Raw genomic sequence first — 68,776 nt, forward strand, 5'->3', positions numbered from 1 at the left:
TATTTGTTTTGGTTGGTCACGCTAGTTACTAAACACAAGCCCGAATTAAGGGGGAGGGTGTTTAAGGGAGGCATGACCCTGAGTTTGCCTTTATCCCTGAAATACTTTTTAATATCAAAGTGTAAAACTTCTAATGCGGCACTACGGCGGATGAGCCCGTATGTCGGCGTAGCGAAGCTCGCAAGGCGTGATAACGCGTGTAGCCACACCCGAACTAATTTGCATTTAAAGTAAAGAAAAATGTTCAATGATTCACATCTATCATGCTCAATTTTTAATTTTTAATTGCGTTCAAAACAGTTTTTAAACAAATTATAAAATTATATTTTATTAGGCAGTAATAATTTAATAAAAATGTTCTTAATTTTATATCACAAATAATTACTAAATGGTTACAAATATTGAATTGATATTCTAATTCTAATAATATTGACAACAATCAGATGAAGTTAATAAATTAGTAGCTGTGAACTACAATGTATGTTAATAGTCTTAATTATCTATGATTGTACGTGGTAATATTGTATTAAATTATAAAATTATATTGGTGATTGAAAGCGATAAGCTGTAACAACTTGTATCATTTGTTTGCTATTTTTCACGTGTCCTGGTACAGACAACTTTCCGACGACCTAAAAATGTATAAGCTTTCATCCCTAAATACGGTAAAAAAATGTAGGATTAAAATTCTTTTGTAGTAAAAGTAGAAAGGGGGTTGAAAAGGGTTTAAATATATATGATATCCCATTGCCCAATTGGTCCTTAATCCGAGCTTGGGTTGAAACGATTTTTTGAAACCCCTCAACATGCTTCAGTATTTTGCGTACTCCCATAGCCCACAATTACAACATCTAATAGGATATGCAAGTGTATGAGTGTCGAAAGGAAAATGTTTGTTCAGAGTGCTTTTATATTATAATATATAATACTTGTCATAATGTACCATATTACCGCTAGCCCCGGTGATATTACATATACGATGACGACGTCGACAAACGGTTGTAAATTTTCAATGGTTACTATTTGCTATATTTATTTGATAACAGAAAAATTGTACAGTTTTTATTTTTATTATTATTCAGTTAAGTGAAATTATTAAACTTTAATGCCATTTTTAAATATCAGTACCTACTAACTTTAGTAATTTGGCATGTGCTAATATTGTAATACTGATGTTAGAAACTCGGAATTTGTATACCATTTTTGTACCCCCCCCCCCCCCCCCTGCAAAGGCTATTCACTATCAGTGTGGCATTCCATCAGTTTTTACAATAAATTGGAACCTCAATAATTCAAAATTATTCCCTTGCGAATACTTTTATTACTCGAAAGAAAAACTAAGAAAACTTGACATTTTGTTTTCCGAATATAGATCGATAATGTTTATAGACATTTATATAATTGTTCCGATTGTGCGTTCCGATAATATTGTATCTAGCCGTGTTAGTTGTATTTGTTATAGTTATTTTCATTTGGATTATAGATGTTGTCAGATGCTATCGATCGGTTACATACGTGTACGGTGTATGTGTACGGTAGTGAATGTAAAAATGCTTAGTAATTTAAAAATACTTACTATTGAAGAATAACAAAAAGTCCTCGAAGCAGTGAAGAAGAAGGGTATCGCTGTAGAGTTTGGAATACCAGCAAATATACTATCTACCATAATAAAGAAATTAATTTCAACTTTCTAAAACACTCGTACCTACAGGAAGAGAAGCCCTGGTTTTTCAGACGTATATTTATATATAAATATATAAATATATAAATACAGCACGCGCTTCACGGTCAAAAAGACCGGGCTTTTAGAATTTTGTTCATTGTTTCAACAATACGAAATATTAACCTAACTCAATCTAGGTACCTTCTAATTAGATTAGATGATAAACTAAATTTAGATACAACTCCTGACTGTTTACGATTTGATGCCTGTACTATAGAAGGGTTCAAAGTTCACTACCTATCAATATAATGCGGTCTAAAAGATCGTGTGCGTGCTATAATGTGACATTAATACACAATTTAATTTTATGAAAACTCAAAATATGGGTTTTTTTAAAAATCTCTTATCGCCGATAACGTTATTTTTTATCTATAAAACGTAAATGAATATTTTATTTTCATTGAGACTGGCAAGATTGTTGCTAGATGACATACTGTGTGTAACTACGAAGTTTAATTTGTTTATATTATGTATCAATAAAATTATTTAAAATTATTAATTTTTAAATTAATTAATTTTTGATTTAAACATTATTTAAAATCAATAAAATAATGATTATTTCAAATTATTAATTGAAATATTTTAATACACGGTCAAAAACACCGAGTGCGTGGAACCTCGTGAATATTTTTAATGCGTGTGATCTAGGGCTAAAGGAAAATTTCTATTTTCCTTGGCTTCTTGGCTATCTCATCTAACACTCCATTTAGGAATTAGGAATGGGTAATGAGATACAGATCACAATGTTATATTATATACATAATACAGGTAACATATTATTCAAAATTAACATTTTATAAAATGTAAATTAAGATTTCAGAGATGTTACAATTACCTAACATAAAGTACTATTTCAAGTTTTCTTGGCTTTTTGGACATTTCATCTAAAACTTCATCTGGTGTAACATTGATATCTTTATGTACTGCCAACAACGCTAATTTTTAGAAAAATAATCACTGAAAGTACGTTTTGACATAATTATAAAAATTGTTATTCAACATGAACTATCAGTAAAAATGAAAAATTCGAATTCGATAGATACTTAGACTGTCGTGCACGATTACGCTTTGAGTTATTTTAGTCTACACTCTACACAACGGCAATTCGTTAATTTTTAGGTTTGGAAACGTGTTATCATTATTAAAGACTGTGTTATCATGCTGTAAACATAATTATACAATATACCTAATACTACTGCCTTAGTATACTAGTACCTAGATCTATGAATTATACATACTTTGTAATAATATGCACGACAAAATAATTGTTTATTTTGTCATGATAATATGTATGATAATATTTAACATAACTAAAAAATTAAATTAAATTAAAACTAATTAGGTAGGTACACTTTATACACTACATTTTTTTTCTGAGTAAACCAAAACTATCGAAGAACTATAAATTACGCATAAGAAAAGTTCATGGGGGGGGGGGATATGACACCCTCATCACCCCGTGAGCACGCCCTTGGATATTATTGTATATTAGGTATGATCTGTCAACCGACATAATATTTCATTTGATTGTTAGAATTTGAAACATTAGTAAAATTACATTAAATTTGATCATAAATATATTTTAAGACCCCCACCCAGAAAAAAATCGTATCTACGCCACTGAGTATCGGAGAAGGATAAATTTGGGTGAGCTACTGGAGAGATATAAACCATATAATATATTTAATGCAGACGAAATTGTACTTTTTTCAAATAAATGTAGGTACGTATGCCAGATAAAACTTCAAAATTAAAAAATGAGAAATGTAGCAATGATAGTGACGATACCATCGTAGACTCGTAGTGCGGTTTGTATTGAAATAGAGTTTGGTTTTATGTTTTTTTACACTTGAATTAAAGTTTTTCCGGCCTATGAATCCTAATTTAATTCTTATGTTCTTAACTTCCACAGGGACAGCGTTGGGATATACGTAGGTACTATGTATCAATGAGGTTAAACAAAACTAAATAGTGCTAAGATATACTTATATGATTTTTTAATAATTCCACTCAGTGATTCCATTTCCAGTAGTTTATATAAGGCTGTGTCGATATATTATGTTGTATCATAAATATGTTTATATAATTCACGGTAAACCCAAATTTAATTAATTTTTATTCAATTTGTATAAAATGTATTCATAATTGTAAAATAGAAATTATATAGCTTCAGTGGTACAGAACTTGTTTTAAATCCACCTTAAAAGATTAAGAATTTATTTTATTAATAATAAATCAAATATAAGAACGTTTATTTTCAAGAGGGAGGGGGTTGGAGTTAATTTGGCCAATTTTCAAGAAAGACATTTGGTGACTGTACTTACACTGACAGTTGGTATTTTATAGGGGTCGCATAATATAATAACATTGATACTGGACAAAACAAATAACATATAAACCGAGTTATGGAGCGATTAATGTATTTATCAATATATATGTAAACCGAATTTTAAAAATTACATTTTTGGTTTTCCTAATACTTAACATTTAATAGTCACTATGATATATATTTATATAAAAATTAAAAAATTAAAAATAATTTAGATATAGACCTATAAAGAAAACTATACTATTTTTCCAAATTTGATTCAAGTGAAGATAATAGTACACGCAATATCATCCAATGGTAAAGTGTACCTAATTGTAACGATGAAGTCAAATTATTATACCGTTCAGTGGCGTAACCTGGACATTAATTTAGGGGCAATATGAGTATTCTTCATTAATAACAAGTAGAACATACGCATTTAATAGGTTTATTAGCAATTGAAAAACAAATTGTATGATTATAATAAATCGCTTTTATCACTTTTTATCACTTTTTTTTCTTGTTTATGTTTTCGATGACAGCATCACAGCCTAAAGCTTTTTCTATGACTTCCTTGGATTTTAAAGTAGGTAGAGATACAGAATACGTATATAGATAATGTTCTTACCTTTATTTTGTAAGAGATCAATTCACTTTAATTTTTAAACTAACGGAGCTAAACGATCGTTCACCACTCAGTACGGTTAGCTCAGCTAAACTCAGCTAAATATAAGTTAGCTTTTTTATTTTTAGTTACCATTTAGGTCACTATTATATTTGTGGTGGAATTTACAATTTTTTTTTTTAATACATAAATATTTAATCAAAAATATATTTTTGTTAAATCCATTTTCTACACTCTCACTGTATTATAATTAATTAATTAGATTTAATTAATATCATTAGAAATTTAACTTTTAAGTCCGTTTGAAAAATTAACTTTTTAACCTGCAGTTAATTAAGACTCTACTTAACCTATCTATAGGAGTACAACATGTTTGAAAACTTAAAAATGCTGTGGAGAGGGAACAGTGTAACTTCGCAAGGTTAGGTTACCCAAATCAACATAGTCACGAGGTAGAAATATTTAAGATTTTTGAATTCAAATTACGTGGAACTTTGTATTACAAATAATCATAGAAAAAACGAAGTTTTAAATGTCTTTAAACAGCTCAAAAAGATAAATATCTAATTCAATATTATACCAAGTATAGAAAATGCTAATATTAACATTTAGGGAACATTTCAAAGTTTGTATAAAACTATTAGTTTTTTAATAACAAAAAATAACGAAATTCTAAAACTGGTTTTGCGTAAATTTTACCGTTTGTACCTATCCCCCACCCCTAATTATTATGATAAGTTCTGGGGGCTGCATCCGAGTTGGATCCCAAATTTAAAATTGCTACACTAGTTGGGTCCTGAATTATTATAGGTACCTACTACACTAGTTGGGTCCCGGATTTTTGTAGGTACTATACTAGTTGGGTCCCGGATTTTTATAGATACTACACTAGTTGGTTCCCGGATTTTATAGATACTACACTAGTTCGGTCCTGAATTATTTTAGCTACAACATTAGTTATTGAATATTTTTTGGTAAGTACAACACTATATTAACATTTTCCCTTCTCATTTTAACAGACTTAGGACTGACTATAATGTATATAGACCACAGGTATGGATAAAAATGGTTTTTACAGTTTTCTTTTTGTTTTGTTTCTTTTCCATTAAAATATAACTTATTAGAATGTTATAAAAAATTAACTTCACAAAATCACTTTTGTATTGGTAAAAATATTAAAAATGTTAAAAACCAAGTATAAAAATAAATATTATATAATATAAATATAGCCATATAGGTGTAAGTAAAAAAAAAAATATTAAAAATGTTAAAATCATTATAGAATATAAATACAAATAAAATAATATTTTTTGAAAAATCACATGTGTGTTGGTAAACATGTATACGACATTAATTTTACAAAATCAAATCGATTGATTATTCCTGCAATTTTTTTAGTATATATTATATAATATATGTATTTTAATATTTAAAAAAAAACTGTAAAAACATTTTAACCATACCTGTGGTCTAAATAGATCATAGACAGTCTGTTAAAATGGGAATGAAAATGTTAGTAAAGTGTAGTACTTACCAAAAAATATTCAGGAACTAGTAGAATACCTAAAATAATAGTACCTATAAAAATCTGGGACCCAACTAGTATAGCAACTTTAAAAATCTAGGACCCAACTAGTATAGTACCTGCGATTAGCCCCTAGTACTCGGGACCCAATTCGGATGCGCCGGTTCTGGGAACTTTTTATTTTAAACCCACTCAAAGTACTAACTAAATTCACCTATTAAAAATAGGCAGAAATTTTTGTTGCTCTCAATGGTCATGACTAATGAATTAATTAATATAAATTAATCAAACAATTTTCATCAGCTTAAGAGAAACATTGTATTACCTATTTATGTGAGAAAAAAATTGTATCAACATAAAATAAAAATATCAAATGGAAAGGATGCCCAGTTAAAAATTAAATATTTTAAAGTGAGCCAAAAGATATTATACCAATTACCAATACATTAATCAACTCTTTGAATTCCACTATATATGAACAGTTCAAAATTAAATACCTCAATAGGTGCCACAATTTTATTGAAATATGCAAAAAAATGTATTTAAATTATCTTTATTGTGAAATAAATATAAATGTTTCCTAAAATCATAAGCATAGGAATAAACATACGAACCTTAAACGTAATATTTTGAATCTGTTTATGACAACCTTAAGCAATGTATATTAGCTAAATAAATATCAAAGATACATCAATTGATTTAAAATTGGTATAGATATTTAAACTAAAACAAAATATAATCTCCACATCAATTATATCTTAAACAATATTTTCAAGATTGACGATAAAATAAATTATCGGACTGATTTATAAAAATATGTCTAGGTACCATAGGTGTACTTAATACACTTTTCGAATCATTATTTTATTTTTCTGTATACAATAAACAATAAACAATATACATCTAAAATTAAAAAATATGTAAATACAATACACAAACATTCTTCATACTTAAGTCTAAAATTGAAGTTTAAACGATAATCGTAAATTTGTAACTATTATTTTAGGTCTTTAGGATTTTACTACTTATCTTTATCAGTTTTCCATAAAAGTTATAAATAATAATGAGCGTCATTTGATTTCGTCCGGCTTCAACCTTTTATATCTTCTAGTGTGTCAATTGCATCCACAAGTCAGACAGATATATTATTTTTTCTTACCTTTTTATGTTCCGATTCACGGTTGCGTCATATTGTATAACAATATACAAGCATTCAATTATATTATTTTAATATGATTTTACTAATGACTATTGAATATATTCGTAGTTCTAGGATTTATAAATAATTAGGAAATTAATTATTAAATAAGTTGTCTGTTGTCAGTGTTATAAAATAATAATAATATAAAAGTCAATAAAAATTAGTTTAAATGTATAGAATTAATAATTCAGAAGAATCCAGCTAGTGACAATGATTAGTTAGGTTACTTTTATTTTCTAATACGGATGTCCGATCCACATTTCTTAAAACAAAATTTGCATTTCTTATTTGTACAACTCCAATGCTCTACACCATTAACCAACATTTTGTGATAACGATATTTAAACTTATCAATCATTCGAATTTTTGAATTTCATTCAATAAAAATGATATTCGTTATCGTTATGAATTTTCAATACTACTATTATAGCTCTATAAACTTAAAAATATTTTTCAATTAAGGCTCTTGACGTTCTAAATCGCAAAAATTGTAAATCGAATGACACCCTTAACATACAATTTTGTAAGCTCATTAGGTAAAAACCAATTTGTGTTTAAATATATCTGCCCAGCATATTATATGTGACAAATAAGTATATTAGATTTATCAAGTTAATTGACGCTTACCTGCTATACAATAGGACGAAATCGGAACACAGAAATAGTAGAAAAAAATCATTTACCTCGAGTCTGGGACACTGCAATATTGATGAACTCCGATAATCAGAATGTTAAGACACAACGTTGGGAAGTGTAATAGGTATATTTTTTTGAAGAATTGTTTATTATCCTTTAATAATAAAACTCATTGAATCAAAATGTTATCATTAATTATGTTTTATGTTTTTTATTGTTTATTGTATTATTATTATTTTATAACACTGATGTCAGACAACTTCTTTAATAATTACAAAATAATAACTAATTATGACTATTAATTTCCTAATCATTTATCAATCTCAGAACTACGAATGTATTCAACAGTCATTACTGAAATCATATTAAAATAATATAAGTAATTGAATGCTTATCTATACTTTATATAATATTATTTATAACTGAAGAGCTAAAAAAGTCTGAACGCGTTAATCTCAGGAACTATTGGTTTTCGAATTCAAAAATCATTTTTTTACTGAATTGTCCATTTATCAAAGATTAGGCTAATAACATTTTTAAAAAGTCCACAGGTTAAACTTTAATTATGAGAAATGTATGAATTTGCTACTTAAAAACCCGTAAAATTATTGCCGCGCATCGAAAACTCTATGACGAAGTGGCACTTCGGTAGAGCTGATTTACTAAATGCCTCGAGTCGAACCATTTACAATGGCCCTAACTTTTTGCAGCGTTTTAAGATTTTTTTCTTCTTTGTACTCATTACTTTAATAATGATTTTAGTTAGTTGGTCCAGAATTGGTCACGTCTTTTGGAAGGTTTTAATGTAGGTATAATACGTTATAATAGTTAACCGGGTCAGCTTTAAATCCATATTAATATTAATATTATATAGCTGAAGAGTTAAAAAAAGTTTGAACGCGCTAATCTCAGGAACTGTAATTTAATAATATTCAATACGTTAATATAATCTACCTATATACCTATATCCCTCTATATATAAATGCATTTCTATCTGTTTGTCCTTTATGCATTCCTAAATGGCTGGACCGATTTTGAAAAAAAATTGGTACAGAGATATATTGAACCTATAGACAGAAAAAAGGTTAAGTTAAAAAATGATCGGTCCAACCTCGAGAGATGCTCAGGCATTTTGAGATTTACGATTGAAATTTTTGTTAGTAGATGGTTATTATTATATTAGTTTCAATAATAATAATAAGCAGTGCAAAAAAAATTATTATTCCTGAATTTATTATTATTATTTGTTGTTATTTGTTTCCATTGCAATTGCGTCTATGACATTAAAATATTTTATTAATATTTTTGTCTAGTGTGTGTCTAGTGTTTATTTTTTGTTACAATAACGTAATTTCTATGCAGATATGCCTCCCAAAAAAAGATAGATCGGTAGTTTGAATAATAAATAATAAATTTGAAATTTTTTATTAATAAGTACCTCATTTAAAAATTGTTTCATCTTTATAAAGCTATTATAATACAAGCTAAATATTATGATTGAATATAGTTTTAGTCCTGTATTTTATATGACCGTGTTTAAAATCTTTAAAGGAGATTAAGCTAGGGTAAATCCAAGGGAATCCATCACGAGAAGTTTTGAATATGGCTAGCCGGCTATTTAACGACGAATTATACACAAATTTTGAATCATATGAAGTTGGGATTTTTGGTTAACGAAGTGCACGAGGATCAACTAGTATATTATACAATAGGACGTAATCGGAACCTAGAAAAGTAAAAAAAAATATTTACCTATCCGACTACTTGTGGACGCAATTGACACACTGGAAAGGTATAAAAGGTTGAAACGGGTCGCAAATACACAATCAAATTACACCCTACCCAATGACCAGCTAAACTCGACACCTACTAACTTCTTACTATACTACCTACAAAGCGGTTGCCTACAACTTTTTCTTTCGAGTTTTCTGATTTTCTCCCTAACCCTAAAATTTTCCCCGAGATATTCAAGCCATTATGGTAAACTAAGGACAATATAAATATAAATAAATAACGCTTAACTAAATATTTTATTTATTTAATTATATACTTAATTAAATGTAAGTAATAATTCAATATTTTACAATATTTAAAAATCATTCATAATCATAATATTACCTATGTAATAACTACCTGAATATAGGTAATTCAACTCCTGACAGATCGTTTTCAATTTTATCAATGAACTATAATAAATTATAATGATATGATAATATAATAGAAATATATGTATATAAATATAATATAATAGAAACACATTAATGATTGAAAATATAAGAAAAGCATTTTTTCAATGATAATTATTATTTCCTAACTCCTCATTTAACATATGTTTTTAGAATTGTCTCAATATGATGGTTGAATAGTTTTATAAATTTTGACGATTGATTACCAATTGTCAAGGCTGGGCAAGTTAATGATTTTTTTAACTCAGTTAAGTTAAATATTTTTTGTTCAATCAAATTAAAAGTTAAGTTAATATATTTTTTAATATGTCAATTAAGTTTAAAGGTAAGTTAACAAATGTTGTTAACTTAACTTAACTTCAATTAATAAGTTAACTTAATAAAAAAAATTCATCGAAAAGGTTTTAAAATAAATGAAAATCACAAATGTATAATACACCACCATTTATACGTAGGTTAGTTTTATTTTAGTAATAAAATGGTCTTGTCGATTCTACAATCATATAAATTATAAAATAAGATATTAATAAATATTAAGTAATAATAATAATTAATGAGCACCTAAAAAGCCTAGTATTATTAAACATGACTTTGTGAGCTCGTAATTATTGATAATATATTATTATGTTATATAAAAATATGGTTATACGGGTGACTAAATGTCACATTGTTACAACGTTATCTGGTTATCTCTATGTTATAAACTATTATTTATCATTTTATTATTATATACTTAATTAATATAACATATTAGTTGTTATTTATAAAAATAATTACGAAAATATCTTCTTTTTTTCCAACAATATTTTCTAATATTCTACGAATTTTTAATCGACGAACAGTTATAGACTAAAATATATTCTAGATAAAACGAAAATTCAAAATTAACTTTTTGGTAATATTAAAAAGTAGAAATTGATTTTAAGTTAACCTAGATAAAAATAAGTTAAGTTAATGTTAAGTTAATTAAAACAGCAAACTAGTAAGTTAAGTTAATAAGTTAAAATTAACTTAACTTTTAACTTATTAACTCGTATTAATGCCCAGCCTTGCCAATTTTCAACTCAACTAAAGAAAATTACGACAAAATAAAATTCCTTCTTTCTACATATTATTATACTCTTTAATACCTTAGGTGTGCGAACGTAGAGGAGTGGGGGGGGGGTCATACAATTTTTTCTACTACCATAAAATGCTAATTTTTATTTATAAATTATAATACTTGAATTGAGACTGTCACTCGATGAAATTGCGCTTTTCGTATGATAATTGCGCCCCTGGAAAATACCCTCTAGCCAGTGCCTATAGCTACGGCCCTGTCCGACATCTATATACTATAGATTATTTTTATACTTGCATATGAAATTAAATAAATTAGTATTTTACAAAATTTACAATTTGATATTTAACTATAGTAGTCACTAGTCATTAGTACAAGAATCTTTTGTAATTGGTTCGGACCTTTTAAATATACCTCCTCCCCTGCGGTCAGTCTGCGCACCCACGCTTAGCTTAATAGGTACATGCTACGCTTTTTATAGGTCTATGGGCTATCTATTCTATAGGTAGGTATATGAAATAAACACTTTAAGATTGTACGTATATATTTAGAAATGTCGTATATACAATATTATATATTGATATAATGATATGTACCTATATGACAAGTTACCATAGAGACATCGACTAAACTGCTACATGTTTTCGAAATAGTTGTTACCTACTAACACGAGCCTATTTAACAATAGCAGGGAGAGAATCTTATTAGATTGTCTACTGTGAACTAGCGTATGCTGCAGTCAGCCAGGGTTCTACTCCAACATACATCTGGTACTGTTCATTGTCGTCATTATTGTGTCATTGTAATATCTACCTATAATTGTATTGCCATGTTCACGACCGGCATTCGACATAGCATATTATATTAAATTTACTTAGATATCCATATTATAATGTCTTCACGTTTTGAAAATTATACAGTTGACACATGATGATGATAATATTATAACATGATAATTACTATTCAAGAAATGTCGGTAGTTTTTTACTTTCATTAAATGTATTTCAGTTGTTTTCTTTTTAACAAATCAAAAAGTACACCCAATTTGTGTAATTATTACGATAGGTACTGAGTAGGTATTTTCTAATTTATATATTATTACGTGTGTTTATAAAATTATAGCTATTATTAAAACATTATAAACAAATAGGCGCATACACTCACACAGTCATACTATAAGAAATTCATAGAATTTTATCTGTACATATGCTAACACCTATTTTTACTACTGGCAATAATAATAGTAGGTATTAATGCAAAATAAACATTGCCACATTATATTATTCAAATTCTTAAGAATTATATTACAATAATTATTATCAGTATAATATATTTCAGCAAACAGACGAAAACATTAATTATTTATTTTTATAGAAAAATGTTGACACGTAAAGAAGAATTATTCGTGAAGCCTTTTCAGCAAAGATTATATCATCAGCACAAGGTCAAAGTGAGTAAATTTAAAAAGCACAGACTATATCGAATACCATAAATTATATTTGTATAATACTATAATGTATATGTTAAAAGTTATTACTTTATGAGGTTTTACTCTTTTCGTTTTCGATTATAAATAACAAAACTTATTTCTTCTATGAAAATTATATCATTAAATTAACGTAGGTACAGTTAATTTATAAAGTACATTACGATTACTTGATAATAAAATCGCTAGAACAATAGATGTAATTCCTCATGTATGATGTGTATGAGGTGAAGCTACTCATACAGTCATACAACAGTGACTGAAAATATAAATAAGTATTAATAGTATAATGAAATAAGTATAAATAAAAATCTAGTATGTTCGTAATTCTTTTTTGATGCTTTATTCATATTAAAACTAAGGTAGGTACCTATAATGACAATTAACCTTCCACTCGTATAGTATAAATACGTAATACGTGTAGGTACAAGTGTATTTAAGGGTAATTTAAAAAAAAAAGAACTTTCAACTGCCAATTTATAATATTCATGAATATTTATAATCAAACTGCACTGGAACTAAACTTATAGTTATACAGATATATTAATAAAATTAACTATAACGTAATTTTTTTTTGGATTAAGTAACTTCAAATAGTTTAAAAAAACGTCTACAGCTTAGGTAGTGTATAGTATTATCATATGTTGTCTTATGTGCCTTTATATTCCTGCAATCACCAGAAGCTGATTTAGGTCATTAGGGAGTGAAGGTAAATTCACCATGGATTAATAAGGTGGCTACAGTCTGTAAAAATATTGTTATCCCCCGTCTTCAAAATATAAATTGTTCATGCTACATTGCGCCTGTAACCATTCATGCACAATATATATTGATTATAATTTTTTATTGAATAATTATTATGCTAGGTACCCATTATTAAATATTTATAGATACCAATTAGGATATATAGGTAGGTACCTACTTAAATATGCAGTTGTGCAAGAGCCCGGGTTTCATAAGAAATCATCAATCACTAAAATAATGCTAGGGTTTATAATGCGGATCAGTAATAATTTTGATAATCTTATAGCTCTCAAATCACTATAGTGCGCCTTTGTTAGGTCAATTTTGGATTATAATTCAATAATTTGGTCTCCTTATATTAAGTTACATATCTGCTCCAATTAATACGCTATAGGCGATTCAAAATCGTTTTTTAGAATTATAACTTATAGATAATAAATATAATATTTAACGTTTGCCTCTCACTTCGTATGAACCATTATTTAAACATTGATACGCTTCAAGTCAGAATGGTTAAACATGACATTTTTTGAGGCCATACCCTCCCACCATGAGCCGTATCATTTAATAGCACATAAACATCAGTGATGAGAAAGAAGAAATAATAATATGAACGCGTTCCATACTGAGTGAACACTGAACTTGACATGAACGACTGAACGAGTTCGATTTTCAAGAAATGAACTTGAACATGAACTAAGTTCTTATTAAGTATGATTTTGAACGTTTTGGGTTCGTTCATTGATAATTTAATTTTCATAGAACAGGCTATACGATAACGTTTTGAAATGTTATGTAGCCGATCAGGTGCCTTCTCAGGAATCAAAAGATATAATTTGTTTTTAATTTTGTTTATTTTTAGTTTGGATATTTATGTTTGCCCTGAAATTACGACGCCGTTGATCGCCGATATAATAAGAATAGTATATCATTTATAGTATTGGCATGTTATTATAATTCTGTTGTAACTTGACATAATAAAACATAGTGTTATAAATAACATTCCCAAAACACGATCATACAAATTATTTTATGCTGTATACAGAGTGTTCCACAGAATACAGGGTGATTGGAAAAATATAAAATTATTTTTATCACCCAATCAAAATTACTTTTAATTATGCTTTTATTTTTGTTTATTACTCAACATTATTTTAACCACTAGTCACTACTCTATAATAATTATTTAAAATTAATAATTACTAATTAGTTACATTTACATAGGAATATAACAATATAGGATAAAGACATTAAGTATGCTGCAGAGCCGCGTATCGCCGGTTTCGAGGCCGATTTCAACACATATTATTTTTATTATTTTTTAAACACATTTTCTTTAGTAACTTTTTATAATTTTTGATCATTTTAAAAATTATGAACTATTGAACTAGGACTTGAACTAGTTCATATTTAATGTCTTGAACTTGAACTAATTCATTTATAGAAAGAACTTTCCCATCACTGCATATAGTATATAAAATTAATCGTACATTTTTTAATTTTAACTCCCAACCGGTACATAGCCAACATTAAAAAAAAAAATGTAATGTTTATTGTCAAAGCGCCGTAGATTGTTAAGGCTGTCATTATTATCAGTATTTTCCAAATATTTGGAAAATTAAAAACACTTTTATTTGAATGTTATTTATTTAATTCCCCCCCCCCCCTTGTAGAAATCTTGGCTACGCCCCTGAACATCAATATGAATCAATACCTACCTATCTAGAGAGCTAAGACTTAAACATGATTTAGTAGACATTAGCTTATAATTGATCAATTATATTTTGGTAAACATTTTTAGTTCTTTAAAAAAAAAAATTTATCTCGTGAATATTTCAGCTCAAGGCGGCGACCGCACGGGTTGATACAACGCCACCACAGGAGTGGCAGCACATAGTGCTGAAGACAAAAAAATACCAAACAGAACGAGAGAGGTGTACGCAAATATTATTGAACAATGGTATTTTGTGGAGACACTTGAACGAAATAATGACCACCAAACGTGTGGACAACCGTTGGGATCAAGAACAACCAAAGTAAGAAAATTTATTTATTTGGAAACTAATTGTTCGGCATAAAAAAAAAGAAATTTAAAATATATGTTTTTGTGGTGTTGCCATATGTAAAAACTAGAATAATTATTAATTATTGGCATACCATGGGCGATTATACCTACTGACTAATAGTGGTAGCACGACCACATTTAGAGGGGGCATTGACAGCTCCGGGTTTTTTAAAAGTGTTGTATTCGGAAATTTGTTCACTTGTGATTTATTAAAAATTAAAAATTTTAAGTTCTTTATAAAACAGTATTATATACATGGTATGATGTATAATGTATTGCATTGTTTGAAATGTAAACAATTAAATGATAATGTATTTTAAAGCTACAAGTAATCGAGAAATATTAATTTACTTAATGATATAATTCCTCAACTTAACAATTTTTTTGTGATTTATTAGACATAAATTATTTATAAGAATCGTAAATACTATAAAAGTACAATAATTATTATTTCTTATTTTAATATTATATTCATATAAACAAATTATTTTATAAATATACGTACCTATATTAAAAAATAATATTAATTAGGTATTGAGATAGCATGACTAGTTTATATAGTTTTATTAAATATATTTTTAATTTGATATTAATATGATATGTGAAGACACAAAATAGGTACTTAAATATGTAAAAAAAAAAAGTTATATGATGAATTAAAATCAATGCTTAGAGGACACTACATCCGCATGTGTTAGGTATCTCCGTGTCTCCGTCTTACAAATGCATAACAGCAAAATTAACAATCAGCAGTTCCAATAATTGTAAAAATAAGTGACTTAACCTATTATAAAAAATTAAAGGTATCATTTTTATCTAGGTTATCACAGTGGATTTTTTAATTTTAATTTTAAAGCGAGTTTTGAGTATTTTAAGCTATACTGCTATACAACAATTTACTATTTTAAAAATACTTATAACTTGCTTTAAAATAAAAATCCTCTATGGTAGCCTTGATAATGTAATATTTTATTTTTATTAAAAGTCATCTGACTCTAAATTCAAAACTAACGGAACTAAATTGGAACTGCTGAGTGTAAAATTTGCCAATATGATCTGAAGTTCAATTAATCCAACATTTAATATTTTTTTGTACAAAAATCATACAAAGCAATTATTATTTTTGGACATTAAAAATAATAATATATGAAAATAAGTTATCATTTATGAGCATTTTTAAAATTTATTTTTATTAAAATTAAAGAAAATACATTTGTAGCATTTAAAATTGTATATTTGTATCAACTGAGAATTATTCAATAGAAACATTAAATTACATACTAAATAATGTACTTATTTGACTATTTTGTAGATACTGCATAGTATTAATGTATAATAATATTATGTATTTTATACATATAGATTTAAGGTATATTTTTAATATTTTATAACGGCTAGCAATATTTTACATTCAATATTATTTACAACATATAAGTTTTGAGTTCCACAGAAATTTGAACCATGACAAAATTGATAAGTATAATCACATATTTTTTTGAACTATCTTATTTCTTTCTTATACAGTAGAGAACATGAAATCATGATGAGGTAAAATAAATATTTATGGAAATATACATAATTTCAATATAGTTGTGGTCTGACCTGACCTATCATGTCTATTTTAAGAGTGAATTACAGGTAAAATAGATATATGCAATAGAACAAGGTAGTACTCAATTAAACAAATTGTAGATAATTTAACATCCTTTACATATTATGAACATTTTAATTACTTTGATTCATTCATCAGGTTTTTTCATAGAGTCAATTTATTTACAAAAAGTAATAATAAACTAACTGTTGATATTGAAGAATTGCCAGAGTCCACAAAGGCACAAACTGAAGTAAAGAACGAAAGGTGCATTGCATGTAACCCAAATTTGTCAATTTCTAAGGTGAAAATATTTTTTTCGCAGAACTTCAATATATAATTTACTAATCATATTGTATTAAATTAAAAATTAGACCAATATACCAGAGGAGAGAATACCATGGGACCCACCAAAAAAAAAATTGTCAAAAAAATTACGAAGCCTGTCCATACATAATGATAGGGTAAATTACAATTTGTCTCAATTGAATTTAAAAATATTTTTGAATGTAAATGATTTGATGTTGTAACAGGTTGTGAAAAATACGAAACACCAAGTAAATATCAAGTCAAGAGAAAGCCAGAAAAAAAGTATAGTCTCAAAAAAAAAAAGTGAAAACAAGTTAAACATCAATAATAACATAATGATTGAAACTAACAATTATCTAAATTACATTGAAATAAATGAAGGTTCATTAGATCTTGTTATAAAGTTTCCATTTGGGAGCAAAGTTTCAATGGTCGAAGGGAAAACAAAACGAGTACTACAGCCTAATAATTGTCAATGTACAAGATGTCTTTGAATTACTACACACAGCACTTCAAATTTATATTATTATAATTGAGTAAACTAGTATAGTTAAGTGTACAATATTGTCATGGTATTTTTTTAATTCACAGAAAATTGTTAATGTGAAAACAAATTATTTTTACATTTTTTACTCAACAAATTTGCATAGAAATTATAAGCTTTATATTTTGAATTACATTTATTTAAGGCGAACTGTAAGTAAAATTATGTTTTAATGAAAAAAATTCTATAATACGTAGATATAATAACAATACTAAATACATTCAAAAATTATCACGGATATAACATAATAGATATACAATTAAAAAGGGTGAAATTGAGCTGAACATAATATATAATGTATTTATATATAAAAAAATATTATCAGTTTAAGTTGCAAATAAGTTTGCAACTTTTGGATCATTGAAATTAAAAGTACTTTATGATCATAAATAAAACATTAATTAGCTCATAGTAAAAATAATTGGGTTTAACATATTAAACATTTATATCTTAAAGCATAAGATATTGAAACAAGAATAATGTTATATTAATTTTAGTACTTTAAGTTTTCCACATAAATGAGATTGTAATATTAAATGCACAGATGGATTGAAATTTTAAAATGTCAACATAGTTAAAATTAAAAAATCAGAATAATTAATACAACCCATGTATTGAGAACAATATTAGTCAAACATTTTATAAATGATTGTTTCAGATTTTATTTTTTGCATCTAAACAATATGAAATCTCGTACAAATGAACAAAATAATATTAAAAATAATATTTCATGGTACATGGTTTCACTAGTAATCGTATTCTAATATTTAAATTTGACAATAATTATATGTCAAATAGTGAACTTAGATTTAATGTGGTGTAAAAATGTTTTAAATATTTCAAATGGATTGTTAAAATGCTAACAGAATTTATTTTTAATTTATCATTAGCTTCGTTGGAGCCAAAAGAACATCAACATATTTCACTGTGAAAATAAATAGATCTATCTTGATGCATGAAAACTCAAAACTAGAATATAGAGGCCAACATTAATTGTATACAATTTGATCAATAATTCATTAACCACACAAAGCATACAAAATTGAAAAAATATTTTTATATATTTGCTACACAATAATATGTTTAACATTTAATTTCCAATAGCTCAATTTCTCCCTTCTTCTTCTTTCAGTTTTGGCCAAGGTTTAATTACCAAATCGATTCAGTATCAATTTGAAAGTGGACATGAAAAAATAATTTTAAATTGAATTAGTAAGAATTGATTCAAAATTGGATATAAAGCAACGAGAATGATTTTAAAAATCACAAGTACAATATTTTATCGTCCAAGTAGTCGCGCTTATTCAATATTATAAAAAAAATAATAATAGTTAAAAAAAAACTAAAATTTAAACTGAGTGTTTGTAGTAGCCGGATTGAATTCAAAGCATGATGGAGGTTGTGTAGGTGAAGCTGATTCCTAAAATAATTAAAAAAAGTGTAAAAATTATCAATGCTGAGTATGACAAAATATATTACGTCAGAGAAATATCTCTCGATGATATCAAATGCAACTTTATAAATTTCAACACTTTCATGATTTTGAAGTTGTTCGATTTTATCAAGGCCTGTTAATAGAAAAAATTAAGCCATTAAAATTAATAATTTACTTATAAGATTAAATATAAAATTAAAAATTACCTTCACATTCTTCAATCAAATTAGCTAAGGCATCAACATCAGGACCAGCAATTTTAAGCATATTTTGTAGACCGTCTAAAACAACTTGAATAACTTGACTATCTTGACACGACAACAAAGCACATAGGGGAGCAACAACACCTGCACTGATAACACAATCTAATTGTTGACTATTTCCACTGATAGTTAAATTAGTAATTGCCCATGCTGCTTCTTTTTGTGTTTGGAATTCACTCTACAATTATCATAAAAATATAATGTATAATATATTATAAACAAAATTATATTAGGAACTAATATTACCTTTGATAGATGTGTTATTATTTTTGGTATAAGACCAGCATCTATAACAGCTTGTACTTGAACTTGATTTCCAGCGGTAACATTTGAAAGAAACCAAACAGCTTCCTACAAAAAAAAAAATTTTTGTAAATAAATGTATTATTTAAAACATACTATGAACTCTTCATTAAATATAAAATGTAACTACAGCCTAGGCTAATGATACCACATATTTTATGTTACAACAAGGTTATATAATATTATAATAACAACATAAAGTAATGTACATCTAATTGTGATGTAGGCTTGTGATTCAACATATTATTACAAGGGTATGTAATCTCAATAATTACTGAGGGAGATAGTTGCATAACGTATAAATTGTGCAATTGTATGCAATACACACAACAATGCGCTAAAATTACCATAGCTGTGTATACTTGTGGTTTAAGAGGTTTTGGTATAGAGGAAAGTACTGCATCAAATCCCATGAACCAAAAGAATGGGATCTTTATACATTGTGGCAACACAACTTGCACCTTTCAAATGACCACCAAGAGAACCTAAGTGGAGTATACTGACTATATAATAAATCCAGAAATTAGGCCTTATTCAGATGTGATTACTCAGGCGTACATACATTTAGGAATGACACTTTCACATCACCCATAACAATGTTTTAAACTTTTTTACATTTTAATTAACAGTTTGAGATTTCAATCCAAATTTATATTTTTCTACTATTTAGCTACTTCCTTCTCTTCAATTCATGATTATTGGTACATGGGGCTTATTTTATAAAATAGAAGAGAAATAAATATTTCTTCCAAACTATTTATAACAAAAAATACTTAAATAATTACCTTGCATATTTTTTCTTTTGAATGAGAGAGTAAAGCAGGAAAATGACATAGTGCACCAGCATCAAGAACTATTTGTGTTTGTTCATCAGTTCCTGTAACAATATTTCCTATTGCACGCAAGGCTGCAGTTTGTACCTAAACATTTTTTTTTTTTAACATGTAATAATTCTAATATTATGATTCGAATTCATAGTCAATATGTTACTAAACAAACCTTCACTTCTTTGTGTGATAATAGTGGTATAAGATTAGGCACTATACCACTATCAATAACTCTTTGAATTTGATCATTTCCTCCATCTGTCAAATAGCTAATAGCCCAAACAGTATCAACAAGAATCTTAAAACAAAATAAAATAATAATTAATTAGTAAGTGTTATATTACTGAAAATAATATTAAAAGTAAACTATAATTACATTAATATCTTTATTATTAATCAAATAATTAAGAGCAGGGAGAAGTTCATCTATAACATGTTGTGCTGGTGGTGGGTCTTTGTTTCGACACAAATTCACTATAACCCATGTGACATTCCGCATAAATGTTATTGGTATAGCCGGATTGATAAAGAGAAGTAATCTAGGCACAACATTCAAACTTATAACATAGTCACGTAGTTGCGGACCGTCACCAATAATATTTCCTAAAATAAAATAAAATAAATTATATATTTAGGATTTAGTTTCAAAAAAACTAAATAAATAATATTAGTTAAATACCTAATGCCCAAACTGCTTGTTCACAAACTGTCTGATTAGATGAATTTAATAAATTTAAAAACAACGGAACAGCTCCAGCTGAGACAACTGCTTGAGTTTGCATGGATGTACCACTTGCAATATTGGTTAGAGCCCACGCTGCTTCAAACTGTAATGTTGGACTAAAAACAAGTTATAAACAAATTATATGAATATGATAAAATTATATTTTTACATAATAACAAACTAATATTTAATATAACATAATTTAATTTAGATTTAATATGTCTGTGTTAAGTTTTTAAAAATAAATCATAAATTCATAAATTCGAAAATGTTTTAATCAATTGTTGGTCTTTGATGTTTAAAATTTAAAACCAATGATAAATTAAAATCTGAACTAAATTATTTTTAAGATGTAATAACACATTACAAATCCAATAATCAAAAAATAAAATAAAATTCATCTGTATAACAATATATGACATAATATTGTTATTTATTTCTAACTAATTTTAAGCCTAATAAATAGATAATTGAAAAAAAAATATTTTTTAACTACACCATATACATAAATTATAGTCCTCACTCTTTGAAAGTGTATATAATATAAATTATAAATGGGGCCATGTCTAAAATATGTTATTAAATACCCAATACAACGGATAAAAAATCATAACAATTTAAACATGCCGGTTTCAATATATATTAATATCTTAGCATTATCTTCTCAAAATAGTATGAAATAGGGATATTTCAATTTATTTTTAAAATTAATTTCTATCCGTTGTACACTACAATATTATGATTGATGTTGGGTAATACATGTTTGAAAATAATTCAATTCTCTGAGTTAAAAATACAACTTAGTTTTCGTTTTCATGAGTTCCTTAAAAAATGGAAATGAAAGATATGGGAAGGTACACGAAAAAAAGTTAATGGCCCTTCTCTAAAATGGGTAAGATTTTCAATAATAAAATGTAAAAAATAATTAACTTTACACTCACTAGATTATTTTCACCATAGATAAAGACAAAAATATTATTTTTTAAACATAAACATGGAAAATAAAATAATCATCTACAATTAAATAAACAAATATCGAACAATTAATTAAAACAAAAAGCAAAAGACAATATTTCTGACAAATGACATTGATACTTTGACTACTACTGAATTGTATTATATTAGAATAAAATATGTTACTTTTCCAAGTCCTCTTTATTACCAAATTAACTAATGTACACAAATCACATCCATAATATTTTAAAAACTAAGAGTAAGAAAAACTAAAATAAACAAAGATGAACCATTTTTAACAGTCAATGTTAAAAATTCAAATGTTTTATTATTTTTATGTACCATCCACTTAACATATTTGAGTATATTTTATTTGTTTTTGAAGGAAATCGTATGGAACTTTAAAAGGTTGTATATAACAATTTTAAAGTTTTTACAACCCATGGGATCAAAAATACAAATACTTCTGGGTCACATACTTTATTTTTCCAATAAATAAATTGATAAGTTCATAATTAAATGCATTTCATTTTGTAATTAAAGAATGCTAAGAAATACATTTACCACAAATGCCAACAACGGATTAAAATTGATTTTGAAATGACAGTCAGATCAAATTTAGTATTTAAGAGTACACTATTATCTACATAAACTCCAAACATTGTATCTATCTTACAAAAACATAACATTTACAATCCGAATAAACCATTTAACTCTGTTATAATTAATGTTGAAATAATTGGTCTATTATAAAAATTTTAAGTAAAAATGATATCTATAATTAAATAGGGTTTTTTTAATTTTAATTTGAGTTGTAACTAGTTTAAAATTGTAATTTTTTATACATCTTAAAAAGTTCATAACTTGTTCTAAGACTAAAATATAAAAAAAACCTAAGAGATCCACTAGAAAATATTTTAATTTTAAGGAATGATGCTTAATTTAGGTTAAAAAATATGGCAAGGATTCAAAATTTAGGGTAATTCAAATCATATTACAGTTCAGACGAAGGAAAATTTAAAAATTATAAAATTATCCTAATAGCATTTTTAGATTATATAGGTACTTGTACTGATTCGATGGGAGACTCAGTTTTTATCCTCATTTTCTTTTCTGTACTTAATTATTAAGTTTTTTTTGGAGTTGGGACTCAATTCAAATGTAGCTTTATTCACAACGGAAACAAACACCAGATAGTATGATGTTAAAAGAACTATATTACTGGACACTGGTCATGTTTAAGAAATATTACTTCTTTTAAATTAATATTAATTTTTTACAACTAAATATTATTTTTATAATTTATAATTGTTGGTAGTTACTACTTTATACCTTAAGCATTATTGAATAAATGTAAATACAAAAATCAAAATCAAATCATTAAATGTCTTTTTTAGACTTAAATATTGCAAATTTGGAAACCTATAATGGAGTTTTTTGTATGATTAGCGGTCTTAAGATTACTAATGCAAACCAATTTGCTTACTTATTATGCTCATCTAAGCAACGGACCAAGATAGGTAGTATTTCACTGTTTATAAGCTCATCTATTGGTGGATTTCGATCAGATGAAAGCAATTTTCTTGCAGACTGTATCGCTTTAAGTTGTACATCTGGAATAGTACTACCAGCTTCTTCAACCAAAGAGCGTAGGTCATGTTCAGTTAAAGGTTTTTCCAAGTCTATATCATCTGAAAGTTAATAAAAATACTAAACACATCTTTAGAATACAATAATATGTATTATTATTATTTACCATTCACTACTTCTCCGACATTTCTACGTTTCATCAACTCTTGTTCTTGTTTGTTTTTTCTTAGCCCAACAGTTGCCTCACTTCTAATCCTTCGCCTTTCCTAGAATTCAGAAAGATAGATGTAACAGGTACATAAACACTTTTAATAGATACATTTTATTTGAAATACGTTAATATAGAAAGAGTTGTACATCATCATGGATGAAAAAAAATATGCAAATGCATATAAATCCTAGCCCTAATCATCAAGTATAAGTTCTTATTAGGTGTAATTCACTTCTATAAAAGTCGTATTGACTGAATAATTACAATATTTTAATAGAAAAATGCCCTTCAGTTTTTGCATCAGTTTCATATTGAATTTGTTAAATTATATTTGTCATTTATCAAAATAGTGTCATAAAAAATCTTATTACTAATGTTTATTATTATTAGGGATGGGTCAAACTTCAATCTTCTAGAACTTAATTTTAAATTTTGTTTCTCTCACAACTCTATCTTTTTTTACGTTAACACTTTGAACTTCTGAAGTATAGGTTTAAATAATAAATTATAAATTTTAATAATAAATTTAATATATTAATTCATTTTAATATTAAACAAAAATATAGATAATCTATTATAACTCTAAAAAATTTGTTTAAATATATTCCAACATTCTCATTAGATACTTAGCTATAAGTTTTATAATTCGCTGGATGGAACTCACAATATGTTAATCAAAAATACTTAAAAAAAAAATCCACAAAGGAAATTATTACCCAGGGAATGGAATGATATACATTGATTTTTCCTTCGGGTGTAACCATGCTTGAAAAAGTTACTATGTAATTAAATAGGTACAATCGCAGGAATAGTACTCATTTAGTAAATTTAATAATTTAAATCTAAACTCTAAGTGGATTTTAAGTAGAAAATAATTTATAAATAACATATGTAAGCCAAGTTGCAAAAAAAATGTATTAATTTGATGATACACTAAAATTAAAAAGATCAACCATGGGTAATAAATCATGTTAAAAAGACGATTAGCACAATAAGTTTCATTCATAGATATGTACCCAATATTCATATTATTTTATGTTCTTTTAAAAAAACATAAGAATAATGATAAAACTGTTATCAAATGTTAATTTTACCAGCTGATTGTTTTAACCTATGACAATCTGACCTTTGAAATCACTAGTTAGGGAGATACACGCTGAATTACTGCCCAGTGCCCACTATTTTCTTATAAGAAACAATTAGAATTCAATTATTTTTAAAGTGCCTAAGCTATCACAGTGGTAATGAAAAAAACAACATCATATCATTTAATCTTTTTATTTTAATTATACTTCTATTTTGATGAGCAAGTACAAATATGATTAATAGAAAAGAAAATATTTTTCATACAATTGTTTATCAATTAGATTTTAATGATGCAGGAAACAATATTCATATTTCAACCTATACTCTGTCTAGCATAGTGAACAGAGTTGCCCAACCTTTTTCCATCATGGCACAATAGTCCTAACCGACATTATGCTGTACCACACTTGACACCGACTTATATAATATGTTTAATATATATATATTTTTTTAATATTTGGGCATTAGGCTTTCATCATTTTTTCATCATTTCACTAACAAATAATTTAAAATAATGTTTATTTTGGTTAGGAAAACACATTTAAAATCATAATTTAATTTATTGATATTGAAAAACATAGACATTGCATTATGATCATATTATGTTTATGTAAGATATAAAAATGTAGTCCTAGTAATTTGGCATTGATTTCCACCATAATTGATAAATATACCCTCAATCCTTATATATAAGAGTAAGAAAATCGTTAAAAAAAACTTTAACCTTCTATCTAAGTTATGAGTAACCGTATTATTAATCATGATATTTTGGGGCACACCTATTTAGGTTTCATGGCACATCAAAATGCTGTGACACTCTGGTTGGGAAACGCTGGTTTAGCAAGAGAACACATCGATTCAGTAGAGAAATTTTCATCGGACCACAGCATGTTCTCTAGATGGAGAAAGTATATGTAATTCTTAAAACAGAAGAACAGTGGTTTATGGATCATTCATTTAGTTGTAAATTTGTATGTCTTTCAGTTGTTTTATGTATTTGGTATACATCTAAGTGTATATTTTAAAGAATCGTTAAAAACACAATATATTTTATAATTTTATACCTATTTAATGCCTATATCAACATACCTATCACAATTAACTCTTTGTAAATAATTAAATATGATAAATTAAGAATAATATTTAAAAAAATACAATATATTATGGTTGTATTAAAAATTTTGTAATCAAAGTTTAATCAGGTATGTATCATTCAATAGCATCAAAAGTATAACTAGATAGGTAAGTAAACAGTAATTCTTAAATTACAGCCAACTCAATAATTTATGTATACAGAGTGTAACAGAAAGATATGACAGATTTGTGTAAGATTTACATGTAAATCTGTCATATCTTTCGGTTACACCCTGTATAGCCCTAAATCTCACCCTAAATAAATTAAAAATTATAAAAATTATTTTAATGATTAACATTTTTAAAATCTATTTATTAATTTATTAATTTATAGGTATCTCTTTATAAAATTCCACAATATTTTTGTTTTTAAATTTTTATTTAGTAACAGCTATACTAGGTATAGTGTAATTTATACAAATGTTGAAGTATCTACTACCTACCTAATTATATTTCGAGTTATATTTAATGTACAAAGTGCGGAAACAATCAAGAATTTTTTATTGATGCTAATTGGCTAAAAATAAAATTATCAATAGACAATTTATAGGTAACGCGGAAAAAAAAATACCTAAAGAATAGTTATTTAATTATAATGTTGATAGTGTTACAGTTCATTGAAAAATAAGGTGCAAATGACGCCAATGGGTGTTAAAAAATTATTTAGTTTCATCATAACAGATGAAGTATTTTACACAGTGATTTCTACTTGAATTAGATTGATAATATTAAATTACTTGAATTTTAAAAATATTTAGTAGCCTGTTACTAAATACAATAGTCAGTGACAAAGATAAACCATAGGTACCATGATGTAAGTATTCTACTAAATGTATAAATTTATTTTAAGTCAAATTAAGTATATTTCCTTGAATTCTAGAAATGTCTTAAGAAGATAAAACACTAACATTTTTTTGTCTCCGTCTTACAATTAAGTAACATGCCAAATTCACACTCAGTAGATCAGGTGTAGCTTTGTTAGTCTAAACATGTGAGTGAATAGACCTTTTATGAAACTTGATGGTAAATACATTATTAGGGTTTACATATTATGCTTTTTTACAATAATTCAGTTTCAGGCGAGTTATGAACATTTTTAATTTATGTTATATTATAAACGCAAAACTTTCTAAAAAAATTAACTATCATAAAACACAGATAATGTTCTTACAATCAACTTTCATAAGAGATTGATGTACTCAAATTTTTAAGCTAATGAACAGCTACATGATCTGTTGAGCATAAACTCACTAAGTAACACACTGGTAAAACGAAAACAACAAATGTCAATGCTACATTCTCTTAAGCTGTAAGTCACAGAATAATTCAAGTTTTTAGTTTTTAGACATTTCAATTTTAAATATATAACAGAGAAGAGTAGAAAAAAATGTAATAGGTATTTATTAATTTATTTAATTTCTACAAATTTGTAATCAATAACCATTGAAGCAGGTAGTGTAAACTTGAACATAGCAAGGTTAAAATATATAACTACCAGAATCTACCACTCTTGTTCATATCCATAGTACCACAAGTAAAAGACATCTAACCTGATACATGAGTAAGCTGTATAAAGTGTGTTCACATTTTTAAACACTAAAAGTCATCTACAACAGCTTACCTTTTGTATACACTGTCCACTACACACATTTTGATGAAAATTCAAATACGCACAGTACACAATTCACTGCATATTTCACTCGATATTTCAGAGCTATATTATGTTGACGCGTTTAACAACCAATATAGTATTTATATAATATGTAATCACTCAAACAAATTGATGTTCTTAAAGGACTAACTACCAAGAACACTAAAATTGATCTATACCCATGTTTTGAAAACAAATAAAATGTTGTTCAAGACCAGAAAGAAACATTAATTGTGCCTAATTCAAACAATAAGTTTATCTTAGGTAGGCACTGAAAAGTTTTAAGAATTAAATTAGAGCTGCAGTTATAAATTTATAATTGTTGTGCACATCCAGCAGTGTACTTACGATTTCGGTTTTGCCTCTGTGCTTGAAACTTTGGAGCCGGTGACCAATTACTTTATCGTCGGACATGTTAGTCGTTTATCGTGTACGAAGCCGGGCGTGATCAAATAATGTGCTACTACAATTTACGGTGACTGCTAAAAAACGGTATCGACGGCGACGGTGATAAGACTGCTGTTTATGGGTTGTTTAGTGTTTACACGGCGAAACAATTGGCTATGCGACGACGTGAGGACTGCTGTAATAATAATATTAATGAAACAAATAACGATGACGACGACGACGATGATTGTGATGATGTATTGTAGAGCAAGACTCGGGAGTCGGGAGAGAACCGCTCGGCCAACGAGGTAGGAAAACACCACTGCTGCAGCGGCAGGCGTGATAATATCAAATAATAATAATAACTATTATTATTACTACAACTACTACAGGTATCGTTGTGTATTAATATTATCGTTGTTGGATGGCACGAACAATAATGATGCGGTGCGGTTGTAAAAAAAAAACTACGCTATCGTGGTGAAATGGCTATGCGATCCGCATGTTTCTCCGGTCCGGCGGAATAGGGGACAAAAAAGAAGACCGCAAAAAACCAAATAAAAAAAAAATCACAACACACATTCATATATATATATATATATATATATATATACCACGAGCGTAAGCGTATATACCATATAATGTGTACCTATGCGCGCGCGTTTGCGTATGTTGTTACATTACCTGCATGAAGTTGTGTACGAGAATTTCGTGACGAGTTACGGATTTGTCTACGCGAGGTCGGCTGGACGGCCCTGGACGTGCGGTAAGGTGAGGAGTGAACGCGCCACCGAAAACTCCTCTCTCAACCCTTCACCGGGACAGACGTTGGCATACCGTTGAACAGCTGATGACGACCGTTCACCGTTGTCGGCATCGGCGTCAGCACGCTGCAGGCCTGCAGCGTCAGTAGAGTCACCAGTCCTTGACGGTGGGCCGCACTGGGGCGTAGCACGTCGGTAATCGCGAATGATTGCAATAAAATGATAATAGTTCGTAGGAGGAGGGGATTTTGGTAAGGCGGCGGATCGCCGTTATTTTATTCTTATCTTTTGAATATTATTATAATAAGTAAAAAAAAAAATTATCATAAATTATTCAATCATAAGTAATAATATCATGATCATCATTCATCAGGCAAAATTAACATTAATAAAATAATAAACTAATTTATTTTGATGAATATTATTATAATTAATGCTTCATTTATCTTTATGTTTTTATATATTGATATGTTATAATTTACAAAGTATAAATTTCTACTATTAACTATAGAATCTTTGTCCATGGCCGTACCACACACAGTGTCGGCCTGGGATCTAAAGGGCCCATGGAGCAATTTTTTCAAAGGGCCTCTCGAGGGGCCTTTCAAAAATACCCCTTTAACTTTTTGTTAACAGCTTTCATTGTAGTAAAAAATATTCAAAATTTTAACAATATGTAACCACAAAATGTGATATGCATAAAAATTAATTAAATAACATAACAGAACTAGATTGTTGTATTATTCAATTTATATTAGTTGTCTTTTTAATAAATTTGATGAGTTATCCACATTGTCAATCAATTTTTCTCGGTCGATTTCTATATCTTTTTCAGCCATCTTCAATAACGGACCAAAATTTTCTTGTTTTATAGTTGATCGTGATTTTATTTTTATAATCTTTAGTTTTGAAAAAACTCTCTCGCATGAAACTTGTGTAGATGGTAAAATTAATACAAATTCGTAATAAATTACAAAATAGATTTGATTGAAATGATAATTCTCGAATTATTACAAAATCACAATAAATACAATTTCTGCATTTATTACAATCAGGTTTTATTGTTACTTCATCTTCACTCTCAGTATCTTTATAGATGATTTAGTTTGAGTATTTGTATTATTTTTGTAATTTAAATCACTAGAAGTTAAATCTGGTAGGAAAATTTTTAAATTGAGAAGCAAATTGTTTTAGCTCCAAGCATATTACTTGTCTGTATACTCCTGGCAATTCACAAATAGCTTTTAAATCATCGCTATGTTTCATTGACTCAATGTTGTAAAATGAATTTGGGTCTAACCAATTGCAGTCTCTGAGTAAATTTGAATAATCAATGGCTTGGGTATCAGCACCCAGAACGCACACAATCGGTAAATGTACGTTTGATTATACACTTGTATTTAAACATTTTCAACAAATGAAATAAGGCCACATCTTGAAAAATACAGGTCGGGGCCTCGGAGCCCGGAGGCGATCGCCTCCTACTGGCTCCTAGTCGCCTGAGCCAGGTCGACACTGACCACACACCAGTACACCACAGATTTATATAACAAATACACGTATATTATAGATATATTATCCAGTAGCGTATTTAGGGATGACGGGGGTTCAACCCCCCTCTCCGAAATTTATGGTTGGAGTGTAACTAATTAGAATTTAAGAGTAATATGTTGAAATATTAAATTTTTTTTGTAATACCCCCCTCGAAATTAATTTCTATATACCTACGCCACTGTTATTATCTGTAATAATTACAACTATTTTCCGTGGTCCAAATACGTCTATCATTTTGTATTCTTGTCGATGGTTTAAATTAGCGACTGAGAGACCCCGAGCTCAGCTCAACTGCTAATTGCTATACATATTAAATTATTAAATAACACCAAAGCCATACTCGAGTCTCTGCTTGATTGTCTGGCTAGTCGCCAGTTGGTCTAGCTTTTGGCACATTGTTTTCTTATTTCATGGTCCCCTTTTCCCAATCACTGGTATTCTCGCTGGTCGCTGTTGTGTACACTCAACTTTATAGCTTAGAATATATATATGATTGTATAGATTCGATACAATCAAATCTGCGATATCGTCATAATTGTAGCTACATTTTGTATTTGTTATTTTATACTGTTGTACTGGGTTACATCATGAACAATTAATAAGAATGCAAATAATAGTCTGTAGGTGTCTTTATTACTTCTAAGCGTTGTATAGGTAGGTATATTTCACTTTTAGCATGACATCTTAATAGCCTCTTTAACTCTTTGAGATATATTATATGATAATAGGCCTATAGCCTATAGGTGTTCAATAACTGGACTGTTTAACGTCCGCAAATAATAGTAAATATTTATTATTTCAAAAATTGACAACCATATATGCACCTCTATACTTAAACTTATTTTTTTTTTCGAAAAATACAGACTCAATGAATTCTAATGTGTTTTATGTTACTTTTAAATCAAGTTGACGTCAAAAACAACTTTTGCTTCTTTTTTAAATTTAATAATAACAATGAGCATTTCACGAAGAAATCAATGAAATGATGCAAATTTTACGCGAATATTGCGAGTGCTATACCAACACCAGTTGCATATAATACTCGCTAAATTTAAAACTTATTAAAACTCGTTATTAATTAAAAGCTATTTTGGTTCAATATATTTAAGAAGATACATCAAATTCTAAATATATATATTATATATATTATATACAGGGTGATTTTTTAAGCATGCTCGCCCCATTTTTATGCTTAAATTATGCATATATTCAAATTTTGATTTTTGGAATATTTAAGTGTAGTTAAAGGCGATATTTTTGAGTACTTAGATTTTTCACAACTTTTAAGGAGTATCCTGTAGCGATACCAACTTTGGTTTTTCAAATGACAACTTATATGTTTTAAAGCAAAATGTGATTCAGATAATTTTTCTGAAAATTTTGACATATTGCAATCAAAATTCGAACGAAAACTTCCAGAGTTATTCTAATTGAAATACTAAGGAATAAGGATAAAAGTCTAATACTTAAATGCCTACGTTGTAAATGGATACGATAATTATAATTCGGTATACAATATAAAAATAAAATATTTGTTAATAATCACTACTTATTACTAAATGGCCAAATATTGCATCTGACAATTTTCAAAAGAAAAGAAAATATGAATAAAATAATATCCTTTTTATTTTATCCATGTTACCTATACCTTATAGGCAACGTTAATATTTGTATAGCATAGGTATACCTACTTATAATAAAATACCGAAAAATAGTGTACAATAGCACAAATGCGAAATATGTACGTGTATCCATTTACAACGTAGGCATTTAAGTATTAGACTTTTATCCTTATTCCTTAGTATTTCAAGTAGAATAACTCTGGAAGTTTTCGTTCGAATTTTGATTGCAATATGTCAAAATTTTCAGAAAAATTATCTGAATCACATTTTGCTTTAAAACATATAGGTTGTCATTTGAAAAACCAAAGTTGGTATCGCTACAGGATACTCCTTAAAAGTTGTGGAAAATCTAAGTACTCAAAAATATCGCCTTTAACTACACTTAAATATTCCAAAAATCAAAATTTGAATATATGCATAATTTAAGCATAAAAATGGGGCGAGCATGCTTAAAAAATCACCCTGTATAGTTAATACTACTTAAATACTGAATAGTGATTTAAAGTTTAATTAACAAACATACCTAAGACTGAAAGAAGTTATGGGTAATATACATTATATTAGATTCGCATCTTATTCAATAATGTGTACAATAAATGTGAAGATATAACCACATGAAAGTAACTTACTTATCGCGATACAATTATATGAAGTATCGAGTATCTTGTATCGCGATACTTCAAAGCAAAGTATCGTGTATCTCGATATTGCATTTTTAGTATCATGCCCTTGGAAATTATTTTTCAGTACCGATAAATCGTAAAATATAGTTATATATGTGATATCTGTAGACTGTGACACACGCACATTGAATTGGATTTTACGTCTGTACCTTATTAGATATCCGTAATTTTACATGTATAAACGTATAGTCTATTATATTATACTTTTCGCGATAAAGTAGGTATTAAACACGATAAAATTAGTAGATTAGATTTTTACACAGACACTGTCGGCTTCAAAGGTGTTCTGTGGACGTCAACTGACGAACATTTGCCCTTTGGCCTTTACATACCTACTAAATTAATATTTATTGTCAGTGCTGTGTTAAATATTATTATATTAATATGTCTGAAGTGAAAAATAATTTGTCTATTCCACTAATATTGGATGGAAAATATTTTAAAATAAAAACTACCAGAGACGGAAAATGAAAACATCAAAGCAGAATGTGTTCTCTGCAATGATGCTAAAAAAGAATATAGTGGCACATTAAGATCCGCTTCAAATTTTCGCATTCATATCAAGGTAAATTTATCAATTATTAATATTTATTATTTATTTATATTTATTAATTATATCATTTTTATAATTAATTATGTAATGTTGTTTTAAATTTCAGAGAATTCACATTAATGTTCTGGAAGAATTCGAGAATTATATTAAAACTGCTGTTAATGAACGTGGTACAAAAAGAAAATTAAACGATTCTAATCCAAAATTCCAAACACACCTAAACAGCAGAAATTACATTTGTATTTGAACGATCGTCAAAAAAACGAGTACAAACAAAAAATGTTTGATAAAAATCTTTTGAATTATATCATATGTAGCATGAAGCCATTATCGTCGATTGAAGACGAACATCTCATAATGATGATTAATGGTATGTATGTACCTATGTCGAGTATTCACGTATTATATTTGTATATTATATACTAAGTGTCATTAGGCTAATATTGGGACCGATAAACAATAATAACATAACGTAATTTATGTTATATGCCCTAAGGGCACCGCTAGCTCATTTAAGGGGCGCCACGGCTCATCCGTGAATGAAAAAAAATATTAAATTATATTATATTAAAAATTAATTGTAGTTGAAAAGACAAAAAATTATTTACGTACAAAATTACTTAGAATACTATCTGTATATCCAATATTAAATATAGTGTTTCTAATAAGTGTCAAATAATTCAATAATAGATAAAAACATTGCCAAACTTTCCAAAAATAAGCAGCCTCAAATATCTCATTAATTATTAGTTTTTCACTATTAAAACAGAATTTTTTATTTTAATTTCAACAATATAATTATAATTTATTAATAATATGTATTATGTTCAATAAAATTATTTAAATCAGTTATGAATGAAAACTAGTGTTTATTTTAATTACGTTTCTCGTGATATTTACAGAAGGGCAGTATAGGCGCAAATCGCAGGGGTGCTAAGGGTGCTTAGCACCCTGAATTTTAATGCTAGCACCCCGAATCCCGTGATTATAACTTATAGTACTATTACCATCACATTTTCAAAATAATTACATTTATTAAAAATTCAAAAACAGTTTTATATTTATTTAATTATTTATAATATAATATGTCGAGTTTACGTCTGGATATATTAAACTGCAATGACATATAAAACATATTATATAATATCATAATAATTGTGAAATTTTGGACACGTACCACGATGGGTCAGGAAAGACTATCTGACTTATCGATAATTCATATTGAGAGCGATCTAGTCATTGATAAAGACATAATTTTAAATAAGTTTGCTGAAAATAAGTACACATTGCCTTTACATTTTTAATAAATAAATAAATAATAATAATAAAATGTTTAGTTGTGTTTGTTTGATTTTTATTTTATATTTTTATTTATATAATATATAGCATAGTACTATTGGGGTGTAACCCCTCACGAGTTTGGTTTGTTTCCTCAAAAAATTTTGGTGCTTAAGCCCCCCTAATGTTTTTTGGTGATTTGCGCCTATGAAGGGCACCTAACAAAATTTGTACAAACAATAGGGCACCGCCTGCTAAAAAGGTTGGGAACCGCTGACCTATATCATATTACTGTTAACCAGTCAAAATAAGTGTAAAGACCATTTAGTTATTTATTAATTTTAATAATAACATAAAATGTATAAAATTATTGTTATATATTATTATTAAAACTGCATAATATATAATAATATTATTGTATATAGTACCTATATAAATATAATACTATAATTAATCCTATAACGCATAACTTTTTGTTTTTTTCTAATGACTTAATAGATATTGATGGTACTTTAAAAATATTTTCAAGAAGAACATTAAGCCGTCGCATTCTAGAAAATTATACATTTATTTGTGAAAAATTAAAAAATATTTTTGAATCTGATCCTAGACCTAGTTTATGTACAACAGCTAATATTTGGTCAACAAAACATAAATCATTTATGGGAGTCACAGCACATATTGAGTATATTTTTATTTTTATTTTAGTATGTAAACTAATATATTTACTATAAACTATAATATTTATAATATATTTCAGATTGATGAAACCACATTTACTTGTTTTAGTTGTGTATTAGCCTGCAGGCGATTTCGTGACTCTCACACACGACAAAATTGATTTATTTTATTATTACTGAATAAGTGTCAATTTTTATTATTTTATTTGCCATATTTAACGAAGTGGTCATCCCCATAACAATAAATATATATTTTTTTTTAAAACACTGATAATTTTATTAAAATGTATCGAGTATCTAGATATTATATAGTATATCTAGTATCTATATATTAATATCGCGAATTGCGATACTCTAAAGCCAAGTATCGAGTATCTAGTACCGCGATACTCTATAGCCAAGCATCTAGTATCTTGTATCGCGATACTCCAAAGCAATGTATCTTGTATCTAGTATCTCGATACTGCTTTTTTAGTATCTTGCCTAACCCTGAAAGTAAGTATATTAAGTAATAGGTACTTATTATATATTTTTGGTTACCTACATTTTTTAATAAGTTAATAAAAGAATCGTTTTTACATTATATAATGTTTATTAAATATACCATACATTAAAAAACATACGTGATACATTGCATTAAGTATTAAACTTTTACATTGTAAAACTGTGTCATTATTCAAGTTGAAATTTACCAGTCATGCCAAACGACACTGCGACAGAGCCTGGACGCTGTTACGCTGGACATGTCATGCAGATGCAATAATGATAAATTTGTAGACGTGTACAACTGTGTAAAACTAATATTTTAAGTAAAAATGTATATAAATAGGTAGCTAATAGTTAAACAAAAGTTAAGTCTCCCCGTAAATTTTATTCACGCACCGCTACTGAGGGGGACTAGTTGGCTTCAGCCCCCCTCGAAATTACAGTTATTAGTTATGAATTTATTTTTACGTTGATAGCATTGCTTCCACTACCATACAATCACGTTGACGATTGACAAGCGAGTAGAACAGACAAACTGTTAAATATATTAGCTTTTAGAACTTTAGATGATAGATCACACACTATAGACTATAGTTGATTTTGCTTAATATTATAGCCCACCCCAAAAAATATTTCTATATACGACACTCCAGGTACCTACATTTTTTTTGTATAATTTATTTATAAGTTTGAAGTTATAGTTATGACTTATGAATTTCATATTCATTTTAGCTTACGGCGCTATAATTCAACTAAAAATAAAAGCTCTAGGAGAAGGTAATCGCCACGTTGCTCCCCTAAAATCCGCCACTGGTTCAAATGCAAAATTTCTTTAGATATTATTTTCATCGGCTGGACCATTAAGAATTAAGATGACGATATTTACTTAATCTTGACATTTACCGAGGTTGATAGAATTTAAATGGTAAATAATTATTTGAAGTAACAATAAATATTAAATAATAGTTAAGAGTTGTTTTTTGTAGAAACTAGAATTACATACAACATGAGATACAACTAACGACTACCTATCATGATAACTGCAGCTATGTATAATATATGCGACGTTTTTAATAATATATAAAGTTAAGACACAGTTGAAAAAACTTTTAAATTAATTTAATGTTGACTTTATTAATGGCCTGCTTGCTTGATAATTTAGTATTTTAGTAGGTATAAGTATAGGTACTTTGCATCTAGATCCTCAATGTACGGTGTATCATCGGCCATTGTATATTATAATATTATAAAAATAAATCAATTTAAGAGGACGTCTAACCCGCATGTGTTGTCTCTGTCTTTATAAGTGCATAACATTGCAATTTTTACGCTCAGAAGAACAGCTTTGTTAGTTTAAAATTTGGAGTGAATTTATTGACCTCTTATAAAAATTAAAGGTAGCATCATTATCGAGGGCTTCTCGTGAGCTTTTTACTATAGTATTATTTTAAAGCGAGTTCTGCGTATCTTAAAATTGTAAATTATTTATATATCTTAAAATACTAATAACTCATTTTAAAATTAAAATATAATAAAAATCCTATAAAAAGCCCTCGATAATAATGTTACCTTTACTTTTTACAGTACGCACTTGTAAGACGGAGAGTCGGAGACAACACATGTAGGTTTAAAGTTCTCTTAATCTTATCATTAAATAATAATTATAAATAGTAATAGGTATGTATTGCATGCAACATAAAAATAATAAATATAAATATACGAGTGTTAACTTACTACTATTAAACTTAATGATGCGAGCATACGTATTTGAATACTTTAAAATAGTATTCAAATACAAAAAAAGTATTCGAATGACTATCACTATTAGAAGCGTCAAGCTAGATGGTGTATATATTTACAATTTACATAGGATTAAGAATTAGAATTTGGGGAGCATATCATCTATCTGAAAAATGAAACAAAAAATAAACATGTCGGAATACGTATAGTACTTGTTGGGAAATAAAGTGGATGCAAAAAAATGATGTAGGTTTGTTCTTTTATTAAAACACATTTTTTTAAAACGAAACAGAACATAACCGTCTCGTCGAAAAAAAACCGAATAGACATGACATGACTGAATAATAATTTTCATTTTCTAAATTGTAGGTTAGTGTTAAACATGATAAATGCAGCGGACTGTATTTTAATTGATTACATTATAATGATAACATTCTTGATAAACATACCGGTCCCCTTAAGAGGTATTCTCAAAAGGAAGTTAAATAAATAAACAATTCAAACATTAACATTAGTAAAAAATGCCTAATGGGGTAAGGTACAAATAGATTTCAACAAAGTACAAACTATAGTAACATAACAATATAAATTCACATAAGGTGACACAAAATTATTTAAGTAATAACAAAACAAATAATGGAATAATTGATTAATGTGTTAACCAGTTTAAACTATTGTTCGATAGGCAGTTTTATAAGTTTATTAATAGGACGCTTTAGCACCGAATCCTGTGTCTTAAGGGTGACAACTCGCACGAGGTGGTCTGCAGGATTGGGATGCACCTGGAGGATTCTGGCTAGGGGTCAATGAGTGGGAGCCATATTTTCTTTCTTGATGAGGACGAGGTCGTTGACTTGAAAGTTAGGCTGGGAGGCTGTCCATTTAGAGCGTTGTTGTAGTGTAGCCAGATAATCTTGAGACCATTGTTTCCAAAAGGACTGCTGTAGTTTCTGTATTCTATTCCACCTGGTGAGTCGATTGGTAGGTGTTAGCTCAAGAATGTCGACTTCAGGTAGTGACATAGAAGCTTTACCTAACAAGAAATGCCCTGGAGTCAGTGCTGAGTAGTCAGTGGCTTCCATACTGGCAGGGCAAAGTGGTCGAGAGTTAAGTTGCGCTTCGACTTGACAAAAGACCGTGTGTAATTCTTCATATATAAAGACACTATTAAGAATTATGCGTTGGAGTATGCGTTTACACGATTTGATATTAGCTTCCCAAATACCACCAAAATAGGGCGAAGCTGGTGGGATAAAGTGCCAGTCTATCTCTCTGGGCAAACAGAAAGTGTTCAGGGCTGAGTTCAATTGTTGAGAGCACAACAGTTTATACACCTCATGTAGTTTATGATGTGTACTAGTAAAATTTGTACACAAAGAGCAGCAGCATAAGTTTGTTCCGAACTGTCACTGTAACCGTGCAGACTATATGTAGTTACCTGAGTGTGTTCGTTATTGCAATGCCGTGGTAATTCAAAGGAGCGAAGAGCACTGTAAGAAGATCGATGATCCGACCACCATTTGCTCAGCGTGTCAGGCAGTGGATCGTCCCAATCCAACTTGTTCTTCCACAGGTGTTGCATAATGATCTTCGCCACGATCACAAGTGGGCTTAACCATCCACACGGATCAAAAATCCTTGCAATTCCCTAAAGTAATTAACGTTTAGTGAAAGCTTCACCAACCTTGGAAGTTTCAACATGAAATGAGAACGTATCTCGTTGAGCATTCCAACATATACCCAATATTTTGATTGACGGATCCATGTGGTCGGTCAGCGTTAGTTGAGTGGCTCTTAGTGCTGTAGGAATGTGCGTTAAAACTGCCTCGCAGTTGGTGGCCCACTTACGTAATTCAAACCCACCTCGGGCGAGCAAGTGCAACAACTCCTGGTGTAGCTTGATTGTGGCAGTAATGTCATCTCGTCCGGTCATTACTTCATCTACATAGAAATCTCGCTGTAGCACCGCAGATGCCTCAGGATAGGTCCCTTGCTCGTCGTAAGCCAATTGCTTCATGACTCGTAAAGCATGGTATGGTGATGTGATGAGCCCATAGGTCACCGTATTTAAGGTATAACTTCTTATTGGACTAGATTCATTTGGACGCCAGACAATACCTTGGTAGACACGATCAGTGGGGTGTACTAAGATTTGTCGGAACATCTGTCGAATATCTGCGGTAATAACATAGCGAGGTAGACGGAAACGGATTAATATGTCAATTACTTCTTTCTGTAATTTTTGTCCTTCATGAAGTAGTTCATTCAATGAGTTTCCTGTGTCCATCGTGCACGATCCATCGAACACGACATGACACCTCGACTTTCTTCAAGCGTTGAACAGCGAGCTGATAAGAATTGTTCACTAGCGGTGGTTCTTTAACAAAAGGAAGTCTTACAGTATAACGACCAGAGCTGTCTCGAGTAAACGTCTCAACAAAATGCTTTTCACGCTGTTGGTCTTCTTTGGACATACATGTAAGGCGTGGTACCTCTTCCAGTTCCCAAAATCGGTTCACAAATGATTCAACTGTAGTGGTACAACAGGTGACTGACTTAAACATTGATAGTGTTCCACAATTCCACAATGTCTAAGATTGTTTCCACATACTATCCACCCAAAGATAGGGTTGTGTAACGACGGCGTACCTTTGGGTCCTTGTATTTTACCATCTAACATTATATCCAGACTGTATTCAGCACCTATGAGTGAGTCGATTTTGTTAGGCACATGGAATGTTGGATTTGCTAACTCAACCCGTTCCAAATGAGTCCACTGTGAAACATCCACGGCTACAGTGGGTAGATCAACAGTTATCTTAGGAGACACTAAGGCAGTTAATGTCATTTGTTTACCATTCGTCCTAGGAGAAATATTGAACGTTGAAACTTGAGATGTGGTTGTAGAAGCATTTGATACACCATCAATTATCATTGGCTGATGCAATGTTTTCAAACCTAACCGACTTGCTAAGGCTTTAGTAATAAAATGTAATTCTGAAGCAGTGTCTATTAATGCACGGCATAGTTCTGACCATCCACTAGGTCCATGTACGCGCACCAATGCTGTTGATAATATGACAGTTGACTTTTCTCTTAAGGCATCCTGATTGACAGCCACAGTGTCTATCCCTTTAGATGTTGATGGTTGTGTATTGATAGTCAACGTGGGCACTTCAGAAGTAATTTTATAGCCCTTAGAGTCACCAAAGTGTAGAAGTGTATGGTGTTTACCACCACATTCTTTACATGTTTTATCAGATGAGCATTGACTGGAAGAATGTGAAGCCCGTAGACAATTTATACACAATTTGGCCTTCTTAGCTAATGCATGTCGCTCACTCGCTGTTGACTTCATAAATAAATTACACTGATAAATTATATGATGCTGTGAACAAATATGGCACAGCTGCCTATTACCTTGTGCTGCAGTCACAGCATGAGTTATTGCTCGACTGTTGCATTTGTTGGTAAACTTAGATTTGGGTGTACTGGTTGATTGTAATAAATCTAACACATGTATTCTTTTCTCCATAAATTTACACATTTGTGACCAAGATGGATACTCATAGGTAGATGATTCAATTTCCCATGCTTTTCTAAATTCATTTGGTAAACGGGATGATATAAGGTAAATATTGTGCCCCACGACTCAATGGGTTGTTTTAATACTTTTAATGCTCTAAGATGTTTTAGATTAAGATTTGTTGTATCAACCAACGCCTTCAAAGAACTAACAGCTTCAGTTTGAATGTGTGGCTGATTGAACAAATGCTGTAAGTGTACTTGTAGAATAAGACGTCCATTATCATAACGGTTTGTCACTAAAGACCAAGCCTCCAGATAATTGCTACCAGTCGATGATAATGAGGCAATTATATTCTTATAATTATTTCTCCTGATAAACATGATTTTAAATAGTGCATTTTTCTGGTGTTGTCAATGTATCTATTATTGTGAATAACAGAGGAAAATTGGTCATGGAAAGTATACCAGTCTTCCAATATTCCTGTAAATGAAGTCAGACTCATGGGGGGTAACCTGATGGATTGTTGCCTTGTTCGCTCAGCGTATTTTCGTTTTGAGGTTCGTGTGTAGTTAGCCTTAAGTTTAATGTACTTTGCAAAATCCCCTTGATTTTAATGAATGTACTAGATACCTCTTCCAAGGCGTCAATCATAAAATCAACCTCAGAGTCCTCGACCAACAAGGACAGCTCATCATGTGCATTTGCATACATTGTAAATGCACTTTCTGCAAGTTCTAAATGCACTTTTATTTCATGACTCGCCAGAACCTCCATTGTCAAAGTGTTGACCGTGTGTAACTTTTTCCTTATCAGCCTTTCCTTGTTTGAGAAAGTTTTTCGTAGAATTTTCAACTTCTCCTCCATCTTGAATCAATTATGTCAATACAAAACAGACGGAAAGCCGATTGTAAAAACGCACGACACAGACAGAAACGCGAATATAACGCGTACGATACCGACGTGTACGGGCGAATGTAACGCGCACGACACTTAGAATGTGACCGTCAGATACGCGAATGTAACGCGTACGAATCTAGAGTTCATATCCTGCTCGAATTGACCATTAAATGTTTGGAAATAAAGTGGATGCAAAAAAATGATGTAGGTTTGTTCTTTTACTAAACACATTTTTTAAAACGAAAAAGAACATAACCGTCTCGTCGAAAAAAAACCGACTAGACATGACATGACTGAATAATAATTTTCATTTTCTAAATTGTAGGTTAGTGTTAAACATGATAAGTGCATTGGACTGTATTTTAATTGATTACATTATAATGATAACATTCTTGATAAACAGTACTACATAGAACACATAATAATTCATTGTTATTTGTTGTTGTTTACTAACATACCTTGAAAATAAAATAAAAATTTAATATTTACCGCACGTCATAAATCTGCTTAAGGATGCAATCCACTGACGTCTGACAGGAGACAGTGAAAGTGTGTGAATCAACTAAATCGTTGAATTACTGTCGATGATTTGAATATATTGAGATAACCACATGAATACCTACTATTTTATTATTAATCGTGAAAAATTTGATCAAGGGCGTTAGTACATTGTCTATGGACAAAATTCATAATAAATAGAAGAAAAAATGCACGGAAAGACATTTTTTATTGTATTTTTACTATAATATATTTGTCGCAATATTATTATTAATATGATATTTATAACTAGATATTATCATAGATTTTATAAAAATCTGTGGTATTATCAGTACAACATACAGAAATTAATTGGCAAACAAACAGACCTGTAAAAAATACTTTTAAAAAGTATTTGAGTAAATACTCAAATACATTTTTTTTTTTTAAGTATTTAAAATCAGTCGCGGTCTGCACGTCGCTAGTCGCACACGTTTAATTACGCTCCGTTAAATTTTCGTGATCCCGCCAAATTTTCGCGTCCAAAATTGTCGTACCTAGTACGAAAAAAATCGCAATTGTCTTCCCTATTTATTTATACAAATTATAAAAACTGGAAGTGCGCCTAAGTGCGCTTTTTCATTCTAAATGTAAACGAACTACGTTTACGTTTAATTAAAGTTCTTACCGTCTACTAAATCCGTCGCGCTATCGCTGCAACGCGCATCGGTACCCGACCTTTGCCCACAGATAACATGCCGCGATCTCTCAACGTACCCACATCGCCGAAAGTGATTAATAAACATGCAGATAAAATCAAAAACAGCAACACTATACAGGCAGCTCGCCTAATCAAAAATTCTACAAATAATCCTATGCTGAACTCTATAGATCCAACTTCACTCCAGGTTGATAACACGGATGCCGGTTGGACACAAAAGACAAGTAAAAGAAACCATTCTGATTCATCTGAACCAAAATCTCCGGATCCTACCTCAAATAAAAAAAATAATAATAAATTATTTATAACGACAAATCGTTATGAAGTGCTTACTCAAACCGAACCTGCTGCTACAATAATCGAAGCTGACACTGTCTCCAAAGGATCTATCATTACTGATCATATAAAACCCCCACCTCCAATCTTCATGAAAGGAGTTTTAGACTTCCCTGGCTTTTCCTCAGTTCTAATTGAGCTGATCGGAGTAGACAATTTTTACTGCAAATCTTCCACCGATCGATTAAAAATACAGACTGCTAACCCCGAATCATATAGAACACTAATTCGCTATTTGAAAGACCAAAAAGCAGAATACTACACCTTCCAACTAAAAGAGGACAAACCACTGAGAGTGGTTATTCGAAATTTGCACCCCTCCACACCTACGGAGCTGATTAAAACTGAACTTGAAACACTACGTCTCTACGAGGTTAGGCAGGTCACAAAAGTGCTGCACAAGATAAATAAACGCCCACTTCCACTTTTCTTCATTGACTTGGAGCCCACTGACCACTCCAATGAAATATATCACTTATCCTCCCTTCTTCATACGAAGGTTAAAATCGAAGAGCCATACAAACCAAAGATGGTCAGTCAATGCCTCGATTGTCAAGACTATGGTCACACGCGATCCTACTGTGGCTACTCAGCTCGTTGTGTCCGCTGTGGAGACTCACATTCTTCTTCAGATTGCACGAAACCAAGAGACTCTCCTCCCAGATGTGCCCTATGTGCAGGCAACCACCCAGCCAACTACCGAGGATGCAACGTCTATAGGGAACTTCAACGTCGAAACAAGCCTAACAATAAAAGTAAATTTTACATGATAATGTTAATTTTAAGTCAACTAATAATAATTCTACTGTAAAAGAAAGCCACCCACCTGTGGAAACCAACCCTATAACCCTCCCTCCCTCTTCATCCCAGAGAACTTATGCCCAAGCTACTTCAAATCAGTCAAGAGATACCAACCATTCTCCCCCTGAACTAGATTTTGATAAAAAAATGTCAAGTTTTCTTGATGAATTTAAATCAGTAATTAACCCCTTAATTACACTCTTAACACAAGTTATCTCATCCCTCTTAAATAACAAAAATGACAAATAACTTACCCACCTCAAAATCAATCATCGTCATCCTTTTCAATGCTAACGGCCTAAAAAACCGCATCAATGAATTACAAGCTGTCCTATATGAAAAACGTGTCGATATTGCCTTAATTACTGAGACTCACTTTACCAAATATTCCAATGTTTTTATCCCAGGTTATACCCTGCTTAAATCCAATCATCCAGACAACAAAGCTCATGGTGGTGTTGCAGTCATAATTAAATCTACTTTGTCCTTTTCTCCACTACCAAACTTCTCACAAGATTATCTTCAATCCTGTGCTGTATCTATTAAGCTGAATCATATACCTATCACCATCGCTGCAGTTTACTGCCCCCCGAGACACAACTTATCTTCAACTCTTTTTCTCGACTATTTCTCATCATTTACTTCAAATTTCATAGTCGGTGGAGATTTTAATGCAAAGCATCAATCCTGGGGCTGTTGAGCTGGCAACCCACGTGGCAATGTTCTGCACAATTTCGTCAATGCAAAAAAATACTCAATTCTAGCACCTCCAGGTCCAACGTATTGGCCAACTTCTTTACGTAAAAAACCTGACATTCTTGATATTTTAATTGCCAAAGTACCAAGCAATTTAGTCTGCACTCCGGAAAACATCCTGGATCTAAACTCTGACCACTCATCTGTACTTCTGACAATCAATGCATCCCCAACATTACGTATGACAGCTCCAAAATTATTTTATCCTTCAACAGATCGTATTAAGTTCCATAACTTAGTAGATCAAGAGATCACACTGAACGTTAAATTAAAAACTCACGAGGATATTGATAACGCCGTTGATAAATTTACCTCAATCATTCAATCAGCTACATGGGCATCCCAATCTAAGTCTACCCCAACTTCCAATAGCATTCCATCATTACCGATACATATACGTTCATTAATTACGGATAAAAGAAGAGCTAGGGCACGTTATCAAACTTCTCGTTTACCCTCCCACAGAGCACTTTACAACAAACTGTCTAATTCGCTAAGAAACAACTTCTTAAATACAAATCAGACATATTCGAACAAAAGCTATCCAACTTATCCTCTTCTGACGGCAGCCTCTGGAGGGAAACAAATAAACTCCTACAATACAAATCTAGTTTACCACCTTTAACCAAAATTGACAATTTTATTGCTATAACTGACGAGGACAAGGCGGAGACGTTTCGTCAACATCTAGCGGAGATATTTAAGCCACATCCCGACGTAAATAATCCAAATCTCACCTCTAAGATTATCCAGTACTTAGATTGTCCCATGCCTCTTCATCTCCCTGAAAAGTGTTTTACACCAAATGAAATAAAAACAGCAATACAAAAATATTCCACCAAAAAAACACCAGGCTTTGATCTTATTACTGCAGAAGTTGCTAGATGTCTTCCGAAAAAAGCTATCCTATTTCTTACCTATTTATTTAATGCAACCTTACGGCTTTCATACTTCCCACACTTATGGAAATTTTCAAACATAATCATGATTCCTAAACCAGACAAACCACCTGATCTGCCTTCCTCGTACCGACCAATAAGTCTATTACCTTTTCTAGGTAAGATACTAGAAAGACTGATACTTAAAAGGCTATTACCTTACATTTCTACGAACAAGATTTTACCTGACTCGCAATTTGGTTTTCGCTCAGCTCATAACACAATACATCAGGTACATAGACTAGTTGACGCAATCTCGTGCTCCCTAGAAAACAAGCATTATTGCACTTGTGCCTTTCTCGACATTAGCCAAGCGTTTGATAGAGTTTGGTACGAAGGTTTACTTTTTAAACTAAAAAAATTTCTGTCTCCCTGTTTATATTTATTAATTAAGTCTTATATAAGCGACCGCCATTTTCAAATCCGGTTTGGCTACTCAGTATCCAAAATCGAGAAAATCTTAGCTGGAGTTCCCCAGGGCGGAATCCTCTCTCCCTTTCTTTTTAATATTTACACTTCTGATCAGCCTATCTCCCAGAATACTACTGTAGCTGATTACGCGGATGACAAAGCCATCATATCAATTGACAAAAACCCTATTACGGCCTCGGCAAATCTTCAAACTCATCTCAACCTAATGTCTGAATGGTACACCGATTGGCGCATTAAACCTAATCCCATTAAGTCAGTACACACGACATTCACTTTATGTCACTCCATTTGTCCAAATGTCTATTTAAATAACATACTTATTCCCACTGCAGACTCAGTTAGATATCTTGGACTTAACTTGGATAAGCGCCTCACCTGGAATAGCCATATCCGTATAAAACGACTTGCCTTAAACGCCCGTCTTCGCAGACTACGAACGCTACTCACAAATAATAAACACTCCAGCTTAAAAATTAAAGTTCTTATGTATAAAACATTACTCAAACCTCTATGGACATATGGTCTCCAACTATGGGGTACAGCAAAAGCGTCCAATACAAACAAAATTCAGCAATTTCAGAATATTGCTCTTTGAAAAATTACTAATGCTCCACCCTTTGTTTCGAATTACACTATTCATAATGACCTGTCAATAAAAACTGTGACAGAAGAAGCTAAACGTTTCTACAAAATCTTTCATGCCCGGCTGCAAACACACCGTAACCCACTCATTAAAAACCTATCCGTCCAAACATTACCTGGCAACCCCAGGCGTCGATTAAAAAGGAGATGGTGCCGTGATTTGCTAGGGAACTAATATCAATTAAAAAAAATTATAAAAAAAAAAAAAAAAAAAAATCAGTATATATAAATATAGCTAGTTTCATACAACCTCCAGTTAAGTGCCATTAGTGGGTGGCTTCTTACTCAAGTACTCATGTATTATATTTTTAACCCTTATCAAATATGCTAATTGTGCAAAATTGTACAGATCGTATATATATTGTGTAAAAAAAAAAAAAAAAAAGTATTTAAAATACTACTTAAATACTTCAGTTGTATAGTATTTCAAATACTACTCAAATACTTTTTTAAAGTATTTGGAATACTACTCAAATACTTTTTTAAAGTATTTGGAATACTTTTCAAATACTTTTTGTTTTTAAATTAGATTTCTAATTAACGTAATATAAACACAAAGTAAGTTAATAATCAATTTAATTTTATTAATCAATTAAATAAATGTTTATTACATTTTAAAAACATTATGTATTCAAAATTTTGGTCCGTCATACTGCTTCTTTTTTTTGTCATGGTGTCAAAATGTATATTATTCCCGTAATCCCGCATAACCATTAAGGCAGGCATTGTATGAGATATTATCATTTATCAACAGTTACTTATCTAGTTAGTAGTTATCTAATAATGCAAAAGGAAATATTATTATTAAATATCTATTTTTAGAAACCTTTGGGTTTCGATTTTTTCGACAAACACTGAAACACAGAGACAGAATATTAAATAAAACTATTATTCAATTATTGTAGTTGGCAATAATATTTTTTCAGCCAAATATTTCGAATAAAAATAAATTGTTCGGAAAAAAAACCAAAGTATTCAATACAAATAAGTACTCAATACAAAAAAACCATTCAAAATACTTTATGCTGAAAGTATTTAAAAAGTTATTCAATACTTAAAATGTATTTGAATACTTTTACTCAAATACTTTACAGGACTGCAAACAAATAGTGCAAAATTACTTTATTACGAGTTAAAATTTATAATGTTTTATTATATTATACTAGCCCTCAGTAGTCGGTGCTAGCGATGTTTTAATGTTTCGATGTTTCAAAATTTTATTTTCATTAATTTCTTGATTTAAAATTTTTTTTTCAGTTTCGAGAAAAATTGCGAATTATTTAACACCGTAGTGTAATCAAACATGATGCAACACGCTGCGCCGCGCGTATTCTCGTACGGCCTGCTTAACACTAGAAAAAATATTAAAAACCATGAAATTAATGAAAATGAAATTTGGAACGTCAATATTTTCAGAAAAATAAACTCTACAAAATGGCTATAGTTAATTTTTCTGAAAATAATTAAATAAAAAATACATTTTTTAAATTTTTTATCAAAACATTTAAATTAAATTTAAAAATGAAATAATTGTAGTTCTTATCCCTGTGAGTCTTGTAACAAAACCAGAATATTTTGATATCTCCATTATTTCGTGAGATATCACAATGGGTAAATCCTCGCGAGACACTGTATTTACCTATCAAACATACTCCTATAAATAAAACTTTACCTAAGTGTTTATGCAATAGGTAGGTAATAGATATAAGTGTCACAACAAACTAATATACTTATTAAATAGTAATTAGCAGATAATATGTCATAATATGTATCAATTTTATTTTCAATAATTCATTCATTTTCATTCATGTTATCAAAATTGTCAGAAATCCCCACTTTGAGCTAACCAATTTTCATAATACCTAGTGTTTCTGCATATTTTCTGTTTTAATAGCAACACAATAATCTTTAAAATTGAATTATCTATCAAGAGTAACGCCTAGATATTTAGGATTGGGTGTATGTTCTAACTTAACTCCTTCCCAGGCGATGTTCAACTTCCTAGAAGCTAGACTGTTTTCAGATGAAACGCACATAATATTTGAGTCTTCGTTGGGTTAGGTTTAAGCTTCATATTCTTGTAGTCAGAGTTGAGCAAAATTTTATCTAGATAATTATTCGAATGATTTGGATGGACATTTGTGACTATTTTTTTTGCAGCATTTCCACCTTATAAAATTTAAACACTCTTTGTGTACAACATACATATACTTTTTAAATGCCAACTTTTCTTTGCCCTTCTGGCTCTCAAAAATATCTAGTATAGGTATCCATATTATTATCCAAATAGAAATTAAAACAAAGCACAGAGAAATATATAATATACGAAAGCACACTGTAGTACCAAATACTAAGAATTAACTCACAGGACTTGACAAATTTTATTAATTACCGCTTCTATCAGAACATTAAAGATAAAGGTACCTTTCTAATATTATATAATCTATCCATTATAATATTATTTCACATTGTCGCTGACTCGCTGTACCTTGTTATTATATATCTGATCGATTTGAATTGTACGTAGGTAATAGATACCTAAACATTAAACATTTTTTAATTTTTTTCACCCAATGACATATTAACACCAATATTTAGATTAATTTGCAAAATCTCATTTGGGGTTATTTTTTCTGTGGTTATTTTTTCACGGGGTTATTTATTCGGGGTCTAAATTTCCAGGGTTATTTTTTCGCGGTACCATTTAATATGTATCTTAATAGTAATTATTTATCAATATTGAAAACGTTATTATTTTATCTAGTATATATACAGTATAGTCCAGTTTCAGTACTATAGTCTCAGATTTTTTGGTGTTAGGTAGAATGACTTAATTTGTTTTTCCGAATCAAATAAAATTTACAATTATGTAACTTAAAATAGAATACCAACTATTGTTCATAATAATATGTGCCTATTTTAAATTAGCTCAAACAATCTATGTTTACCCAAACAAAATGAACGAAAATTATTTGAATAATTTTTACTCAAATATTTATATGTTTGAAAATTATTCGAATAATATTGTTTTAAAATTATTCGAATAAAATGTTATGTAAATAATCATCTAAATAATATTTTATTCGAATAACGCCCTACTCTGCTTGCAGTATGTTGTCATGGTTTTAATTGAAGCCTCTAGTTTAGTTTATACTCCTTCAAAGTTGTTATCTTGAACTGCTATTGTTGTATCATCGGCGACCGGCGTAGATGAAATCCATTGCGTCTGGTGTCTGGAGTGATCAGTTGATCATGAATAGGGCTGGGATTTTAATGCCCTAAAAAATTTCAAAAAATGCCCTCAAAAAAATGCAAAAATGACTTTAAAAACTCAAAAATGCACTAAAAAAATGCATTTAAATTATATTTATTATCGGTTAAAAATTAGAAAAAAAATTTAAATTATACTACAGTAATGTATTTATTTTTTGTTTATTTTACGTTGTTACTTTTCTTAATCATTCATTCTAAAATAATAATTTAAAAAAAAATTTTAACTTGTACCTATGTATGTATGTATGGTGTAATAAAAATAATAATTCATAATAGGTATAATAAAACGGTGATAATTTTCGGGGAAAACCCTAGCTATGATGAAATATATGAATATAATATGATACTATATATAATTTATTATTCGTACCGTCAGCAGTTTGCCGAAAGTTTTTTGTGAATCGCAACAATTTTCGTTCATTTTATGAAAAAAATTATGAAAAATGCTCTAAAAACCAAGAAAATGCACTAAAAACATAAAAAAATGTCCTAAAAATGCAAAAAAATGCAAAAAAATGCAAAATAAAAAATACCTACTTTAAAATAATCAGTATCAAGATCAACTAAAACACATTTTATACTTACGGATCAACGTTTCAAAACATTAGAAAAAAAGATGCCTTTGCATCAAAATCCCAGCCCTAATCATGAACGATCAATATGAACACAGATATTAAAAAGGATCAGGGCCAGCTCAGTGCCTTGTAGCAGACCATTTTTTTGCCTTCTCCATCTGCTTTTTTTGTTTCCTAGTGTCACGTAAAATTTTCTATGTTGGAGTAGTGCTTTGATTATGTGCATAAAACCTTTGTCTTTAGTTAGGCTGTAAATTTTATATAATAAAATCTTATGGCTGACCGTATCATATAGACTGTTGTAGCGTTGTCAGGTCTATAAGGTCTACTCCAGTGATAATATTCTTTTCGAATCTGTTTTCAATAAACTGGGTCATATTTAGTATCTGCTTTGTGCATTATAGACACTGGACACTTATTGCATAGTAATAAAACTTGGTTCTATTCATTTGTCTTCCCAGTTTTACAAAAAATGCTGTTATAGTTATATGTTTAGCACTGTTTTTAATCGCTTACACAATTACACATAAGATATTAGTGTGAGTAGGTATAAGTGTTTAACAAGTACTGAAGTGTTAAAGTACTATGCATAGTGTAAAACAATATTAATAAGGTAATTAAAATATATCTGCTCTCTTTTCAACAATATTATATTTATTATATCTGATATATTGTGTTAACTGTGTTAAGACCTCCTACCTCCAACGTAGTTATTATAATATTGTTAGCCGTACCTACTGTAATATTTATATTTTTGTGTTTGACCTCCACAGAGCTGTTATCAAAGTTAATATTTTGGTTATAATGAATTATGATAATAGTATTCACAATGTTTTGAAATTTTGAATTGTTGTATTGTAAATATTAGATACATTAATTTGTACCTGGTAAATTATGATCATTGGGATTTGTAAGTTTAAAATTCGTTCTTGTTATACCTGACTGCAGAAGTTTAATCAAAAACTTACCTACTACTTGAAATTGGATGACGGTAAGGTATTAAAATACTATACTTTTCATATAGAAAATTACTTATTATACACATAAGTAAGTTTTTATAAATGTCTCCTAAAATAATAAGTGCATTTACATGAGTTTGTGTACATTTAATTGAATTATTCAATGTATTAACATAATTATGAGTTTTTAGTTTAATTTAACTAACCTTGAACTGTTAGCATTTGGTGGGTAAGAGCACATGATGCTTTCATGACCTCCATTTTATAAATATCCAACATGGCAAATTTGCGTTATGCAAAATCCAATTTGGGTTGTTGGTTTTACTATTAGATACAGTAAATTTGCCTTTTTTTAAATTTAATATTAAAATAGTAGGTATTCTGTATCCTAATTGTTTTTAATTTTAATTTTAAAACAAGTTATGAATATATAAAATATCTAAGTTTAAAATTGTCCATAACTTTTCTTAAAAAATAAATATATATGAAAACAACCAACAAGGAAAGTTGTGGTGATAGCGTCTGTTGTGTTTGCTTTGTGTGTGTTATAAATGTACATTTTTATTTTGTATTAATTATCCATTGTTCACTTAAATTATTTATACTTGTAATCATAGATGATTTAAATGATAATGTTACTACATCAATAAAAAAGGATTCTATTACTACCACTGATGAACTTGGTTATTTAATACAATCAATGGCTAAAATGCACTTTATCAACCCCCTCATGATTTTTGATTTTTATTTTAAACGATTTGCTTTATTTGCTTATGCATAAAACAATGGTGTAAACATTTTTTACCGGAAACTATTATTTTAGAAGTTATAGCTTTCCAAATTTTGCGATCGTAGGTTTATATGCATGCGCTCGCCGCTCAACACTATTTTATATCCAGCCAGAGTAGTAACCCGTTTAATAAGCTTAAGTAGATATATTTATTCAATATTTTAGCCATGGGGGTGCTTGGTTGATGAGTATATCTCCAACAAGAAGTCTGGAGGACCTTGAGTATGGCCACTGGGCCTGTAGGCAAAGTCAAGTTCTCTTAGTCTTGGTGAACGGAGCTACTTTATTTGTGCTACTTTAATCTACAAAGTTAAGTTTACTTATTAGGATTTCTGTCTGCCCGAAGAGCAGGGATGCTTTCCTCTTCCCTCACCTCCAGGTTTGCTACTTTAGCCCCAGGGGCTTGCGGTTGAGCCCACATCCAATGAAAGGTCTGGAGGATCTCGAGTTTAGCAACCGGAGCCGACAAGCAAAGGGAGCCACTACTTATGTTATACTAAATACGCAAGGTTACAATATACTCATCTGTTATTTACTTGAACGTAATTACAAAATAAATTAATAGATATATCATTTATTTATTCTGTAAAAATCAAAAAAAAAAAACATACTCATTGTGTGTGGCAATAATGTTGCTCGTGCCTTGCATGCTTTAAATATAAAATCGCGAACTTCGGAAGGCTATAACTTTTAAAATAATTGTTTCTGGTAAAACATTTTTGCACCATCTTTTAAGCATAATAAACTAATTGTTTAAAAAAAAAATGAAAAATGTGAGGAGATTGATATACTACATTTGTGCTCAATTGATTAATGATATGAAATTTACCTAAAACATGATACTGAATATTTTGTTAATTCAAAGTGTTTATATAGAATCGGTTACAATCTCAATTTCATATAATCCAGCTACAATTGTTTCACTAGATTTAAATTTATTTTCTATTATCTTTAATCTTACTGATGTTCAAAAACAATATAATAGTATTATCATGATATTGCTTACAACTCAGATGATGTTTTTTATTTTACTTATACATTTTAAATTTGTTTTAGTTGTTCCTTTGTTATATGCATTTATTTTATATCTTAATAATGGTTCCTTACCAATTTCTTGGAAGTCAAGTTTGGCTTTTTTCAAAGGATATTGATGTAACTAATACAACAGATTATTATCCTAATTATGTACTTTCTATTATGTCAAAAATTTTTAAATCAATCATATCAAAAAAAAAAAATTATAACATTGCATTCACCAGTACATGTAATACATTAGTATGTGTTGTTCCTACATGGTTTTATTAGATGTTCTATAACAGCTGTTACAAAACAAATTAAAAAGTTTTTCAAAAAAGTCTTATTATATGCTTTTGCATAATATAGTTTCCATGGTTAATTAATGTTATTTACTCAAATTCTTTTAAAGCTTTTGGCTTTCTATAAGATAAATTTTACTATACTTATATATTATATTATATTAAGAAGATTTCAGCACTCAATTTGTTTTCTCTATCTGACTTACTTGCAATACATTGCAAATTTACAATTACCAGAACAAACCCTGTGATGTTACTTTTAATATTACAGTGATAAAACTTGTTATCAAGCTTTGATGAACATTGCCTTTATGTTGGCATTTTTTTTTTTTTGTTATTTATTAGCATTTTTAAATTGTAACAATTTGAAGGTTACTTACATAAATATTATCGAATAGTGAATATAACTGCATAAACACGTATAACTAGGTTTTGAATTTGAGAGAAGGGGCTTGTGACTCACCTAAAATTATTTTTCCATATACTATGATTACTTTTTTTTTTTTAAAGGATAATAAATTCTTTAAAACGCTAATTTTTTGTGCATTACATAGCAGTTTATGTTTATTTCATTGATTCCTCCCCATTTTACAAAAGTTAAGTAGATATCTTTGTGTTGATGTAATCTTATTCATACATAAATTATTAATATGTTTTGCATTTTAATCATGAACTAGTAATCATTTAAATAATAAATGTATTTTAAGTTAGTTGTTATCAATATAATTCAAATAATTAAGTTTTTATTTAAATTTGCAGGAATAAGAGCTAGAATAATTATGAGTAAGTATTCAAGTGATTCAAACTCGCGTGACAGAACTAGAAGTTATAGTCGTTATTATAACCAAAGGCACAGGTGAGTGTCATCACTTATTAATTTAAATGTTTAAAGCTTAATGTTTCTTATAGTTTAGACTGATTAATAATTCTATTAAAATGTCTTCATTATATTTCTTTATTAATGGTAAATGTTCATTTTTATGTACATCTGTATAATGATATTATAAAAATGTAAAAACGGTGTCTTATGGGTTTTAAATATTTAAGTACTAATAATATTAATTAATATATTAAGCTTTTTAAATATTATCAGTTAAAAAATCTATTTGAACAATAACATTCAAATTAAATCTTTTTTTTTATAGAGATTTAATTTTTTTGGTCCGTTTATTACACACCTACTATTATAATATTCATAAACATGTTCATAGAATTGTAATATGCTTTAATACAATATTTTTTTAAATATTTTAAATTAATGGTTTGAACATTTTGAAAAGTTATGTATATAAATCAAATGTCCAATACTACTATGAGAGGATTACTAAATATTAAGAATTTTAAAATATACTTTTTACTCTCATTTTTTCATTCAAAATTATTTAAATAATATAATAATTTAAAATAATATAAAATTTAAAATATAATTTTTATTACCTATAAAAAATCTTTGGTGAGCAACCAAAGAGTTCTCAGGCACGCCTTATAATTTTTCATTGTCAAAAACATCCTATACCAGATACCTCAATCATATCACCTTTATATTTCTTATAAATATACCTGAATTACCAATTTTAATTTTAGGTGATATTTTTGAAGAATAGATTTAAAGGAAAAAAGGGATTATTTTGAAAAAAATTGAATAATTCACTATGTGGATTTTGTAGTTTAATACTGTGTATATATTATAATATATGACTGGGCTTCAAAGTGTTATTTATAATGTTATAACAAACATTTAAAAAATAAATAAAATTTAAATGTTTTGTATTTATACAATTGTTGATAAGAGGGCTGATGATAATATATGGTCACCATCTGCGTTTAGAGTTTGCACACACCTATGTAAATAAAATATACATATATATATATATATATATATAAAATCCTTTTAATACTTATAGATTAATTTTTTAAATAGTATATTAAGACAATTAAGTTTCCATACCATTCAGTAGTATTATTAGATATAATCAATATAAGTATAAATTAAAGATAATTTATGTACTTATATAAAATATGTTTGGTAGATACAAACTATATTATATATATTCATGTTAAACTGATATTTTTATATTTATCAGTATGCTCACCAGTGTCAGACTAATAAGTGGAAAACAATGAAATATTTGTATAATTTACAAGTGCACCTTTTCAATTTACTCACTAAAATTTGTATGATAATTATTAATTTTGTAGTCATGTAGTATGCTACCTACTGAAATTTATTAATATTGCCAATGATAATCGTTGTAAAGTATTTTAAAATGATATGTGATAAATTATATTGTTGTTACATCTCAGAAAAAATAAGTTATTGATGTCTTGATGAATATTTACCATTTATCGTAAGGAGCAGGGCCGGATTGGTTAGGCGAGCTACCGAGAAAATCTCGGTGGGCTGCTTAAAGTTAGGGCCAGTAGTGTCAGAGTGTGGGTGAAAATAAATACATGTTAGGATAAATAAATAAGTTCGTAACGATCTGTGGAAAAAGATATATTAGTTAAGAGGACGCTACACCCGCATGTGTTGTCTCCGTCTTCCAAGTACGTAACATTGCAAAAACTGTTTCGCGCGGGAAAGAACCGAGAAGGCTACATTCATAACTAAAAAACGAAATTCTCACCACAGATAAAAGGGAATTTCGACTGTGCAACGTTGTTTTTATTTTTTTGATATTAGAACTGAAAAAAAAGTTATTCGATTTTGAAAAATGCAAAAATAATGCATTTTGAAAGAATAAGAACTTTTTTTCTATTTGTGATATCGAAAAATTGAAAACAACGTTGCACAGTAAATGTTCTCCTTATTATGTGGTGAAAATTTCGTTTCTTAGTTATAGCTGTAGCCTTCTCGGTTCTTTCCCGCGCGAAACAGTTTTTGCAATGTTACGCACTTGTAAGACGGAGACAATACATGCGGGTGTAGCGTCCTCTTAATTTAAACAACAATGAAATGATAAACGAATTCTAAAATTGCAAATTTGTTAAATATGTAATTTCAATATTATTTCAAAAAATATAATCATTTTAAAAATTAAAATAATAACTGCATTATTATATATATATATATTATAATTCATAAGTACAGAATATATTCAACTATATAAACACATGATAAGTTTCTTAAAAATGGCATGGGCAGTTGAATATTTAGAACCATAATTTTCTGGGGGGGGGGGGGGAGTTATAGTACCCCATTTGTCAAAAATTTCCCATAGGTACACTTATATCTTACTCACTCTTACAGTTGTAAAAAGTTGAAAATGGCCTCCTGGTAAAAATAAATCCAGATAATTTACAACAAATTTGTTGGATAAATTTGATCAATGTCTGCTAATGTTGTGCTACTGAATTCACTGAGATCACAACTTATGATGATTAATAATCAGGGCCCTGAAGTTTATGCCTTTGAATGTTTTTACTAAGTACATGAAAAAGTTGCTGGATAAAATTTTAGTTTGTATATTTTGAGATTTTTTAGTATAAAAAAAAATTAAAAATAAATTTGCATTGTACTGCATAATTATTGTTTGTTTTTAGTAAAAAATACTATAGTATTTTTTGAAAAATATATTTATGAAAACATAATACTAAAAATGTTACTTATAAAAATAAAAGCTAGTTCTAATCATACTTTAGTATTATGTTATTTATATACCGATTATACTTCGGGTTAAAATTAATTTTTTAATAGATCTGTAGAAATAATATATTTTAAAATATGAATGCAATCAGTATTTCCAAATTTTCATGATATCATATCATAAATTATTGTATAATTTCTTATATAAAAAAAAACTTAATTAACCAAAAACTTAATAACCTTAATAAATCTTATGTCAAAAAAATTCATTTTTAGTGCATATTTTTTATAGTTTTTAATTCATAAGTTTCTGAACTATTGAAAGGTCATTTTAATGATATATTTCTAATGTGTCTAATGTATTAAAACAATTCAATTTGTTTAATTTCAAAACAAAATATTCATTAAAATGAATTGTTAAAATATATTAAACTTTAAATACATGTTTATTAAAAATGTATATTTAGTAAAAATAAAATCATTTTCACTTCATAAATTTTCACTTCATGATCAAATTATCTGCCTCGTACCAAAATTCTAGTGCTAGCATTTCTCACTGCGTGTATGTGTCTTATACTTTTCAATAAATAGCAATGCAAAACTTAACAAAGAATTTACTATAAAATAATAAATTTATAAATTTATTGTTTTGGTGATAATATTTTATCATGTGATAATAAATAAAAAATAAAAAATATATATATTATTATAAAAATATAAAAATTATATGATTTGCTTTATAATGCTTAAAAAAGATTTTTTAAATTTAATTCTTAATTTCAAGTAGAATAGTTTTTAAGTAGGTATTAAAAATTAATTTGTAAGAATCAAAATAATTAGTGTTCTATTATAATTTTATCAATTTTTATTATAAACATTTGTAAGGCTCAACCTTCAATATTATAATTTTAAGTAAAATCTTACTATGTTAACATTTTTTAGGCTTATCAACCTGTAGATTTGGTCATAACTTCTCTATATTCATAAAAAACTAAAAATTATATATTTCAGTATCCACGATAAGGGAAATTTTATCTGCTGAAAAAAAAATATAAGTTACAATGTATAGAATCTTAAAAATTAATATGTATAGAAATATATTGTATTATTAAATTGTATGCAAGTGTATACGATATTTATTCTCTATTATGTAAATAGTTTTTAGTATTAGTTTGTTAATTTTATAACTAACCAATATTCAATTTATAGATCTTCCAGCTCTTCATCAACAGACAGTTCAAGATATTCCAGAAAAAAACATTCAAGCAGATCTGGATCAAGGTATTATTTATATGCTTAAAATGTATACCTAATTAAAAATAAAATTTAAAAGTTCCCCTATTTTTCAACCTAAGAATACGAAACTTCAAAAAATGTACTTATGAATAGTTTTAGTTTAGATGTTCATTTCATTTTGAGTTTGTAGTGGAAATCCAAGCCCTTTTAATATTCCCAAAGCTGTGGTGCAGAAAAAACACATCATTGTATAAAATAAATTCTTTACTTTACTTAGAATTTAATATAAATTTAGTACTTGTTGGTTACCGTAAAAATGATAAAAAAGCTTTTAAAAACCAGGAATAATTAATAATTCACTTTAGGAGAAAAATGCTCTGACATGCATTCTAAATTTCCTATAAATGGGTTGTTACTTGTTATGCTTTGACGCCACATGAATTCAACCAAATAACTCTCCAAATGTTAGTAGTGCCTCTATGGTTTTTGTTGCGTTATTTAGAGGATTCCCCATAACATTTTAATATTCTGTGTGTGAGCACAAGTTTGAGGATCGACAAAATTATAAAAGTGGTTAACGGTTAAATGCTGAAACCCAGCGTTCCGTAGTTCATCTGTTTTATAACCACGCCAACAATCAGAATAAATAGTTGTACCTTGGTTTATAATTTTATGTTAATTTTATTGCTTGCAGTATAAGTATAGACGCAGACCGATCTTTGACTTCAACTAAAAAACATTCTGTTGCTTCTCGACAAATGCCTCCAAAAATCCACTATAGAGGTAAAACTCTACCAGCATTATTTTTACGTCTTGTAAAAAGACTATCGTCGATTTCTATTATTTTTCCAGGACCACCAATTTACGACTTTTCAGGCTTAAAACACATATGTCTCGCATATAATTATTTCAGTCCACAGTAGTATCGCGACACATTTTTAACTGTTTGACATCATTTTGCAGAAGTCATTTCTTCTGCCCAACAATATATAAATCGTAAAGCGCATACAAATGAATTGCCAACAAACCGATTACCTACCGATACTCATGTTTACCTTCTTTTGGCACGATTTAAGATTACATTTCCAAAACATTTGTTTTCCGAAAAACATTTTAGCTTCCAGACCCACATAGCCGTGTTCTAGATAAAACGCCATATTCTCGGAAAAAAGCCACGGCATCTTTTTTGTTCGATGGTAAATCCCAGATTTGCATTGTAATAATAAGACACGGCCCATGACAATGGTTCAACACTAACTGTGTTAGTATAACCGAAAAGTATCATACATTTATAGGAACTTTTTAATTACTATGTTAAATTATATTTTTGAGAGAGCTGCTCCCAAATATGACACTGACAGTTTTTTTTTTTATTTTGGTTTGGAATTTTGTGTGAGACACTCTGAGACATAACCTTCAAAATTTTAGGAAATTTGATTTGGTATTTAATAATTTTTGATAATTGGGTAATCACATTTTCACTGTCTCTAGGTTAGATTTGTTAGAAATCGTGAATATTCAGAATTGAAATCTTTTATTTCTAGATTTTAGTGTAATATCACTCGTTTGGCCTTATGATACATTTTATACATTTATAAATTAATCATTTCTTAATGTATCATTGATTTTAATATACTTAATAATATATTTTATATTAATGTCTATATTTTTGAATAATAATTAAACAATATTGTATGGAAAATGTATATGTATAATTATGTATGAATCTTGGTAATCTAGGTATTTAATTTATAGAATATACCTATATCATATTCATTAAATTTAAATTAAGTCTAATTTTTATTTTTATTTAAATTAGACATCATAAGAAATCAAAGCGTAGACACAGATCCAATAGTTCATCAGAATATTCATCGTCAAGACACAAACATTCTAGCCGTTCCTACCATAAAGATGAAAGTCGTTTGAAAAGAAAACATCATAGAAAAAGTTCATCTTCTAGTTATGATTCAAATAACTCCAATTCTTCAATTAAAGATCACCAATCTAGCTCCAAAACACTCAATGATAACGAAAGAACTAAAAGGGTACATCCTAATTCATTGTCTACCTACCAAGATGATTTGTTAATTGTAAAATCTGAATCTGTTAACAAAAAAGATGATGACGCAAATTGGCTTCAAAACAATGTTTGTAAGTTTATTGATAATTGTTAATTAGTATGTTTAATGATTATAATTTATAGCTCATTAATAATTTGATAAACCTATAACTATTCTTAAATTTAAGTTTTTGATATACACATTTTGCCAAGCTCAGGCAAGTTAATGATAATTTCTAATTGAGTCAAGTTGATAGAAAACATTAAAAAAAGTTTTAAGTTATTAGTTATCCTAATTTATTTTAAATTCAGTTAAGTTAAAATTATATGGAAATTTACAATTAACTTATTAACTTAAGTTACGTAATTTTTTATATGTATAAACAGTCAGTAATTGGTTTAAAATAATATTAATCATACATCATACATGTTATTGAAAATATTAACTGTTTATAAATATAAGTATTTTAAATAGATGTGAGCATGATCCAATTAGTTTTAATTCAAAACAATAATAAATAATAAAATGTATTTTTTTAAACATGCTATACTCTGCATTATAAATATTGAAATTAAAATTATTTCATTAAAATGTGCATGTTTTCCGTGGTATAGTATTTATTAGGGGCTAGGAACGTTTTTGTAGAAAAATTCATTTTTAAAAAAAATTACTAAACCATGATGTTCAGAGAGCCGCACTGGTCATTTGGTCCAACAACCAAACAACCATTTTTTTTGTCGTCGTAGTTATAATATTTTGCTATTTTTTAAAATAAAATTTATATTTAAGGATCTTGATTTATTGATGCATTTTTCAAAGTTATTTTTATCAATCTTTATCAATCAATTCTGGTTAGTAGAATTTTTAATAAATGTTTATACAATATGCATCACCAATAATTATTTTATCACATTTATTATTTAATTATTCATAAATTAAACTTGAATTTGATTATGGGGGCTGGAGTAAATCTTGTTTAAAGGAGTAATATTTAGATAATTCATATGATATTAAAATTTGGGCTTTGTAGTAAATTAACATTAGTGTGTGTTTCTGATAATCGTGTCACGTGGTGACGGGCAACCACTGCCGTATACAACCCTCACACACGCTCAAGCATATCATTACATTAAAAGAAATTAAATATATTCTTGTTTTCATAACAATAAAAACTACTAAAAGTTATAGTAAATTAAAAATATTTTCTGAAGTTAGATTTTATTTTTGATAAAATTGTAATTTATAAGCTTCTAGACTACGCTTTTTAGGAATCACTATTTTGATTCAAAAGCAGTAGTGTCCTAATGCAATTATTTTATAGAATTTTTGAAAAATACATTAAAATTTTAAGAACCTTAAAAATTGAAAATTGAAAATTGAAAATCTACTTCCTAAAAAGCCTAGATATTTTTTTAAAGAATTTATAGGTACCTATATATATAAATATATTTTACATAAATAGAACATTCTGAGGTATGTGTAATTTACCACCGTTTATTTCTCTGAAACATACTTAAAATATGTGTGCTTCGATTATCTAAAAGCATCTCATCTAAGATTATATCAATAAAAATTAGTCGAATTTAAAATTAAGTTAAAAAAATTCAAATTAACTTTTGACTTGTTTATACCTAGGCTTGTATATTGCTATTTTTTAGCAGATTTCTGGTAGAACTTGACTATTTTTGTGATTTCTATAATATTTTATAATTTTGTAGGAAATTATTCTTTATTAAATTTCTGTTGTTTCTTAAAATGAAACGTCTAAACATTTAATAAGTATAATCAAACATTGTTTTCTATTGTGGTTTATATGTATATTTTAGTGGATATTATGAAAAGAGAAAATTCAATTGAACAGATCAATCAAGAAGGATTTGTGTTTAAAGTTTTTAATCCGTCATCTGAACAAAAATATGAAGAAACTAAAGATAAAACCCAATTTGATGTTTCAAACATAAATGAAGAAGACATTGATACTTTGCCAACAGAAGAATCAACATTTTTTATATGCAATCCAGAGAGATTATTGAATGCTAGGGTATTAATTTATTTGTTATTTAATTATTATTTAATTGCATATTTATAACAATATTTACATGTATTCTTTTATTTAGTACAAATTACTTACAAAGCAAGAGCGGTGTATAAACTGGGCAAAACAATTATTTGAATCTTATTATCAGTCTGAGCGTAATGGTGGAGAATTCGCAGAATAATGTAACTGAAAGTTATTTTTTCAATTTTAAACTCATACACGCACATTATGTAATTTCAAATCAAATATTAGAAGACTTTGATTTGCAATACTATTATTAAACTATTTTTTAATGTTAATTTTTTTATTACTTAAAAGATCCAAAGATATTGTATTGAGAAATTATATTTTTGCTAAGATTCAAATATGTTTTAAGAATAATTAAATAAACATTAAATTTTATATCGTTCATACTTTATAAGCTCATTACTACATTGTTCCATCAGTGACAGTGTGTATAAATATAAATGTATGAATTTATTAATAAATGTAATCAATTATAAACAGGGAAATAAAAATCATCTTCTTTTGAGGTAATAGATCATTTTTTATATAACAATTAAATAGATTAAGCAATAACTTTACTGTAATTAAAATTTGTTTTAGTAGAAAATAATTTAAGCCTATATTATGGCTTATATTATTTGACATGTTTAACTAAACTGTCAATATTTTTCTTACGTTAAACATTATTTCAATGTGACAAATTGAACTGGTTAAAATTAGCACCTTTCTGTATGTATATAGTTTCATATTAGTAGAAAATTTGTATAATGTACAGGGTGTATCTAATATAGTTGTGCATGTTGTTTTTAATAATTTTGAATCAATAATATAGAATTTGAGTTTAAAAATAATAATTGTTACTTTATTTTATATCGTTTTTTTGATTTTTTGAAGCTCTGTTTGTACCAACAACAAAATCTATTTTAATTTAACGACCGTATATTGTACTAATGCTTTTTTTCTGAAAGACGCTTATCAACACTGTTAAATGATCAATTTTTTGACTTCTCAGTCTTAATTACAATCTCTAAAGTTAAGTAAATTCATTAATAGTCTTGATTTTAATAATTATAATACATTTAGTTTAATAGACCTGAATATTTTTTTAACTATAACTTATTAAAATAAATAAATAAATATTTTTTTTATTAATTCAATAGGAAATGTAGTAACATAAAATAATCTTTTATTATTTTTGTGGTAGATGCCTACACAATGATTGGCAAATATGATTTATTATTTAAGAATTTAATGTATAGTAGCAAAATTAGTAGTTATTTACTTTTGTGAATTCATAATAAGTTGATTTTTAACTTTGATTATAAAAGATCTTTAATGTTAATACTTAATTAGCCATTAGGCACCTGATATTAGTGATGTAGAAAATTAGGTTTAAGTATGTTACTGGCTGGAAATAAAAGTGTTCAATTATATTAATGGATAATAACAGTTTTGGACATTCATAATTAACACATTTTATATTTATACTGATTATTATGATTACATTGTACATGTAAATATTTTACAACTGATTTATTTTAAATTACATCAGAAAGAATATTCAGTGGGTGTGTTGTGGACTTATTGAATTGCCCTCAAGATCCTCAAACTAAGCAACAGTTAAATTTTTTCACAAAATTTTATGAGTGCTATAGGTTCACATACTGATGATATTAAATAAATGTATTATAAATATCAAGATATTTATATCATTTTTGTGGCTGATAATAAGTTAATAGAACTTGATTCAAAAATAAAACAATTATTTTATTTTATTTATTTGTTATTAAAAAAACAAAAATGTATTTAAAACATTACATTGTATGTAGTTAAGTACTTTATCGGATTTCTAACTTTAAATAATTATGATTTAAAATAAGTGAATTGCAAATATTTACATAAAAATAGTCAATACCATTACCAGTGTTGCCTTTGTATAACGATTAATGACACAATAGGGAAATTAAAATTATTGAGGTGTCTCTGATTGGGTTATTTTGTTACTAATATTTAACCAGTGGAATTTATAAGTATCCACTATTGAGAGACAGTTTGCTAATAAAAGTTGTCCGTAAACATTGATTGTATAACCTGTGAAAATGTGTTAGACGTTAGTTAAAGACTTACAAGCACCTAACTTATTATTTTATTATGTTCCATTTAAAAATAACACTTGAATACTTTCGACATTTTACGAAATGCTTCCATAGCTCTTTCAATTCTACATTTTATTTCTAATGAATGATCCCAATCTTCATTTATTGTTGTTTCGAGGTAGGTACCTACTTAAATCATTGTACTTGTTCTATACGTTTATTTTTAATTATCAAAAATGTCCTTGTTGAATGTAAACAACACACCCTATAGTATGTAGATTATAAGTAAAATTATTCACACTGTAGTACAGCAGACGCTGAATAGGCATTTTGTATTACTAGCATATTCGTTCTATGTAGTAGCCTGTAGGACGATTAGTCGTTGTTTTATATTACGCCTCGGAGCACTATAGTTATTCGTATCAATTATACATATTATTATATTACTACATATATCCGATCTTATTATTATTTACCTTTAGCTTCTGTGTATCTGGTGTACTTCAACAGTCCTCCTAAGTTATGATTTTTTGATATTATCATAAACTTTGTTTTCTTGGTATTTAGAATCAAGCCATATCTTTCGCTTACCTCTACTACTCTGTCCATTAAGTATTGTAACCCCACAATGTAATTTGTAAAAATTACCGTATCGTTAGCGTATCTAATGTTATTTAAACATTCCCCATTAACCTTAATGCCATCTTCAATTCCTTCTAGAGCTTCACGAAAAATAAATTCCGAATATATATTAAATAACAGCGGTGATAAAACGCAACCCTGCCTTACTCCACGCTTAATTAATTCTTCCTACGATAGTTCTCCGTCAACGCGTATGATTGCTCTTTGATTCCAATATAGATTACTTATAATCCTCAAATCTCCTTTATCCACTCCAGCATTATCTAGTATTTCTATAAGCTTGTCGTGTTGGTCTAATATATTTAGCTTCTGATCTCTACGCAATAGTAAAGAAGTTACTAAATTTCTAAAATTCTTTTTTAATTGAGAAAGAAAACTTTACGCATTTAATTTGGTACAGTGTACACATAAGAACATTAAAATGTATAAATTATACATATAAGGCCAGTGCCGGATTTACCTCTTCAGCCGCCCTAGGCTATTAGGAAAATGCCGCCTCAAAATCATACAATCATTTTTTTAAAACCAATATGAGATTGATATAAGTGTTATTTTAGTGCACAATTAAAAACTTATAAAATCAAGTACTCAAGAAACAGGAGATTTAATTTTAAAATACAAATACAAAAGTCAAGATATACAGTGATTACTTTAAAGCTGTGAAAATGTAATACACAAAATCATAAAACACAATCATTATTATAAATCGATACAAAACAATATTTTCATCACGCTTGTAATAGGGAAACGCATAAACGCAAATAGGAGAATAATACAGGCAAATTTTTTGTACCCATTCCTACCAAATAATTTGTACACATTTATATAAAAACACCGTCGCTGGTGTCGCTAATCGCTATGAGCATTTCGCTCACACAATTATCATTTTTAGAACCACTGGTTTATATTTCATTCGATTTTGACAATATTATATATTATATGCTCAATTGAGTTGTTTACGAAAATGAATACGAAAAAACATTAAATGTTATAATTAAACTAAAAAAGTTATTAAAGTCCAATGTTGCCGTATACGTAATAATACCGTATATTTTGGCGTTGTGCTCGTCTCAGTGGCGCGCGCCGTCACTGATCGCCTTATTTACTTTACCATATTATCTTGATATTTTATTATTATCTTATTAATAATATATTATTTTGCTATTATGCTTTAGCAGTACAATATTGATATTCGTCAGTACCTTGGTATATTAATTTGTATGCTCACACGTGTATTTTAATAGGTGAGCGAAACACTAAAACGACACCAACAGAGTAAAAAAATTAGCGACACTAACGACGGGTTAATTTAGGCCAAGTTGACTAAAATTGACAAAATAATTTTGTGATATCAATAATAAGTATGAAATATGTTATATTATGAATAGTGAATACTAATTCAGAATAATAATACATACTAATCTATGTGTTAAATTGTCTAATATAATATATTTATAATAATAATTAAAAATGTATACATAAATTATTACATAAATAGTCTAATAATTAAAATTAGTACTTACGCAATAATCGTTAGCTCATTGCAGGTGTTCGTGTAAAAACAAAATGACATAAATAGTTTGAGCATCAAGTATCGTGCCGCGTCCGTATACAATGTATACATGCAATAATCGTTATCGTAAGTTGACGACGACGGTCGACGACAAACAAAAATTGAAAAACAAAATAATTCCCAGAATAATAATAACGTTCAATTCCAATAAAATACTAAAAATAGTACGTTTGATAAGAGACGTCGGATCTATATGTCCCAACAGTCGACGTGGCCAGGAAAGCGCTAATAAAAGAGTAAAATAATTTTTTGTCTGTTTATAGAGATGAAAAAAAAGAAAAAATTTGCCGCCCCTAAATTTTGCCGCCCTAGGCTATAGCCTAATTAGCCTAATAGTAAATCCGGCACTGTATAAGGCAATTTAAATCTCATTATCCTATAATGTTCAGTCTTAAAAATGTCTGCAACTAGTGCTTACTTTATTAAAACATAATTATTTATACTGATCTCATAGGTACTGCACTACTGCTTGGTCTAACCTGATGGTTGTTTGAAAGTAAATTATTTTATTTTTTTGTTGGAAACTTGTCATTATTGTGTGAATATACGTACCTTTAATTGTCTAACTATGTTTCTTTTTAACATTGTATTTATTATAATAAATTGTACAAGGATATTGAATATTGTGTAATTTTTATGTAGTGCATAATATTATGTATACTTCCAATTTTAAATGAAAAATATGTTTATATTGTATACGCATAGATAATAAAGAATAAATTAGTGTATGTATGACATATCGAACAAAATCCGAAATTTAAACCATTTCAATGTATATTATGTCTAAATGTACTTACGTTAAAATTGCTTATAATTTTCTAAAGCCCTAGGTAGGCTTTTTCAAATTAGAATTTTGATGCAACCTTATAGCTATAACTTATGAGCATTTAAATTTTTTTATATTTTGATGATTTAATGAATAATCATAGACTTTATACTCATAGACGAAGCAAGCTAGTAGTTCCTGCGGTAAACGGTGGCTGCGCTGCACGTGTTGTTCTATACTTCTGCGCATGTGCGTAGGACAAACCAGGTTGCGCATAAAACGCTTATTATCATCGTATCGTACTAACAGGGCTTGGGACTTGGACTATGTGCTTAAAATCAAAAATATATGTACATATTCAAGCATCCAACAATATAAAATGTGTGTTAATGTAAGTTAT

The 68,776-nt window shown here is 28.6% G+C and overlaps 5 protein-coding genes across 7 annotated transcripts; 3 read left to right on the top strand and 2 right to left on the bottom strand.

Annotated features, from left to right (window-relative positions):
• Positions 1-11,951: 11,951 nt before the first annotated feature.
• Positions 11,952-18,953, top strand: LOC149060736 (uncharacterized). The gene is given in 5 exon segments (XM_089216630.1): positions 11,952-12,034; positions 12,639-12,714; positions 15,334-15,530; positions 17,310-17,454; positions 17,525-18,953. Coding segments are annotated over 4 exon segments (843 nt in total). The 5' UTR covers positions 11,952-12,034; positions 12,639-12,642; the 3' UTR covers positions 17,954-18,953.
• Positions 18,954-19,045: 92 nt separating this feature from the next.
• Positions 19,046-29,399, bottom strand: Kap-alpha3 (karyopherin alpha3). 2 transcript variants are annotated; one of them, XM_015513198.2, is made up of 12 exons: positions 29,253-29,399; positions 28,530-28,764; positions 24,266-24,365; positions 23,996-24,200; positions 21,511-21,671; positions 21,208-21,434; positions 21,004-21,129; positions 20,790-20,924; positions 19,948-20,052; positions 19,645-19,879; positions 19,483-19,571; positions 19,046-19,423 (listed from the first exon to the last, which is right to left on the bottom strand). In XM_015513198.2, exons 2-12 carry the CDS (start codon positions 28,593-28,595, stop codon positions 19,346-19,348), a joined length of 1,527 nt encoding a protein of 508 aa, XP_015368684.2. In that variant the 5' UTR covers positions 28,596-28,764; positions 29,253-29,399; the 3' UTR covers positions 19,046-19,345. The 2 variants fall into 2 exon arrangements, with proteins under 2 accessions (XP_015368684.2, XP_089072746.1); XM_089216620.1 differs by lacking the exons at positions 28,530-28,764; positions 29,253-29,399 and adding an exon at positions 25,027-25,164.
• Positions 29,400-33,112: 3,713 nt separating this feature from the next.
• Positions 33,113-36,217, top strand: LOC149060737 (uncharacterized). The gene is made up of 4 exons (XM_089216637.1): positions 33,113-33,756; positions 33,851-34,114; positions 35,521-35,707; positions 35,783-36,217. Exons 2-4 carry the CDS (start codon positions 34,024-34,026, stop codon positions 35,820-35,822), a joined length of 318 nt encoding a protein of 105 aa, XP_089072763.1. The 5' UTR covers positions 33,113-33,756; positions 33,851-34,023; the 3' UTR covers positions 35,823-36,217.
• A 4,226-nt stretch (positions 36,218-40,443) lies between these two features.
• LOC107165094 (uncharacterized) lies at positions 40,444-41,837 on the bottom strand. Its single transcript, XM_089230506.1, has 3 exons — positions 41,578-41,837; positions 41,349-41,527; positions 40,444-41,273 (listed from the first exon to the last, which is right to left on the bottom strand). The coding sequence occupies exons 1-3, from the start codon at positions 41,835-41,837 to the stop codon at positions 40,444-40,446; spliced, it is 1,269 nt and encodes a 422-aa protein (XP_089086632.1).
• A 10,286-nt stretch (positions 41,838-52,123) lies between these two features.
• On the top strand, positions 52,124-64,863 carry LOC107165100 (uncharacterized). Of its 2 annotated transcripts, none has more exons than XM_015513179.2 (6): positions 52,124-52,301; positions 55,130-55,226; positions 59,166-59,237; positions 61,012-61,346; positions 63,082-63,296; positions 63,373-64,863. In XM_015513179.2, the coding sequence occupies exons 2-6, from the start codon at positions 55,150-55,152 to the stop codon at positions 63,472-63,474; spliced, it is 801 nt and encodes a 266-aa protein (XP_015368665.2). In that variant the 5' UTR covers positions 52,124-52,301; positions 55,130-55,149; the 3' UTR covers positions 63,475-64,863. The 2 variants fall into 2 exon arrangements, with proteins under 2 accessions (XP_015368665.2, XP_015368664.2); XM_015513178.2 differs by having other exon boundaries at positions 52,124-52,296.
• The last annotated feature ends 3,913 nt before the right edge of the window (positions 64,864-68,776 follow it).

Source organism: Diuraphis noxia, unplaced genomic scaffold, assembly GCF_037042655.1.
Source record: "Diuraphis noxia isolate RWA-SAM2 unplaced genomic scaffold, SU_Dnox_SAM2 contig0001, whole genome shotgun sequence".
Classification (NCBI taxonomy): domain Eukaryota; kingdom Metazoa; phylum Arthropoda; class Insecta; order Hemiptera; family Aphididae; genus Diuraphis; species Diuraphis noxia.

Coding starts and splice junctions, on each gene's coding strand:
- Kap-alpha3 (XM_015513198.2), bottom strand. CDS start 28,595: ATGTCCGACGATAAAGTAATTGGTCACCGGCTCCAAAGTTTCAAGCAC. Junction 21,435..21,510: donor ACAAGCAGTTTGGGCATTAG/GTATTTAACTAA, acceptor ATTTTATTTTAG/GAAATATTATTGGTGACGGT. Junction 19,572..19,644: donor TTTGATTGAAGAATGTGAAG/GTAATTTTTAAT, acceptor TTCTATTAACAG/GCCTTGATAAAATCGAACAA.
- LOC107165100 (XM_015513179.2), top strand. CDS start 55,150: ATGAGTAAGTATTCAAGTGATTCAAACTCGCGTGACAGAACTAGAAGT. Junction 55,227..59,165: donor TATTATAACCAAAGGCACAG/GTGAGTGTCATC, acceptor TTCAATTTATAG/ATCTTCCAGCTCTTCATCAA. Junction 61,347..63,081: donor TTGGCTTCAAAACAATGTTT/GTAAGTTTATTG, acceptor TGTATATTTTAG/TGGATATTATGAAAAGAGAA.
- LOC149060737 (XM_089216637.1), top strand. CDS start 34,024: ATGTTTGATAAAAATCTTTTGAATTATATCATATGTAGCATGAAGCCA. Junction 34,115..35,520: donor TCTCATAATGATGATTAATG/GTATGTATGTAC, acceptor ATGACTTAATAG/ATATTGATGGTACTTTAAAA. Junction 35,708..35,782: donor GGAGTCACAGCACATATTGA/GTATATTTTTAT, acceptor AATATATTTCAG/ATTGATGAAACCACATTTAC.
- LOC107165094 (XM_089230506.1), bottom strand. CDS start 41,837: ATGTTTATCAGGAGAAATAATTATAAGAATATAATTGCCTCATTATCA. Junction 41,528..41,577: donor TTAAAACAACCCATTGAGTC/GTGGGGCACAAT, acceptor AAATGAATTTAG/AAAAGCATGGGAAATTGAAT. Junction 41,274..41,348: donor TGCTGTGACTGCAGCACAAG/GTAATAGGCAGC, acceptor TGAAGTCAACAG/CGAGTGAGCGACATGCATTA.